The sequence below is a fragment of the Hydractinia symbiolongicarpus genome, chromosome 12, assembly GCF_029227915.1.
Source record: "Hydractinia symbiolongicarpus strain clone_291-10 chromosome 12, HSymV2.1, whole genome shotgun sequence".
NCBI classification, from domain to species: Eukaryota; Metazoa; Cnidaria; class Hydrozoa; order Anthoathecata; family Hydractiniidae; genus Hydractinia; species Hydractinia symbiolongicarpus.
Window position 1 is genome coordinate 5,721,627 of NC_079886.1, and position 57,568 is coordinate 5,779,194.

General features: G+C 34.0%; 3 protein-coding genes across 3 annotated transcripts; all 3 read right to left on the reverse strand.

Annotated features, from left to right (window-relative positions):
• Window positions 1-7,077: 7,077 nt before the first annotated feature.
• LOC130622028 (charged multivesicular body protein 5-like) lies at window positions 7,078-11,609 on the reverse strand. Its single transcript, XM_057437422.1, has 8 exons — window positions 11,451-11,609; window positions 9,631-9,735; window positions 9,434-9,480; window positions 8,486-8,579; window positions 8,317-8,388; window positions 8,088-8,196; window positions 7,792-7,919; window positions 7,078-7,607 (listed from the first exon to the last, which is right to left on the reverse strand). The coding sequence occupies exons 1-8, from the start codon at window positions 11,517-11,519 to the stop codon at window positions 7,560-7,562; spliced, it is 672 nt and encodes a 223-aa protein (XP_057293405.1). The 5' UTR covers window positions 11,520-11,609; the 3' UTR covers window positions 7,078-7,559.
• A 10,760-nt stretch (window positions 11,610-22,369) lies between these two features.
• On the reverse strand, window positions 22,370-45,712 carry LOC130621112 (CWF19-like protein 1). Its single transcript, XM_057436418.1, has 19 exons — window positions 45,702-45,712; window positions 31,880-31,922; window positions 31,715-31,799; window positions 29,620-29,704; window positions 29,318-29,425; window positions 28,489-28,559; window positions 28,277-28,411; window positions 27,750-27,859; window positions 27,093-27,177; window positions 26,710-26,841; window positions 26,582-26,627; window positions 26,452-26,493; window positions 26,170-26,249; window positions 25,753-25,845; window positions 25,137-25,159; window positions 24,786-24,879; window positions 23,554-23,667; window positions 22,763-22,857; window positions 22,370-22,567 (listed from the first exon to the last, which is right to left on the reverse strand). The coding sequence occupies exons 2-19, from the start codon at window positions 31,894-31,896 to the stop codon at window positions 22,426-22,428; spliced, it is 1,557 nt and encodes a 518-aa protein (XP_057292401.1). The 5' UTR covers window positions 31,897-31,922; window positions 45,702-45,712; the 3' UTR covers window positions 22,370-22,425.
• On the reverse strand, window positions 41,135-45,174 carry LOC130621111 (uncharacterized). Its single transcript, XM_057436417.1, has 2 exons — window positions 43,746-45,174; window positions 41,135-43,467 (listed from the first exon to the last, which is right to left on the reverse strand). The coding sequence occupies exons 1-2, from the start codon at window positions 43,919-43,921 to the stop codon at window positions 41,868-41,870; spliced, it is 1,776 nt and encodes a 591-aa protein (XP_057292400.1). The 5' UTR covers window positions 43,922-45,174; the 3' UTR covers window positions 41,135-41,867.
• Window positions 45,713-57,568: the final 11,856 nt, after the last annotated feature.

Here is a 57,568-nt window from a genome sequence, read left to right on the forward strand (position 1 = left end):
AATTGGTATTGACTGTATAAGATGTTGCATTTATTTAATGTATGTTGGTTGCCAAGACGTTGAAAAATTGATATGCAAGTACCAATAATAAAATACAGACCTTAAAGGAATAAAGATTCACCGAAATAATTTCATTTCTGATTCCAATGCAGTCATTTTCTTTATCTGATCACTTTTAGGTTCCGTATGAACAACAAATGCCACGAACATAAACATTCTGAAAAAACGAGTCTTTAATGTTGTGGATATGACTTGACCCTTACGATGTCGTTCAATAATATTTCTTAACTAATTTTTGGCATGAGTTTGATCATCGTTTATTTTGCAACCCATAGTGTTTGCTTCGATAAAATATATTTTTATTAACAAAATAGTGATTTTCCGTGTCGCAGTAAAGTAGTCCGGTTTTGTCGTTAACGATCAAGGTAATCAAATCAAAAAACAGTAGAAATAGTAACTGCAACACTTCTATTTTACTAGAAGTACATCATTTCAATATGCTCACTGTTTTTGCAAAGATATAAATACATACAAGACAAATATCGAAGAAAAAAAAGGCTTTTGTTACAGAGAGCATGAAAATTGGGACTGTTTTATAGAGAGAGTCGTGATAAGGAGTAGTGCGTATAACGGCCACTTATCTTAAGGCCCAACATTTATGGTTCTCTTAAGCTGCCGTTTAGACGTGTTTGACTGTAATTAACTCTTCTCGAATATAACCGTCGCTGCAAATTTGGCTTTATCATATCAATTGCTAGTAGTTATTTGGTTATGTTATGTTTTCAAAGTTCTGTAAGTTTTTTTCCGTTTGTTTTTGTAAAAAAATCATTTTTGTCCTTGAAGTCGACAGAAGGTCCATTGTATTTACATTCGGAAGAAAGGCAAGACAGCGAAAAAAAAATTTTTTTTTTGTACTATTCTTTTTATTTCCTGGATTATTTCACGCCAAATAGTTTTTCAGTTTAACATTATTTATTTTTGAAAAAAAACAATTTTACCAAACATTCAAAAAGAAGTCTGGTAGAAGTAAATTACGGGATTGGATGGTGCCATTATCAAGATTTTGTTATGCACAATGCACAATATTATTACAGCGTCTTTAAAGTACCCCTTGTCAAGTGTCTATTTCTGCTAAAAATCGTTGTCTCTTATTGGAAGAAAGACGAAGAAGATTCTGAGAGTTTTTCTAAGCTCCTCGCCATGTTTATCCTGAGGTTATCGAGACAATTTACTAGAGTAGTAATGTTGATTGTTTTCACACAAATAAAGCGTTTTAACAGTCTGAATAATTTTCCTGAGTAAATCAAGGAAAACATTTGTTTTTTAATTTTTATCCCTCTTATCACAAGCAGATGTTTTTTCAATCGTGCAATCTCAAAAGTTTTTTATTATTTTATATAAGTCTGAGAACTGCGATTGGTATACAAGACATAATAGAATTTTTACTAAACATTTAATAAGGAAGAAAAACGTGATAAATTTTCAATATTTTTTTATTATTTCAAAACAAGTTGAAAAAAAGAAGATAAAATATAACGAATAAAAAATAGAATGTTTTGCGTTAAGTATCCTACTTTTTACAGAAATATTACACGAAATAAAAGTTGGTTAGAAATTATCCTGTTTTGCCAAGCATTTACTTGTCTCTTGCAAATTTACTTAATCGAGTCCTACCAAGTTACATACAACTTTGACAAGATTATAGAAACAAAAAGAGATTCTATTTTAAAATTGGAAGAATCGTGTAGACAAGAAGAAATAAAGCCATCAAAGCTCGCCCTTATGATAATAGGTGTAATACAACTCTGGATATTTTATAATAGCTCGAAAAATGCCCAGCAAACATGGCAGACCGATCTATTGCTCGATGCTTCTGCACATGTAATACCGTGGGTAATGTTCTCTGTTATGTTTGTCAATCCTTTCCGACTCACTATCAACATTGAATATCATAGTTATTTTGATTTAATAATTTGCCCAATAAAGATGACATTGATTGTATTTTCATTTATCCTTGGACTACCATTTTCTTTATACACATACTCCATTTTTCCTAACATTGAGATCTCATCTGGAAAATTAACAAGAAAAGACCTACCAGCAACAATTGAAAAGGATAAAATTCCTGATGTTGTTATAGGATGTGTACAAAATCATCACATTGATTTCAATTGGTGTGTAATATTGCCTATTATTTTGTACATGTTTGTCCTTATGAGTTTAAGACATATTCAAAAAGCGAAACGGTTAACAGTGATGGAGCAGAATGCAAAGACAAAAAAAGGAGTAAAAGATGCTGTCGATGTTATTCAAGCTGGTAGAGTTGTAGAAATATCAACAAAGTTTGAAAGAAACACCCAAGTAAATAAAGAATTCCATTTGGCAATAACAGCTGGTAAGGAATCAAATAACAATGTCTCAAGACTACGCAATCAAAAAAATAATATTGGAAACATGTTGTCTGACAGCCCAACAAAAGGCTTTTCTGTTCTAACCAGCCGTGAAAAAATAGTTTTAGATTCTCCAACTAATTCAAAGCCCGTTAACATTATAAAACCATTGACATTCGCGCCGGACCAACAATCACAAAGAAAAAAAAATCACACCAAACTCATTAAAACCGAAAACCAAAATAATTATTCGAGTACAGATTTTCAAGAAAATGGTGAGCTTATGGAATGCTTAAAAATGGATCTTGTTTCTGGAAAGTTACCTATTTTATTCCAAAACACCTCTGTCCAAACAGAGATCACAACAACAGATTGCGGAGTACAGGCGCAAAACTTCGTCCCTTTGCCAATATCCAAATTAAATAAGGAAATTCAATTTGGCGGAAAAAGGCGAGCCATAAACAAGTTCACTCAAACCACAAGGAGTCCAACTAAAATAGTTGCATGCAAAAACATTCAAACAAATGACGTAAAAATATTAGAGTCATCGGAGAGCTTCCAGAAATGTTTTCGTTTCATGGCGTCGCAAACAACTAAGATTCAGACAGGTGTTTTTAAAGAAGATAAAAAAATTCAGACAAATATAAAAGAAAATAAAGAAATAAACATTAAAAATAAACAAACACAAACGATTCATTTTTCTAAACAAACAAAATTAACGCCACCAAACCATGAAAACTTAGATAAAACAGTTCATTTCGCAACGACGGTGTCAGAAGAAATTGCCACCAAAACTGAGCCTATCCGTTTCAAGGCCTGTAAATCACAACATGGAATTTGGTACGTTTCTTTAAGAGGGGACATTTTTTTAACCGTCTCACAAAATATACTACATGTTGCAAAAGCCGACAAGAATATGGAAGTAGCAGTAGCAGATGATATTTTGAAAACAATGAAAACTTTTGTTGATAACTACAAAAAACTGTCTGATTGCTTTGATGATGAAGATGAAAGCGACGATGAGTCATTCATTAACGGCTTTAGATTGTAAATGCAAATCTCGTCCTAGCGCTCGATTTCGCTGTGGGAACATTTTATTTTATTTGAAATTTTTAATTAACATTTATTTGAAACTTTTAATTACCAAATATTTTCAATGAAGACAAAGCACATAAATAGACTTGAAAAGGATGTTGAAAACACACTGTGCGATTTTATTGAATTAAAAAAGGAAAATTAAAGAGTATATAAAACTAGTCGTTAGCCTTGGAAAAATCATTGGGAATTTAACGATTATACATACTTCCTGCGTCAATATTTTGCGAAACACCTGTTAGTGTTATGAAATCACTTCATGGCAGTCATATAATCCCTGAGAAGATCCAGTTATAGGCACTGAAGTAGTAACTACATGATTTTGTTTTTATTAGAACCTAGTTTATTAGAAAATTTAGGCTGACATTTGACGAAATTTAAGAACACATTAACACCATACTAGTCTAATAACTTTTCGAGCTTAGAAAAATTTACGAAAAAAAATAAAGCAGGACTGTTTCTTTTCGTCGCTATGGTCAGGCACAAATGTCTATCGATTACTTTTAGGGACCGAGCTTTGGGGCGTGACAACTTTTAAGTTACCTGTGAATAAGCGACCACAGAAGCTTGAGTTTTCTTGCTAAACTAGAATCGAGTCCTGATAGAATACTTGTTCTGATAAAGTAGCCCTTCTTTATATTTTTTTCTTTGCTTTTAAAAATTCCTTTGGTTTTTGTTAGATTTTACCGCCTACTTTTTTTTTATTCTTAAAGTCTAGAATTTATATGAAGGCACCTGTATGATGTTGTCGTGAAAAGACGGCAAATAACCAACGACATCATATTTGCTTTTTTAACTCATCTTGTTAATAAGGTTTTTGAGGTCATTTTTTTTTTTTTGGGGGGGGGGGGGGTACAAGCCTTTTTTTTTGTAAATTATATTTTGTAAATATATTCCAATAACATGTCATCACGACATGTTATTGGAATACATTTTACCAATAACATGTCAATTTCTATGGCTTTCCTGACCGTCAAGTCTGTCCACGTGCGTGCGGAAAAATCTGAAATAATGTAAGTCAAGGAAATATTTTTTTTAAATTCATTTTGAGCCTCAACATTAAACGTTTAACCGTTATATACTGGTTATGTAAAACTTTGCCAAAATTTGACAAACAAAGCTAAAATGCGTGTAATAAATTTGTCTGTTCAACAGCATTTTGACAATTTTTCGCGGTCATTTTCTTTGTTCGTTTCGTAATTTTTGCAGTTTCGACATTCATATTTGTTTTAACATTTTCTAAACATTGCTTTCTTAATCACTGTTTGGCGCGTTTTTCATATGACGAACATACATAAAACATTGTGAAAAATGCTACTCCAGTGAACTTTTGTTCTTGAACGCCTCAAGACTACTTAGATCGCAAAGCACGTCGTGCTCGCGCTGAGCGGTCATACGTCCGAGCGACACAATGTCCACTGGAAAAAGAATAAGTGCACGAACTCAAAATGGTGGCGATTCAAGCAAGGAGTTCCTAAAGTTTTGGTATTACGTTCTATTTTATTCAATATTTCATCAGCAACATTATGTTTAATTGTTTCTCACTCCCAACTGTGTAACTTTGCAGATGATAACACACGATGCATATCTGGATAAAACTATATACCAACTTTTAAAATTAAAGATAACGTAACTAGAAAGCTAAATGCTAAATTCAATAGTTGTTACAGGAAATATTTTCATAAATCTCCAAATTTGCTGGAATTTCGCCCGAAACCGAAATTTTCAGAGATGTTTTCTTTTTAAAACTATGCGCTATGCAACGTTTTTTAGATACCTCTCAAATACATATTCTCTGAAGGCTGGGGCTTCCAAACATCTTAAGAGTATATGCGAACATTAAAAGGACGACAAACTTTTGTATTCTTGAAAAAAAGTGAAACATCATTATGTGTTGCAAAAACATAAGAAATACACACGCTGTTGTGACGACGTCGTAATAGTGGCGCAATTAATGTTTAAAGAACACCGTTTTTAATAGAAATTTATAAATGGAAGATTCGTGAGTTGTATCTCCTGTTCTTTTTTTTGATAATTTTAATCGAAAGGGAGAAATGAAATAATCAATAACCAAAAAATCCACTTACAAAAACTTCTTTAAATTAAGTGTTCTTCTCATCATAATTTTGTTTTTGTTAATTTTTTTAAAAAAAGGCGCGAATAATTAAAACTTTTTTAACGAAATAGACAACGCAATGTTAATTATCCACAACCTTCGCCGTGCACGTATTATTCATAACAAAAAAACTACATCAAGGGAACAATAAAAGTTATTTACCCATGACTTTTGTATAAGAAAGTTTTTAAACTAAACTTTTGTAAAACCACGCAAAAGACAAAAACTAAAATTCTCAAATTGTGTAGCGAAAAGAGTTTAAACAACCATTTCGTGTATCAGTAACACGACTTCTTTGTTGCGAAAAAACATGCAGAATACGGTTTTATTAATATAGAGTTTGAGTTTATATTGCTTTGAGAAAAAAAGGAAAAAAAAATTGATATAATTTTATTAAACTTGTGAGAAAGTGTATTTTTTTAAATAATTGTTTGTTTTTTGTTTGTTTTCTGTTTGTGTTACTTGGTTTATGGACCTGTTAAAAGAAACCCTCCTAATAAATTATTTAGGTTTAAGTAGGTTTCGTAATTTTGCCATCTATAGCCCGTTTAACATGAGTTGACTCACAAATCGATTGTGTACGAAAAGCAATAATCTGATGTACAGATTTGAAACCCTTCTCTCCCTCCCCTAAACCCCAGAATTAAAAGAAATAACAAAAAAACAGCCGAAATCACAAGCACGTAAACATAAGCTCCTGCACAGCGCGTAGACGACACATCAATTTTACGACGTCGAACCTTCCATTCGCTCGGACATTTAAATGCGTTTATGTCAGAATTGCGATGTAACTGCAAAAAATTCTGACTGCTAATTTTTTGACTGGATTAATTCGGCTACAATTGTCCACAAAACATATTGAGTCAAGTTGTCAACGTTCGATGTTCCTCCGCACAAGTTGACTGCAAACTCAAGTTATTTGGTTAGATCTCGACTGTCTAAATGTGCTAATTGTTGCTAACGTTAGCACGGTCATATTTTTTAAATTGCGCGTCCTTTGTAGGCCTTAACATTGATTATTCCGTAAAGCGGGAGGGTTAGAAAATGTGACTAGCGCTTTGAACGCTACTTATTTATGCAATTGAGAAAGTAGCACTTCCCTAGACTATGGAAGATTGTATGTCTGCACGTAATATCCTTCCTCTTAATAATTGCAAATCTACTACTATAAAACTAGTTAAAAAAGAAAAATGCTAAGAGAAAAATGGCTGATTCTCTTTAGAAGAAGGCCGTTTTTTGCCCAAGAAAAAACTAGACTCTGGGAGAGATTAAAAATTTGTCCTTACAAACCCTTCATCATTGCCCAGACCTGCGCTAGATGAATCTCCGTAGTTAATCTGCAAGTTTCTTTTTTACAGGTTTATGTAAAACGGAATATTTTTCAGCTTGAACGCCAACCGCAAGTAGAAAATGTAGAACGCCTCACACAAGAATACATGGTTAGAAACAAACAATATGAAAAAATCAGGACACATATTTGAATATCGTTTTTCATGTATTTTTATTAAGGTGTTTTACACTTAATAAAATACGAATCCGAAAATAAAATTAAGACATGTGTCGTTTCCCTCCGCAACTGCAACCAGGATAACGAAATCAAATATCGACAAATTTTGTTTAGAATGCTTTGTGAATTCTGAAAATTGGTTTTGAAAAATAAAAATAAATTAACAATTTAAAATAAGTACATTTTTTTGGAGAATACAGTTTTTAAGATTACGGAGTATAGTTCTCAAAGACACTTTTCAGATGGAGTCACACGCTTACGACTAGCAGTATTTAGTGATATTGTATTATTACTACTTAGGTACAGGTTGCTCATCAGAAAACCAAAGCCTGAACAAGTATCGCAAATCTTCAATTTGTTCACTTTATAAACATAAAGAAATTTTTCCAATCGATGTTCATAATGATTCGTAAAAACTATGATACAAAAACAAATAGTGACGTTCTTCTCATCAAGATGAAAGAACTGGTAATCCAAATTCATCCACTTGAACTCCATCCTAAAACGAAAGAAAATTTCGTTGAATTTAACAAATTTAGTAGAACATAGGAGTGAAACAAATTTAATTTTCTAAAAAGAAGTACCAAGATAAAAAGATTCTAACAAGATACGATATAAAAAGATTGTCGATCTTACCCATTCGCTACTATAGAAAAAAAAATAACATGAAAAATTAACACTACCTTTGTTCTTGAGCCAGATGCTTCACTTTCTCCGGGCATACTACCAGGTACTGCTGGCGCACTCGAAGCTTCGTCAAGATAAGCTGCGTCGTCTTCAAGAAACATCTCGTCACCAAGAGCATCCAATTCTAATAAAAACGAGAATAGCGCAAGTAAATCAAAACTCTATTCGTAGTATTAACCTTTCAGGGGGCAACGCACTCTTGTTACCCTTACACAATACTTTTACCATCATTTAAACTTTTACAATCATTTTAACACCAGAGAACAAAGTTTTAAGTGCGCCATCAGCTAACCTGCGTCTAAATCAGCGTCATCAATCTCTGGCATGCCATACTGTCGACCAAGTGCTTCTTGCACCTCGTTGGCTTGGTCCAACATGTCTTCCATATCGTCTTGTATATCCTTCATAAATGTTATAATTAATTACAAACTTTTAATTTTCATCAACATGCAGGTAAAAAAGTAATTACATCCGAAAGGCAACATTGTTTATTCAGTAAATTATTCAAAAATCTAACCCACCTCAATTTCATCTATGTTCACCTTCTTGTATTCTTTTTTCATTTGTTTAACTCCCGTTTTCATGGCATCAACCTGAAACAGCGTAGTGAGATATTGAAAACAACGTTTACTGCATTTCCCTGATCTGACCATTCTTATCTCTTGTTGCCGCAATAACAATCTAACTTACGGTTGTTTTTGTGTCTTTTAATGTTTGTGTGGCGAAATTCGCCTGCTCCATGTTAAACGATTGATTACGAAGATTTTCCAACTGACTTTCATACCTACAAAGACATCCTAAATTTAAAATCTGATTTTATATGCAACTAGTTTTTAAAATTTGCCAAAGTTTTGTTCAGGAATCATAAAAACTTTAGCAGCTATCGCCTAAAATCGTTTTCTAGTCAATTTTTTTCCCAGAAAAGACTACGTTTTACATTGAAGTTCAACAATTTTAAATGAAATGTGTTTTTGCCTACTCTTGTGAAGTATTAACCTGATGTTCTGGTTTCTATGTAAACTAGTCGTAGTTGACTCTAGCACGAACATGCTTAAAAAAATTGTTACAGGGTTACCTAACAACTATGTAAGCATTTATTTGCAACATTTCACAAATTGTTTTCAAACGTTAAAACAAACAGCTCTTTCTATCTGAAAGATTTAAACTCTAGAATAGTTATAAAAAAAATGAGTTTTAAAGTCTGGACCACGGTAAAGAAACTACAAATATGTCGGTGTAAGAGCCAAACTTTATTACATATTCAGAACGCTTGTTTTTCCAATCTGGATTAAAACAGAGAAGTGGGCCAATTCTAGCCTATAACTCCATTTGGTGTCAAAAGAAAAATGTTCCTAGGAACATGTTCATCTGATGCTGGGTTTTTTATGTGCTAGATTGTTGACTGTTTGTTTTTCCTTGTCGCAAATTCATTTGACATTTTTATAAAGAAATAAAAAGAAAAAAAAGAAAGAGGATTAGTTAATGTTGAATTATATCATGCAGAATTAATTTTTTCCGAAACTTATTTTTGCAATTTCGGCAAATTTTCGCCAAAACAATTTCTGCACAATATAAGAACAAAAAAAAAAAAATGAATTCTTTATTCCTCTTTAAAAGTAAATATGCTTATTCACATACATCTTCTTCTGTTTTAAAACTCTCATTGCTTTCTGCTTCACCATATTCTAAAAAATACAACCTTTACATGATAAATAAAATAACATTCGAATCGCATCGAGAATGTAAAAATTAAAACTTTCCAACAAAATATATTTATGTTGTTTTACTTTCATGCTTACAATAAAATATAATTTGCAAGACTAACAGCAACAAACCTTCGATGGCCCATCCCTCATTTTTTTCATCTGTTCTTTATACTTCAAGAGGTCCTTATCTAACATGCCAATTTTCTTTTGCACTGAATCACCACGGCTATCGACCTAAATATAATCAATGTTAAGTGCAAATGTATCATTGAATTCAAAAATTTAAATTTTCGGATAAAAGATAATTTTCCTCAAAAACAAACTCTCGAATGACGTGTTCTTTACATGCGAAAAAAAACAATTTTATAAATTTATGGTTAATGAGGTACATTATTATATCTAGCTAAAAAAAATCAGATATACATAAATTGTTGAATAAGGGGACATTCTGTAAAAAAAAAAATAATTTTTAATAAAGGAGCTTGAGAAATTATCTACAAATTCGTATTTTATGGGGAGGGGGTAGCTTTTTGCTAAAGGATCCAGTTTAACATGCCATGTGTACCAAAGAAGGTGCATAAGGTAGTCCTGCTTGTCCAAATTAATTTGTCCCTTTACATAGGAAAAAATCAATAGGCCAAAGATAATGCTTTACTGAAGTTATATAGGGAGAGATCTTCAGTCTTGACTGACTTCCCACTGATATATAGCATTTGTTCAGTTAGGTCTTTTGGCAGCTACAATGTGTAAAGACCCCTGGCAGAGAATGGCAAATACAAAGTATGCCAGTGTTCCATGCAAACATGGCGGATGATTTGGTAATTAACCAGGAGTGGGATGTTCCATGACGTTAGACAATGATAGAGGTTAGGCACCACAAGGGCAGGTATAAGACATTAAGGAAGTTGAAGGTCAAGGAAATTTGGTTCTTGTGAGGTAAAATAGAGGGGATTACAGGAGACTTCAGATATGATACAGAGGGTTATGGAGAACACTAGATATAGTAGAAAAGAGTGAATTTATATTTGGAACACGTATTTGTGAGTTTGATTGTTTCCTCTCTCCAGCTTAGCATCCTTTTCACCTGGATTATTCTCATTTGCTTTACTATTTTACCAGAAAAATTTCTCATATCTACAGTATTTTATGGACAACAACAGCAAATAATTCCCGCGACAACCACAAAAGTTTCCATCCTTTAAACAAGATTCCCGTAACAAGCATCTATTTTTTGCATCATCGAAATCACATACCCACGAAATTGCTCAGGCCAAAATTAACCCTATCTGGTCCAAGTTTTTTGAACATACTATGACCGGGGGGAATCCGCCCCCCTCAATAACTTTTCATAGGTGTGTTCAAATTGAATCAAACTTGGCACACTTATAGTAGGTCATAAAAGGAACAAAATGGCAGCAATAAATTTTTGCTTGCGTCAGCATATTTTCTGTGACGTCATCAGAAGCTTAAAATTTGTAAAAAATGCCACTATCTGCTTAAAATTTAATTACTTTTGCTCCACAGCGAATTTTTGCATTCTGTTTGAAGTTTCTGAAAGCTGAATAGAAGTTACTTAACAAATATTCCGCTTTTTACGTGGATCGCATAAAAAATCGCCCGAAAATCCGTTTTTTCCCGATTTAATAATAAGGAGTTATTAAAAAAAACGGTCAGGGCGGGCGGAATCTGCCCACCCCCTCCCCCAGGACCAAATAGGGTTAAGTCGCTGAAAACACAAATGGGGCATGGTGACTGTAAAATTCTTGTAGTCTATCCCTGAGCAATGTAATAACGTCAAAATAAGATTAAATCTGGAATAATTTTGAAAGAAAAACCACAAGGCTAGACTAATTTTTTGAATTTAATGATATATACTTTATAATGAACATTATAAGGTTAAATTATTTGGGAGTGAGAGGTAAAACTGTAGGATAATAAAAAGCACTTACATTTCCAATGACATCTGTTAAGTTTGGTGGTGGTTGCTTTGGTTTTCCAGTTCCAAAAAGTCTATTCATTTTTCCGTAAAGATGTATTTAGTTCTCTTCAAAATTGAGCAAATATAAATTTGACAATGCTAAACAAGATTATGGGAATTAAGATGTCTTTAATCAGAATATATGCCACATTATTACAATATTAATCTTCCCCTCCCCTACTAGCTTGCACCTCATGCAAAAAACAAGTTGAATTCATATAAAAGAGCTTGAAGTTGACCAACAATACAATTTTTTAAAAAAAAAATTGATTGGTTCTATGTCAAGATACTTGACATAGAATCTTTGATAATTATGCTAATTTATGCTAAATAATATAAACTAGATGCTGTTTTAAGGGTGTATTAAGGTAAATGTTTTTACCTATTCAGTTTGATATTTTGAACATATTTACATCAATATTAATACCTAGTTATCATGATGCGGTTGTTGTTCATACCAGCAATTGTCTAACATAAGATATCATAATTCCACTAAATGTTTAAGATTTATATTTCGAAAATCAAAAAAAATTTTTTCAAAAAAATAAAAAGATTCCTTGACAGTATGAAATCATCTAATGTTTTCAAGGGAGGTTAATTGACATGCAAATTAAAACAACATTATAGTATTGTATATATGATCATGTTTTAACAGTTTTTAATAGTAAATTTTTTTGTATGACAGTAGTATGACCCCATGGTTTCTAAACTGTGATATATCTTAGCTTTGTAAAATTTAGATTCAATTGTTATGAATGAAGATCGCTACTCAACTGAGCTACGTTGTTAGCAAAAGGATTTGTTAAAATCCAGACAACTTCGGTATTTCGACCATAACTGCCTTCGTCATCGGGACACCAGAGCCAGCATGGGACACTGAAAGAAACTCTGGTGCAGCTCAAGCTATATAATGAGTGTATATATGTATACAAGATACCCGAATGAAGTTGGCAGATTCTTGCGAATCCTTTTACCTCAGCAGCCCAGGGATTCGAACCCAGGATCATAAATGTTACAATCCCGGGTTCGAGTCCCGAGTTCAAATATTCTTCTTCTTTGTTAGATTTTACATGCAGTTTTTTTTATTAACAGGTATGGTCATTTCACAGAATAGATGATACAATTATAGAGAACAGGACTGGTCAATGTTTTGGTTGGCCCAGTTAAAAGTTTTAGGAATAGCTTTTACTGTTTTTTTCTGTTAAACTAAACAATCCCAACCAAAAATAAAGCACACATTTAAGAAACTATAAGTACATATATCACAATTAAGGAAAATATTATTCACTTGAGGAATCCCTCTATTAAGCGATATCCTTGACTGTAAAGAGACTACTAGTTTTGATCTTCACTTATTCTAGTACAAATTCACTGGACAAGGTTGCTGACTTGTAAAAAAAGCTGTGTACATGAGGGAGATCCAAAATCTCCTGTACTTTTCTGAACCAATCCAAATTATTTTCAAAATGCAAAGCAGTGCTTATAATTTCATTGACTTGGGCACAAAAAATGAACAATTTTACACTGAGAAGGAGAAACAAAATTTGATATTCCAACAGAGGTAACATTATCATCAACTAACTTGGAATGCCCAAAATGTGAGTGGAAGTTTGTTAAACAGCAAGGACTTTCAGTGCACATTAAATGTAAACATCCAATCATAGACAACAAAGCAGTTGATAACAAAATAGTTGCAAAGAAAACATTGTGTTAGATGAAAATGCAAACATATTGCTTGCGAAACTGACTTGTTGCAATTACAGCCAAAAGTGGAACTTAGACCTATAGGAAAGATAATAGACGATATCAATAATGAACGTATTGAAATCTTAAATAATAGCAGAAGTAAAAAGTGGTAAAAAAGCGATTGAGACATCCGAAAAGTATAACGTCAACAGAAGTCAGATATCAGTTTGGTTAAAGAAGAAAGATGTTATCACCAAAGCAGCTGTTAATGAGAAGGCTTTGTTTAAAGTACGCCCTGCAGAAAAGTACAATGAACTATTTAGAGAGTTATTTAAAAAGTTTAAAAGAGCCAGAGATGAGGGAAGAAGGATAGACTTCAATTGGCTTTGCAGTAAGGCACAGTCGAGAACAAGAAAAAGATCCAGATGCTTTTTTGAGGAAGCATGTTGTATCTGTCATCAAACAAAAAAATCTTAAGCTTAGACAAACTCAACGAAACAGAAGGCCAAACAAAGAATTCTACAGAGAACCAATGATGAAATGGCATGCCACAATGCGTGAACGGCTAATTAAAACAGAGAAGAATGACAACTACGATCCTAAATTTGGCAGATTCCTTCCCACTTTAAGATTTAACGTCGATCAATCACCACTGTTTTTTTGCAATCAACACGAAAACAACATATGAGCATATTGAGCCCAAAATCTTGAAAATCCACACAACAAAATATGGGTAAGCCAGCCAGGATCTGGTCTTGATAAAAGACAATGCTCATTACAAGTTTGTTTCCGATCATCTAGTCTCCAACCAAAAATAGCTGTTATATATTCTGTGGGAAGGGCATGAGAATAAGTACAGCTGAAAAGTCTTCATGGCACCCAGATGTTGACGTGTATTTCCAAGAGTGTGCATGGGCGAACAAACACTTAGTTGTAGGCAGTAGATTTGTTTTGTTTTGTGATAACTTATCTGGACAAATTGCAGACAGTTTTAAGAAAAAGGTATCTGATATCGGTGGTGTATGTTGGTATGGTGTCCTTAATGCAACAGATATCTGGCAGCCAGTTGATGCTGGATATGCCGAGCAACTGAAAGTTAAAATAAAACATAAACATAAATAGGTTAGATAGTGAAGAAAATGCAGAAAAATGGTACAGTGTTATAAAACATTTACAGCATCTGAGAGAAGAATTCTTCTTACCCATTGGATAGGGAACGCATACAATAATCTTACTGATACTAAGTTTGACGATTTCAGGTACAGGTTGTTCTAAAAAACTGGTTGCCTCTTAACTGCTGATGGCTCAGACAATAGTCTCATACAACCATAAGGTTTACCTGATTATAAAGTTCCACCTCCCCCTTTGAAAGAGGCAACAGCAGCTAATGCTTCCATGTTACAAGAAGTTGCTTTAGATTCAATTCCTGAAGAGCCAATAGGAACAATTGAAAGTGATGGAGAGGAGGAGGAAATGCTTGTCGAATTCAACCAGGATGGAAGCGTACCGAGGATGGAAACGTATTTAATTTATTCAACAATTTTGATATTTAGACAACACAATGTATTTTATTTAAAAAATTAAAGAAGTTTTCCGTTATTTTATTAGTATTCCTTGCATTTTTAAAAATCCTGAGACTTTCATCCTAGCCATTTTTCTCACCTTAAATAAATAGATGTTTCTTTATGTTGTTTAATATATACCTAAAGGGAATTACTTATCACAGGTAATTTTTTTAAAATAAACTTGGTCTCAATTTATATAACTGTTTTTCACATAATTATATGTAAGAAACGTAAAATACTGCTGCATTTAAATTTCACATATATATTAGTATATAGTTCTAATTTTAAGGGTTTTCTAAACCTATGGACTTGCAAAATAGGCTGCGTTTTTTGTGCCGTTTTCTGGCAAGTTGACAATGTTATGTTTTACGTCGGCAAAAACGGTCGGGGTTACTATAAAGAACATAGGGTATAGAGAACATTAAAGTCGGCCCCTTTCCTTCATGCTGACACTCTTGGTGCATTACACTGAGACTCGAACGAAAGACGGAAGACCATTTGGAACCATGCCACAAGTCAGTCCGACCTTCATCGTCACATAGAATACTGCGAGAAGAATGCGCACCCATGCAAGTTAAATATAACTAGAACATGGGAGAAGCTAGGTGTCCTGTACCTTAATACAGCTTTCGGACAAATGTTCTCGTGAAATACCGAAGAAATAACATGTTAAATAAAGTTTAAAAATCTTTTTAAAAGGAGAAAGAGAAATCAAATATGTTTAGTAATAATAATCGAAAAAATTGTATATCATATTAAAAAAAAGTCCAGAAGTTCTGTCTCCCACACGAAACAGCAAGCAATAAGTCAGCCCTGCCCTCGGTTTTGTGAGAAGAGATGTTCTGCGAAGACTCTAACAATTGATTCTCCTGTACAGTTTTGCTTCATGTTAAGCTGTGCCAGTGACAAGCATTTTCGAAGCATGCCACCGGCGACTTCTGCAATATACAACCTAATGATGCCCTAGCCTAATGAATTCATCTCGAAAAATAACGCGCATGTTTTTCATTCAAATTCCGAACTGTAGGTCATTTTATTATACAAGACATTTCAGGTGCGCATTATTGAAGTGACTAAAGTGTTTTTGGTGCGTGATTGAAGACGCTGCTCCATTGTTCCAGGAGCGTGCGGATATTTTGAATATGTTGTGTGTTTCAAGGATTTGTAAGTTGTTTCATCGAATAAACCACAAATTAAAAAACAAATTATTTTTTGTAAAAAGTATATATACCATATTTCCAACCTTCTACCAACCCTGTGCTACTACCTACGAACTTGAAAATTAGTATTGTTATCTCGGAAACGTGGTTCTATGATCTTACTGTATACCAATCGTCTTACTTTATTTCGCAGGTATTTTAATATCACTTTTTCTTATAGTCAATGGAAAACTTTGCTCCCAAAAAACACTTTTCAACAATTTTTGGACAGATCATTGATGTAGCAATAAGACTTGCGAATTATCTCGAAATTGAAAGCAAATTCTTTTAATGGCAATGATGAACCAGGAATGTTAAAGCTGGCTCTGAATAATGATGTTTTATTTAAGAGGTGTCACATATTTAGCCACAAAAAACTTTTTAGACATTCCGGATAGATTAATATTTTATCTATATACATTTTCTCACCCGGCCTCACTATCCAGCATGTTGTTTAATCAGTTAATTAACGAAGTTTAAACATACATTATGGCTCTGAAGGTGTTTTTTTAAATAAAACAAATATATCATAACATGTTTATAATACAAAGATTTTAGGTCCGTAGGGCTATTATTAAGCCACCTATTTTCCGAATAGCACAAGCAACACTGTACCTAAGAGAGAATTGTTTATAATGTTTGCTTTTCTTGGTACAGGTTAGGACACGTTTATCACACATTTTTCGCGACAAACTTCCTTATTGTACACTTTTTTTTGTATTTAAATAGTTCTACCTGCAGACCTTGTAGTTTTTTTCAGTTTAAGGATCCTATTTTTAAGCACCTACGCTCAGACCTTGTTTATCAGTTTATGTGTGATGGCTGCAACCCCCTATTATGTCAAAACTACTAGCCACTTAAAGGTCAGAATATGTGAGCACTTAGGAATATCGCATTGTACTGACAAACCTGTTAACAATTTTTATTCTCTGTCCGCTGTTTGGGATCATAGATATAACTGTGATTATGCTCCATCGCTTTGCAATTTTTCTGTGTTATGACGAGGGTGCCGATAAGCCACATACGCCGTAAAATGTGGGGCAATTCGGGCAAAAAATTCAGGTATTTGCTCAAACAAAACCTGCATAGTCCCGAACAATGCCTGCAAAACAAATTCACCACAAATAACTCTCAAAAATTATTTAAAAAAGTATAAAAATTAAAATGAACTAACTATGTGGTAGCAAATTTCTTAAAAGAACTGTTTTTTATGATTTTCTTGATAAATAACTTATATATATATAAATTTTATTTACTCCTTTCTCTTCAAATGCATTCTTTCAACTGCCGTTTGCCATGTTTATGTTACAAGGTGTTGCATTTCGGGAATGTTCTGGGCGTGTTTGGGAAAGTGCAGGTGGTTTCGGCAAAGAACCATCAATTTAATTCAAAAAGTGGCCCAAACTCGCCAGTATATATGCGGGCGTTTGCGGCTTATCGGCACCCTCTTGTGTTATGCAGTGACAGTGATGATTTTAAGTTAACCTTGAAGGAGAGCCTACTCATTAACCAAGATAAACATCCTCTCAATAGAACCATTACTTCAAGATAAAAAAACGTTGGAATTTCGTAGAAGAAAAATATTCAAAACTGCATTACAAAGCATGAGGCCAGGAAACTAAACAAAGTGTCAGAAATAACAATATTTTAAACACTCTCAATAGAAGAAATTTTGTAGGACACTGTGCTGCTAACTAGGTACTAAGCAGTTCAGTCGGCTGACTAAACAACATCAACTAGAATCAGGTAGCTAGTCATATGGTGCCTACCCTAGTTGTTAATAGCTGAGTTTATAAAAGAAGCAGTTAAAAACATAGTTACAGCACGATCAAGCAAAGATGAAATTCACACTCCTCAATGAACACAAATTTGAAAATGAAAGCTAACGATAAGAAGAAAGGCAATACAATAATTAAGGCTGAAACATTGGCCGACTCTTGTTATTTTCTTCAGCGTCCTGCTACCATTTTTAACATTACGTAATTCAAAACAATATGGCAAAGTAGATTATTACTTAGGGGGATTTTCACGAAGCGAATTGAAAACGGCGAATTCGACGGCGAATTGTATCTGAGCATGCGCAGTTTTGTTTGTTCTGATTTTGCATTGAAATATTCGCTTCGCTGAAAAGTAGAAACAGTTCCTACTTTTTCGCGGCTAAAGGTTTCGCTGCTAGTTATAGACCAATCAGAACGCGGGTAACCAATGTAAACAATGATGAATTTGTGACGTCTAATTTATTTTGTCGTGAAAATTAAAAAGCGCCATCGGATTTGCCGTTCAACCCGCTTCGTTAAAATCCCCCTTTACAGGCGTTCTACCAGGAGCGGCGGGAAAAAATGGTTACAACATAAATAAATTTTGATGACGTTAGCAATAATCACATCCTTTGTTATGCAAAGATAACTTGTTAGAAAAAGTTGTTATCCCGTTGCTACTATTTTGTACAGCCTGAAACGCTGATCAAAACAATGTATTTTGAGGTTGTGTATTCTCAACAAGCAGTTAAGGAGAAATAAGGGGTCAAAAATGTTGCTGACCCGTTCCCAAGTTATTTGGTCTCAAAGTTAGGCCTCGATTCAAGGGATTTGAGACAAAACTATATCTGCTAAAAGTCGCAAGTATATACTTCGGGTATTATGGTGTTTTGATACTGTTAACCACAATATCTTTGACTATTTGCGTCTCAACAACACTGCGCTTTTGATTTGACACACACGGCAAAAAGGTTCTGGGGTCAAGCTTTACTTTTGGGAGATTAGAACCGCATAGTTTTAACAAAGAGACTTTTCTGGTAGGTCGCCGCGAATTTTGTATGCCCGGGTCACGAAAAGGGTAGTTTCCACTGCTACAACATATCGCACGTTATTTCCACAGTACAGTTACAGCAGTTACGCGTGTAATCTTTCTTCAACCTCGTTCCCAGCACCTGTTGTCTCTTTCCTATAACCGGGACGGCAAAACAAATATGTTCGTATCGCCTCCGATGTCGGAAAAGATACAAGATGCCCTGGGACGAGTTTATTGTTTTCCATATGAGACTTTAGAACTTTTAAATCTATTGATGGGTGTGATGGTGCCAATTTGATTTCCCTGGCATTTCTAAAGTCTAAAGTCTGCACAAAAACTGATAAGTTTACTTTTAAGGGTGCAGCGTAGCTAAAAATCAAAGATTTCAAAAAAAAATAAAAAGATTTGGACAAATTTTCATTATCTCTTTCATATGAAAGAAATTTGGTTTTTTTGCAGAAGAAAAGCTTTGAAAACGGTTAAAATTGTTTCTATGCAGCAACAGTTAATTTTGCAGTCAGCCGCGAAAAGAGCCAAAATGGTTGGTTTAACTTCGCTTTTAGCCAAAATACTCGTTTTCATCAACCTCGTCTCCAGGGCATGTTAGGCTTTTTATATTTGGACTGCCTGAATATTCATTCCAGTGTTTATTCGCAACGAGAATTCGCAAAGCAGTGCAAAACAGCCCAGATGCAACGCAAAATCGCCGGGCAACAACAAATTTCGAAAGCGTTAAAACTAAACTTGTGTATTTTTTTTCTACTGCCTCTTTTTTGTTCACGATTCACCAGTCATGCATATAAACACTTCTCATTGTCTATTTTACAGCTCTTTCTTCCTTTTCTTCCCATTCTTTTTGTTTTATGTAATTCTATACGTGGGATCTTCAACACAAAGAATACAAGTAATGACTTTCGTATATACGCCAACAAAAAATTAATTCTACATACAAAGATACCAACCTAATCTTGAGGGGTTTCCGCCTTTTTTGGCATTGAAACCAGCGGCGAAAAAACCCCTGGTACAGGCTGGTAAGTTCTGTAATGCGATTGGTTTACATCCGACATAGATAATTTATTCACGCGTTAGTTTAGTGCAAATAGTTATAAGAAGAAGTATATAAAACTCGCATATTATTTTATGTAGTTTTAACGCTTTACTTAATGTAAGCTGTCTAGTTAAAACTCTTAGTTTTATAGAAACAATGGCAAAACTTAAGAGATCGTAAGTGGACTAGCTGGAACTCATGACTGAACGTCAGCGTGTAAATAAAATTGAAAACAGAATATTTAAACAAAGTTTTCCATTAGCCATATAGAAAATCTTTTGTCTAAATCCGCGGGAAAACAAACTACAAAAAATAATATTGTGTTTGCAGCAAATAGAGAGATCAATGAAAGAAATGATACTCAAAAGAAAGTTACTGTACGTCACGTCAGGTTGACATTTTTATTGACCACAAAACCATCAATTATCAAAGTGCTAATCTATTTGGTCAACTGTGCAATTCTTTAGAGATCATTCACAAGGAAATTGTTATTCAGGTGGGCTTTAAGCGCTCCTTCGTTTGTTTGTGCACAAGTTCTTTGATATCCGCGAAGCAAGGATATATAATCACAATCACAAAGTAAATACGAGGAAGAGTAAAAGGGTGAAGAACTTGTCAGTAGTTATGAGATTTAGAAAATTATGGAGATGTAGCTTTCACCTTATGACTTCTTCTTAATTAAAAAAATAGAACCACAAAGAAGATGCACTTAACTTTTATAGCGTTAATTTTATGAAGCTAGCTTTACGGATACGTCAACTAATTATTGAAAGGTTTCAAATTCCAGCGTCGCATTTCTTTCGCTGAAGATCTACTTTATTATTCTTCTGCTGTTGTATCCTTTTTTTATTAGACTTCTTCAGCAGGCGGTCACAGGAAGATCCGTGTTGATGAACTGTTTTGACTGATTTTATTAGATCACAAATAAATGTTTTATTAATATGTAAGACTAGTCTTCAACCAGAGCTCTTCAAATAATGTTTACATTACAAGAAAAAGTGGGAGAGCATTCGTTGGTTATCTTCATATCTTTCTGTGTTGGAATAATCGCAACTGTTGCTACCATATTGTTTACTTGTTGCAAACCATATCGAAGAAAAACTCACACACCCTATTCCGAATATCAATCCGAATATACACAATGTATTCCGAATTCTCCATCCGGGAATAGCTTTCATAACTATTGTGAATCAGGACCTACTCCGTCCACCACTATCGAGAATAATTCGCTAATTAGTGACCGCAGCTATGAAATCAATAAGCAAGCTTCAACATTGTACACCATAGACGAATCTCATGAATTACCAGAAATATTAGTGGATATGCCGACCTATTACGAAGATGATATATTTAACGACAATGACTGTATTTAGATATGTGCTTGTGAAGATTGTGGGGGATTTTAGTTTAAGTTCAGGATATTCCGAGCTTGTCTCACAGCCGGTTTTTTACCCTTTTTAAACAAAACTTAAATAGCGTATCACAAATTTACACTGTGGACGAGTATGAGGAAAATTATCATGTCACTAGCAACGGTGGAGGGTGACAAAGAACTGTTGAGAAAAGAACCTGTATTAGTTAAAAGTCTTCGACTAATTTTAAATAACATTGTAACGTGTTCTCTTGAGATTTTTAAAATACGATGATTTAATAATACCAGTTAATAGCCCGTGGATAAACCTACGGCTTCGCCCGCCGTTTTTATTCCGTTATCCCGTCCAATCGTTTATACATATATAATTAATTAGTAAAAACAGACGACAAAGAAGGTAAAACATGTGATATTTCAATTTTTTTCAATTTTTTCTGAGATATTGTTCTATCGTGTTACATTTTCTAAAAACGAATGCAATCATTTGACAGAGGAGAAAAGACCGGAAAATGTAAAGATCACATATCTTTTATTTTGTGAAGGTTTAAATTTGTCCCCTTAATTGTCAAATAAAACAAAACAACCGCTTAGTTAAGCCATAAGTAACTGCTCAACCAGTCATTAAACGACAGGTTGAGCGTTTAAGTGCAGGTTAAACGTGTCACACAACACACGTAGGTGCGACTTTTAGTAAAGGTATACGATGTGTCGCAAGTGCAGCGTTTACAGCGAAAAAACCCTTCCGATGTTATACGTTTTTTTTAAAATTCTCTGGACTTGATTAAACATTTGACTATGAATTATCAAGACCGTACATCTTTTGTCACTACAATTTATTTTTCATACTTCGCCATAAACATTGTTTATTTACTTAATGCCTCGAACAAATTATTTACAGATTGTTCAAATTTTTTATAATTTCTTGGACGATTGTTTAAATTTGGCATTATTTATATAAAAAAGTTATCAAACTTGTTTCAATCGCGAGAATTCCTTTTAATGTTTTTTTGCATACGCATCTGTCGTTGATATGCTGTCAAGTCCAAGATTGTCCCTAGTTGTCGCAGTCGGTGATAGACGTCTCCGCCCTGTTTCCAAGTTATTTTGCCTTAAATTCAGAGGCGGAATGGCTTCAGTAATTCCAGAAATGACTTGATTTCATTGGCATCGTGCCGTAAATGATATTGTCGGAAGTTACCTTTTAATATAGGCGATATATAACTCATTGGGTATTAAAAGGTATATTACAGTGTTATCTATCAAAAATATATACAGCAAAAAAACGTTTAGTTAAAATTAAAATCAAAAGGTTGAAACCTTTTCCGAAAACTTTTTGTTGTGATCACTTCTTCTTCTTTTGACAGTTTACAATTTCTCCAATCTACTCGATCTGGTAAATTTAACAAAGATGGACTTGCCAGCACATCCCTAAAGAAGACAAACATATGTTAAACTTTTTCATTAAATCTTCAAAACTCAAGTTACAGTGAGTCAGAATTGGGCAAGCAAGACATGACAACATCCCTAGCACTAATAAAAATTAGCGTCAATCGACAACGGATGCTACATTAAATGTTTATAGTTTTACTTTCTAATATTCGATTGCAAACAAACGACACTAACCTTCCAAACTGCAAAGGCATTCTCCCTTTTACTTTATGAAGAAATCTGCCGCCAGGGGTTTCCACTGCAAAGTAGGGCGTCGTTATAGCAACCATCTAGTAAAACACGTAATGTAAATTACATAACGAAAACGATGTGGAGTAGATACTGTGTTATTGAGTGCACACAATCAAGCTGTTCCGTAAAATACACAAGTATAATAAAGTACAGATTGTTGCAACGGACGATTCAGGAGATTCTGCAGCTATTATGAATTTTCTCAGAGGATTGCCTCTTCTAATTTTTGTAGTGGTCTGATGAGAAAATTGGTTTATTTTGTTTGCAAGATATGTTACGAACAGGCACATAGGTTACTAGCTTTTATGAAATGTTTTTGTGCTATATACATTTTAGGTATACTTTGTTTTGTGTTTTACAATTATATCCTTTAGAACATCATAAATAACACACATCACTAGAAATATTTTTTACAAGAAATAATTAGCAAAATTATATACTCATTGGGAATCACTAACGCTTGTACATATGATACGATACGATACCGTTTAACATTGCTCATAGATGTGTTACATCAGAGATTTAACAAAATAGTATAAAAAGGGAAATTTTGTAAGCAATTATACGATGAAACATATACGTTGAAAGGTATATCAATCTTTGTTCCTTTAAAACATCCATAACAGTAGTTTAACACTTAACCAGATTATAAAACTTCGATCTGACACCTTACTTGTATGGAAATGTTTCTAAATAAAATTAAAATGATTGCCGGAATACCGAAATAATCTCACCTCACTAATATCTTTTTCTTCAGGTATATCAATCATCTCCATTCCAACATTATCAGCAAAATCTTGAAAAGTGTCTTTTATATCGTCAGTTAAACTTTTAGGTAGTCCATAAACCTGGAGTTATGTTATAGTTAAGTTATTAGTAAATAACCGAAAGTTTTAATGTGCTTGGGGATTCTATCCTAACGGCTGGCTCTGCCTCCCCTCTGACTGTAAATGTCACATTACCGCTGGAGATACGTATAGCATTGGTCTTACTTGATTGCCTGCCACACAAGCCGATTAGCAGTCAGTGGCACCAAATGGACTGAAACATTACATTTAAAGTGAGCCGGAGTGGGGACTCGAACCTAAGACCTTATGATTATAAGCCGAATGCGCTACCACTACACCATCTCCGCTAATAAAATAACAGCTAAAGAGAAGATTAAGGACACCAAAAATATGACTCATATCCAAATTTTCTTTGTTAATTTAGAGAGTCAAACTTTTTAAAAGTGTCGGCCAAGTGCCGAAACTTTGAGTAGGTGACGAATATCATGACCCACGACGGTTACTATCAGGCTCGTTTAATAAAGCATTTAAGATTACCTTAGTGAGTGTTACTATGTAATTTGGTGTGCACATGTGTGTTAAAAGTGATTTTTCGATTAAAAGTTGTCCCTTAGGTCCCAAATTAAAATCAACTGAACTGATAAAGGCTGAGGCGGAGTTTCAGGTCAAAATCAACATCAAGCAACAGACCAGGTAGACAAAGCTGAAATTTAAAAATCGAGACTGAAACCTGAAAGATCTAATAAGCACCACAAAAGCAGTCGCTTGAAAGAATAAAATGTTCATAATGATACAAAAGATTAAAAAAAAAACTTTTGGCATTCTCCTATAACAAGAAATTGCTGATATTTCAGACTTGTACTGGCAATTCTTAACTTTTCGGACTTTTTTGAGAACAGTTATGAAACTTATCCTTGTTGTTTCGATCAGTCATCTAAACCTAACATTAAACACATTTTCCTGACATATCAAAGAAATTGCTTATATTTTTAACATTGTTGACAATTTGTGATTTTCCAGGTAGATTTAATTTTTTTCCTTTCGCTCTTCGAAGACCGAATTGGAAATTGGAGTATTATGTAAGGTTTTACTCTCCCCAAAACACAGATCATTTTTTTGTCTAGTGGAAGACTACTAACACGAACATGAAAACAGTTGAGTCACACATACACACACACCTGTAGCTGAAGATGTTGCGTATAAAAGTTTCGTTCGTATGTTACCATCACTTTCTCCTCTTTCTCAAACATTTTGCGCAATCCATCTTTATATCTAACATCCTATTGGTTAAGGTTAAGCCAATTGCAACATAGATTCTCAGCATTTAGATTTCTTTCTTCTTACGAGCATGTTTTTCTTTCAGTTCACAATACACACCAAATATATACATGCACCACTGCTCATAAAAACATAACAGAAGTTGACAGTTCATAAAACACAGATAATTTTTTTCTCTTCTACGTTTTTGGATTATAAAACTATAAAATAAATCTTAATATCCACTACTGAAGATAAACACGAAAAGATACTTTTCCATTTCCAATCGAACCTCCTGAAATTAAAAGTTTATAGAAAAATTTATAGAAAAAATTATAGAAAAATGGCATTGATTATTCTGAATAAAAGAATGCTTTATGATCCAGCTAAAGGAGCGATACATAGGTACGTTTGTCTTGAGTAGAAGAAAAGGCACACGTAGTAACGCCGAAAAAAAGGGGGTTGTGGGTGTATTTGTTTTGCGTGGGTTGACATTTAAAAAAAAAATCCTTTTATGTTTTCCTTGTTTAAATATTTTTGATTGATTGTTTACAACTGTGAATTCTGATATACAAGTAATTCTCATTGAAAATCTCATCCTGGATTACGTTACTAGCATTGAGAGGACTGGCTTTGTTCAAGGTACTATTAAAAAAGCAAACAGATTGGTCATCAAGTACGTACAATTGAGGGGGTTGGATACCGAAAACAAACCAAGCAAACAAGAGTAACGAGGTAAAAATAATTCGAGCAAACGTACTTTATAAATTCCTCTCCCTAGGGGGATAAACACCAGCAGAAAATACAAGTCAAGTAGACTTGCAAAATCCGAACAACATAATAATAGAAAAATAGTAAGAAGAAATAACGTTTTCGTGTATCTCTTACATCAGGTAGTACAACAGTTGAGTTGTGGTGACTGACTGGGCAGATAAGGACATGATCGTCATTCAATGCTCCTTTGGCGATGGCTAAATAACACTAAAATAGACAAATTAAAAGATGTGCAGATACAAAAGAATAAATTTTTGCTTATATAATAAAGTTAAATGCATTTTTTATGAGTAAAGAAATATATCAATTGAATTTTGCAAAAAGAGAACTTATCAAGGTATGTACACGTGGACAGAGGAGTGTGTCTATAAAAACACTATAAGTGTATGTAGGGAGGGAAAGTCAGGGATTAACATATGGATTTATTTCGTGGTTCGCTATTGAAATTTAATTAGTTGTTGGTTGTTAAATCTATCTTATAGCAGCAACATGTAACATACAAGGTCTCACAAAATATAAAGATCTACCTACTTGTTCACCCACGCTGACAACTAAATGCTTTTCCACGTCTTTACTACCCAAACAAAACCAGCAAGCACTTGACAGTGCGGCTAAAATCAAACAAGTACAGATGTTTTGTTGCAGCATGTTACACTTGATAAAACCCGTTTGCAAAGTACTTGATGAACTTAAAATTTCTTTGAAAAATAACGCGTACAAAAAAGGTAGCTGAGTGTCAACAAGAAACAATCCATTCTTGCTTATCAAATGAAACCATACATTCACAACAGTAGGTAACATGATGGTACTTACGAGGTCCCTTTGGATTCTTACGTCTTCTGTCTTCGTCAGCATCTACATAAAGAATCATTATTGTTTTGAATTCATATGCTAAAACTTACAATAGAAAACAGAAAAAACAAGCAGGCGAACAAAAACTTACCTGATTTTCTTTTCCTAATGTCAACTTTTGAAAAGAAGAACTGATTCTATAAAAAATTATAATTGGCTTATACTTTATTACGACTTCTTGACTACTCAAATATAACCACAAAAAATTATTCCACTTGCATCGTTATTACTCGCTTCTTCTTTCTTCACCAGTACATTTTTATACGGAAATTCTGTAGCGTCATCTGGTTGTTTTATTAGGTCTTCTCTTGAGAGTTGAGACATGGGTGTTATTGAGAATGCATAAACTGCCTAACACAAAATAGTTTTAAACATTAAATTATCTACTAAAACGAAAATCACTGTGAAAAACAAAAGGAGGGTAAAATATTTTTCTCTAAAAGTGTGTCTTCGCTTTCAGCAGTTATTTAACAGCTCAGTTCTACCCTGCTTTAATACTTTTACCTTGTCTCTGACAAAAAGTCAAGTATACGACCTATACCCATAATTTTTGTTTTTTGGTAATTACATAAAAAAAAAACAAAAAAAACATAATTTTTAACCTTTTCTTTGCTCGGATTATTAAAAGGTGCCAGAGATATAAATCGTGTTACGTGTTGTTGTTCTTGCTGCAACACCTGATGGTTTCTAAATAAGAAAAATTATACAGTATCCCTGAATTTTTTATTAATGATAATAAAAGATGTTTAGGGTTTTGCTGGTCAAATTAAAAACAAAGATATTTGAAATATGCATGCTTACTACTATTTTTATAGTTTTAGAAATCAACATTAAATCCGTACATATATTGCATTTTTACGCTACATGTTTTTTTATAAGTAATTAAAATTCTAAAATGAGGCTTAAGGATGCTTATGAAAAGTACTTTTTCACGCTCAAAATATGCTTAGGTTATGCAGAATAGCAAAAAGATTTATTTGGATATGCTTATAAAAAACACATATTCAGGCTCAAAACATGCTTATTTGAAAAAAAAATATTGCATTTGATTTGAATTTTGAACATCACTAATTACAACTTAAATTTTACGACATCTGGTTAAAAACTGTTTACAAAACAAAAAACGTAAAAAACTTAACAACATTTTCTTAGGCTTCACATAATGCTTAGCATATGCTTTAAAATGACCAAAATTAAGCCTACAGATGCTTATAAATGTCATGCTTATAAAAAAACATAAATTTAACAAAAACTATTACCTGTATGGAAGACGTTCAAAGAAAGAATCCTTATGACATGTTATATGATATCGAGGTTTGATACTTGTACACAGGCTGGATAATAGTATAGATGGATTGTTTTCCACTATCTAACAAAATCCAAACACATTCATTATAATTAAAGAGAAATGGAATAACTTTTAAACAACCACAGTAACGACCTGTCGATGACGTCACAGCTTACAAGACATCGCTTAATACAATCACAGGAATGAAAAATCATGGATATATAATCCTGATAAAATAATCATCAAATAAAAAATATCACAGGGTATTTAATATTCTTAATTCTAACACTGCAGCTGGAAGATGTTATAAAAAATTTAAATAAAATAAAAATAAAACACCAGAATATTTGCTAGAATCTTCTCAAACACTATTTAGAAAGGTAATGGTAATTCCCTGATATTAGAATTGCTGATAACATAAAAAAACTGGCATCAGCAAGGAAAGAATTATGCTAATTTATTACCAAATATTTAATAATGAAGTCTGAAAATACATACTTCGGTTTTGGTAAATTTTGTGATACCTTGTGGCCAAACAGATGTTAGGAGGATATCGACTCCCTGAAATTTATCATCACGTCGTATTTGATCTTTTAATGCATTTATGTCTGATTCGTTGAAATCACCACCTGGCTAAAAGCAGAAGAATAAAATATTAAAAGAAAAGCAAATAGTACCGAAAGATTTAACATTTATAAAATATATCTTACTAGTAGTTTCTCTTTCCCACTAATATATGCTACAACCAAGCCACTTGCAGTCTTGAAAATGCCTTTGCGCCCTAAAAAGGTGTTCTTGAGATTTTAGTTTTTTGATAATTATTGCATGTAACACATTGCAAGTGGTGCACGTAATAGCATGCATACAGTGTATGTAGCATACATATAACGTATGTAGCATACAAATAGCGCATATCTAAAATTGCATTATTAAGATTTTTAATTTTTTTTCTGAAGGAAACTTCAGCTTAGAGTTTTCATAAAAAAATTGTAGATTTTTTGTACATCTTACTATAAAAAAAAGCAAGACTTCCTAAAAATATGGAAAAGCAGGCAAAAACAGGAAATAAAAAACACATTAAAAGAACGAAGCTATAAAAAAACTGATAATAACATAAATGAGAGAGTTTAATAAGGTTATAGCTGGCAGCTAGATTTTATTGGTGGTGCAAGAACTCCAGAGCATCATGTAATGTTGTTTGTGGATTGCTATGACTAGTGAATTTTATTAGTAATTTATTACCTGTTTAATTTAAACTTACAGTCTTAGGTGCATGTCTAATAATGGAGGAGCGCATTGGTTTAGCCATGGTGAAACAAAAAAAATGCAATTTTTAGTCTACCGGTGCATTTAAAAAAAATATGGCACTTTTAAAACTTGGCTTTTTTCTAATTTCACTCTAAAGATTTTAAAATTTAAAAAAAGTAACTCAGTAATCTATGCCATATTTCCTTAAAAATGTGATTACTAGTACAACCATATACATTTCTTTGGCGTTAATCAAAAAATAATACGCAACAGCACATGCGTATAACATACCTAAATACAATATATTTTCACACATTTCTTCACCATCATTTAACTTATCCTTTGCATAGAACTGTTCCAATTCTTTTGAAGTTGGACCTAATGTATACACTGGAACTTCTAAAATATAAATATAGAGCTTGTTTCAATATATAACACCAACAGGTAATGAACAATATAAAAAAGGTTTGCAGGTTTTACCATGCATGAAAAACAAGTTTTCAAAATTATAACAATTAATATCTGACAGTTAAGTTATAATCCAGTGTTTCAATTTGTTAGTTTTAAACAATAAAAAACATCAAAAGCCATACCACATTTGACAGTCTTAATAAATGTTTTCCAATTAGATTTACACTCAGTGTTATGGATGAAGAAGTCACCACTACATAATACCATCTACAATGAAAAAAAAAATACTTTCAGTATTATTTCATAACTTTATAAATAATTTTATAATCAATTATCAATTCTGTCATCACTAGATGACAGAATTGAAAAATTAATGATTGAGCTTTCTGCAATTCAACATTGAATATCATTGAGTGGATTAGTTGTTGCTTAATGCTCTGATTGTCCCTTGATTAATTTCAACTGCTACCAAAATTTTACTTAATTTTCTGATATCAATTTATGTAATTTTCTTTTTCTCATTATCAATCTTTTCAAGCTTTCTTTTTTCTTCCAGATCCGGAAAGTATTTCATTCTTGCTGATTTCAAAATGCAATTACCTGACATGTTTTGGGAAAGATCAATACACATCCAATTTGCAAACAAATATATTTTAAAGAAATAAAATGAGAACAAAAAGGATATTAAGGATAATTCAGGAGACAAATTGACCTTTTTTAAGGATATTTTGATGCGAACGAGAATAAAAAAAATAAAAAAATAAGGATAATTAAGGAGAAAACCAATTTTAGTTGTCTATCTTTAATGTCATAGACTATGTTCAATGATAGAAAATTATATATATAGTACTGGAATCAGGACACCTAACATCGTGAGCGCGTATCATGCGCGACACAAACGATCCGCGATCCTATTGTGACCATCGCGATAGAAAAAATACTAACGAAGAGCTTCGCGATAGTCGTATGTATAAAAAAATAATGATGCTATCGCGATCGTCACTATTAATCGTGATTGTCGCGATGGATCGTGAAAAACATAAAAAATATTAAACAATAGAATTGTATAGCTAATCTTGTGTCTTTGTTTTTGTTATTTTACATTTAAAAATTCTTTTGCATCTTGTATTTTTATTAAAAATTGGATTTTAGAAATAAGGTGACTCCAACTTAATTACTTGTTCTAGAAGCGAAGTACATTGTAGTTTACGGTCTGTCAGCGAAATAAAAATAATTTTATTGAGAAAGTATAAATGGTAGGAACAACAAAAAAATTAAAAAACAACAACGGGGGAGAGTGCTACGACAAGCATATTTTTCTATGCATGTTTTGCTTGTATTAGCAAATGTTAAATTAGCAAATGTCCGATTCACTGAAAGTTCATGGAAAAATAATAATGTATGGTCGGAACAATAACAAAAAAAATGATAAAAAATAACAACGGAGGAGGGTGTTACAACAACCGTTTTCTATGTATTTTTGCATAACGCACGCAGTTTATACTTTTTGGTTGCAAAGGAAAAATAATAATAATTTGTCTCACTGAAAAAATGTAACTAGTACTCAAGGTAAAAAGATAAAAATACTTGCATGTTAAAAAACTTGTTTTCAAAAGTTATGCAGCAATTTTTTTTGTGTTGTTTTGAAAGCTGTACAGCAAGAATTATCCTTGTGCTGTTTCGAAAGTTATACAGAATATATCTGCGTTGTTTTGAAAGATATACAGCAGATTATACTTAGGCTGTTTCGAAATTTCAAAATGGTAGCTTAGCTGCGCAAGTAGCGAGACACACGTGATGCAGTATAAAAAGGACGGGCGAACCCGTGGATTTTTCCACGGGCTAACAACTAGTTTAAAATAATAAAACACAAAATTTATTTTAATAGAAAAGTTAAGTGTTCTTTTAATGTTTTTTGTGCAGCCTTATAAGAAAATTAATATTTAAGTGCAAAAAAGTTTCACAGACTTTAGTTTAGTTGACAATATTTAAAGTCTTTTGTGTCATTAAAATTATTTATTTATTTCATAACGGAGGAGGGTGTTACAACATGCGTATTATACGTTGTTTTAATTATTAAAAAGATTTAATGATATTAATTATTTTTCCTAAATGATATCAAGAAATTTAAGATTTCAAGCAACATAATTTTAAACATTATTAATCATAACGAAGGAGGGTGTTAAGACTTTAGTCTTGTGATATGCAGTTACGACATTAATTCCCATGGCTGTTTGTCAAAATCATTAGTTTTTTGGCTAAATTTAAATCACTAACCTCAAAAGGACCATTTTTCTTGTGAATACTGGAAACCCTCTTTAAAAATTTAGAAAAATTTCCATCCACACTTCCACAGGCTAGTCTACAAAACAAATGAATTGTTTAAGTACAGAGAGGTAATATACATATAAAGCATTTACAAACAAGTTATAAAGAACTTACATTTTCAAGGGTGCCATTTTATTTTTTGTGTATTAATTTTTCCTGATATGATACAAAATGTTATTTGTGACAAAACAGAATATAATTAAAAATACAGTATATATATATATATATAAGACAAAAATAGTTCTAAATATTTCCTAACCACCAGTAGTCTAGAAAATTCCATCATCTTGTTATTTAAACACTCAATGTGACTTAAAAACTAACAAAAATAAAGTATTGTAACTAGAGAGGATATAATATCAGTGCCTTGTATTTTAGCTGTAAGGTGCCGAGTTCTGGGTTATGAAGCTCAAGTTTAAAATTTGCCAAAATACTTAACAAGAAAAATCTTGTGGTTTTAACACAGCCACAAATAGAATAGGAAAGACAAATATTTTAGATTTATTCATTTATTTCTTCAATCTACAGATCTAAATTTGTTTTCTTTAATTATTATAAAAAATAATTTGGTCCTGCAGATGAATTTATCTTGTTTAAAATAAAAGCCGGAGTTTCAAGGTCATTTTCACCACACTACACATTGTGTTGTTTCAATTCCCTGTTATATTTTATTAGTTATTTCCATTGCACCTCTTTGAAATTATTGACGGTTGTAGTTCGGATATTCAAAAAGATAAAAAAGGCATAAATAGACTAATCAAGACTACATCGCTATATAAATAGCATGTGTAACCATTAGATCTTAAGTGCGTAACAAACTGTTTTATTAATTGCGTAGGGTGTTATAATCGTTACGCACCTGCATAAAAAATATAAAAGATGCATAATGATTAGAACAGCGACCATAGTTCATGATTATTTAAAAAGTGCGTAACGATTATCTCATCTGACTACATTGTTTAGTGGTATAAATTATTACTGGGGCAATATATTTTGTAGTATAACTTGTTTCTATGGATGGAATGTTCCACAGAAAATTTTAAAGTTTCTTAAAAAACAACAACAATTGTTCCAAATTTATATTTTTAGATACAAAAACTGCTTCATTTAGCCAATCTAGGAAACAGTGAAAAAACCCACGCGAAAGTGGCATTTGTTGAACGTGACACATTATATAGGAGTTATAATTTAGAGTTTTTCTCATTTTACATTGCGTCAATCAGATAAAGAGAGTTCAGATAGTTGAAAGTTTGAACCAATGCAAAATAAATACTTTGTGGTCAGATTGTTCTGGAATTTAGTTTAAACGAGCCAAAATTTAGACCCTAGATTATGAACAGTTTTGTTGTGACACACACCTGTTTCTAATCCTCCAGTTTTCTGAACACTATGTAGTGTTGTATCTTGTACAGAAGATTCACTGTACTCCTCTTCTCTTGGCAAAAGCAGTCTTGGTCATGAATATTTGCACCCGCGTGCGGTGGTACGTACGCCTACACTAATACAGGCGTGCGACCAGTATCGCACTCCTAGCTTATGATTTTGGCGTGCAATTATTACATTCAGGAGAGCGGCAGCGCTGGGTTTTTGAAGCATAGTAGTTGGCAACAAAATTGCCGACGTAATTTTGTTGTGAAATTTAAATGAATGGTGTTATTATGAAGAACGTAAGGTATAGAGAACATTAAAGTCGGCCCATTTCCTTCATGCTGACACTCTTATGCTTGGCTGGTGCATTACACTGAGACTCGAACGAAAGACGGAGGACCATTTGGAACCATGCCCCAAGTCAGTCCGACCTTCATCGTCACAGAGAATACTGCGAGAAGAGTGTGCACCCATGCAAGTTAAATATAACCAGAACATGGGAGAGGTTAGGTGTCCTGTACCTTAATACAGCTTTCGGACGAATGTTCTCGTAATGTAATAATACCAAAGAAAAAACATGTTCAATAAAGTTTAAAAAATCTTTTTAAAAGGGGAAAGAGAAATCAAATATGTTTAGTAATAATAATCGAAAAAAATGTATATCGTATTATAAAGAAGTCTAGAAGTTCTGTCTCCCACACGACACAGCAGGCAATAAGTCAGCCCTGCCCTCGGTTTTGTGAGAAGAGATGTTCTGCGAAGACTCTAACAATTGAGTCTCCTGTACAATTTTGCTTTTCATTGAACTGTGCCTGTGACAAGCATTTTCGAAGCATGTCACCGGCTACTTCTGCGATATTCAACTTAATGATGCCCTGACCTTCAGTTCGTTAATAAGATGTGTACAACTTATTTCCTAATCAGTTTATCTTAAAACATAGAGAGCTAGTTGGGACAGAACTATTAACTTAAGAAATACACCATCGGGAAGGTAGGTCAATAGGACTTGTACTTCATTTCCATTTGTCATCGTCTTAAGGAGAGCAATACAAGGTTAATGACGAAACTTTTTGCCAGCTGAAAAACAAAAAAAATATTGTCGACGCAATACAGACGCAATACATTTGAAATGTATCTCACGTCAGCAATTTTAATGAAGGTGGGTATTTAATAGAAATACATTTTAGAGATACATTTTAACACGGAAGAACAATTATGTATTGGGTAAAGTCTGGGTAAGGGATTACTCTAAAATAGCTCAGCTCTGCTTGGCGTGTGTACGAAGTAGAACAAGGCGCGTGATAAAGAGCACGCCTAAATTTCACATGGCGTGTGCGGAGCCGGGCGCGTGCGATCGCACGCCATTCATGACCAAGACTGCAAAAGCCACGATACATTATGTGACACAAAGTGGACAGATTGAAAAGTGTAAAACCAAAGCCATGTGTGCATTCAGGACCAAAAAAATATTAACGTTAGAATAAACATCACTAAATTTTGGCTTCCTGTATGTAAATCATTTGTTTTTGTTTTCAGAATAACTGTTGACAGCGTTTGGAAGTTCAGGAAATAGTGCAGCCTACAAAAAAGAAAACAAAAAGAATGATGGTCTTGGATGTGCGAAGGTTGGCGACACACATGGAGGTATGAAACGGATGAATGATCAAATTATCTTACTTCAGGCGGCCACATATTTCCAAAGAAAACATGCAATTTTGTGAATGAGTTCCCGGAAAAGGGTGCCGATAAGCCGCAAACGCCCACATATAAAGGGCGAATTTGGGCGACTTTTCGAATTAAATTGACGGTTGTCCGCCGATACTGCCCCACTTTCCCGAACTCGCCCGGAACATTCCGAAATACAACACCTTGTAACATAAACATGGTGGACGACAGTTGAAAGAACGCACTCGAAGAGGAAGGAGGTAATAAAGTTTATATATAAGTTATTTATCAAGTAAATCTTATAAAAAACCATAAAAAACAGTTCTTATAAAAACTTAGCTACCATATATTTAGTTCATTTTAATTTTTATACTTTTTTAAATAATTCTTCGAGAGTCATTGATGGTGAATCTTTTTTTGGGGGGGCATTGTTCGGGACTATGCGGGGTTTTTCGGGCAAATACCTGAATTTTTTTTAAAACACCGAACTCGCTCAAACACACCCGCACTTTTTACGGCGTATGCGGCTTATCGGCACCCTCCATGTTCCTGGCTGGTACAAGACGGTACAAGGCTTGTAGTCGCTTTGAGATATCTTGCAAGCAGTGAATTACAACCGCCATTGTCATCGTCTAGGTAGTAGACAGCCTCAAAAATAGTGAGGGAGATATTTAAAGTGATTTAAATAGCCATATCCCCATTAGCTACCTACATTTAGCTATACCAGTCAGGGATAACCGCAAATTAGGCTATAATAGTCTAATTAGTCTACGATAGCCTATTTAGGCAATTTATCTCTCCTAATTAGGCTATCAACATGGTTTTTGCTGCCTATCGCTGTTCTGTTGCATAATCGCAATGATTTTATTAGCTAAAAACATTCTATAGAACCCCCTTTTGATGGTCCAAATATATTTTTCTTTATTATTTGCGCTGTCAGAAGATATAGCGTTTAGTTTGTTTTGATTAAGAACGCATGCACTGTGTTACGGCTTCTTTGTTTTACGGCCACGGTTGCTTCTGAAAAAAGGCTAAATTTCCCGTGCGCATATTTTCAACATGGTGGCGCATAGCCTAAATAGACTATTTCTCGTCTAATTAGCCGATCCAAAGACTTTTGACGTATAATTTTTAGTCCCGTGAAGCAAACTATAAAAAATTTTGCTCAAACAAAGATGATGTAATGAGCAACAAAGCTCCGAAAGAAGATGGTGCGACCAAACGTGGTTTTCGAGATAATCATAAAAGAAGATAGCAAATCGCCTAAATAGGAGATACTCGCCTAATTAGTCTATGAAAAATCTCCTAACTAAGCTACTAGCCTAATTTGGCGTGATAGCCTAATTTGCGGTTATCCCTGACTGTATACCTTGTTCGCCATCACTCGCTAGATAGATAGATTATAAGTTCAATATCTGACCATTTCCCTCAGTTCTTAGTCTTAAAAAACTTGTCTGCAATCAATCCTTTGCACATCTCTGATGATATATTTGTTCATGATTGGAAGAAATTTCATCACAATGACTTTCTCACCGAACTTCACAATAAAAATTGGGATGATATCCTACAATTGAATGTAGATGATCCCAACTTATCGTTTAACAATTTTTACAATTGTATCAACAGTCTATTGGTCAATCATGCTCCTCTAAAAAAAACATGCAACAAAAAAAGAAAAAAAAAATCCAATCCTTGGATTACTAATGGTATCCTTACCTCAATAATCAAAAGAGACCATCTGCATAAATGCTTTTTAAGAGAGAAAGATCCACTTTTAAAGTCTTCCTTGCTAGAGAGTTTTAAAAAGTACCGCAACAAAATTGTATCTCTATGTAGAATGAGTAAGAGTAATTTCCTCAATATAAATATTTCAGCAATAACCAAAAAAATATTGGCAATATTTGGAAAGGGGTTAAAAATATTATTTCTGTTCGTTCTTCTGTTTCTGCTTCTCCCACCTGTATGAACATTAATAACTCTGTTGTAACTGATCCAGTGACAATTGCTAATTCTTTTAATGATTACTTTGCTTCAATTGCAGATAACATCAGAATGAATATCCCGTTCACTCGAAAACATTTCTCCTCTTTTCTAAAAAAATCTACTTCTAATTCGATGTTTCTTTCACCAACTGATGATTTAGAAGTTCTGCATTGCATTTCTTCCCTTGACCCTGGTAAATCTTCTGGGCCTTTCAGTATTCCTGCCCATATTTTAACTCTTGTTAAATCTGAATTATCTATACCACTTTCAAAACTTATTAATTTGTCTTTCACAACTGGTATTTTTCCTACAAACCTAAAAACTGCCAAGACCATCCCTATTTATAAAAAAGGGTCCAAATTAGAATTAACAAATTACCGACCTATATCCTTACTCTCAAATATTGATAAAATATATGAAAAAATCATATACAAACGAGTGTATGGTTTTCTCGAAGCAAACAACGCCCTCTACAAGCATCAATTTGGCTTTAGGAAAAATTACTCGACTTCTCAAACACTTCTGAACATCTCTCAAAAAATTATGGATGCTCTTGATAAAGGAAATTATGCATGTGGAGTGTTCATTGATCTTCAAAAGGCTTTTGATACGGTTGATCATGAAATTTTGCTTAAAAAGCTTTTTCACTATGGAATTCGTGGTACCCCACTCTCACTATTTAAGTCTTACTTAACAGGACGTCAACAGTTTGTATCCATCAATGGAAATATATCAACTAGTAATCTTATCAGGCATGGTGTCCCTCAGGGCTCTGTTTTAGGACCTCTTTTATTTTTAATTTATATTAACGACCTGCATTGTTCAATTAATTTTTCTTTGGTGCATCACTTTGCTGATGACACCAATCTCTTAAACTTCAGTAAATCTTTGAAACAACTGGCCAAACAAATGAATTTTGACCTCAAGCTTCTTTGCCATTGGCTCAATGCCAATAAAATTTCTCTTAATGCTAGTAAGACTGAGTACATTGTTTTTAAACATACACGGAAACCTCTTAATTACGATTTTAGGCTTTTTATCAATGGTAAAAGGCTTATACCTAGTAATTGTATTAAATATCTTGGTGTTCTATTAGATTCTGATTTAAGCTGGAAGTCTCAGATCAATGATACTGTTGCCAAGCTCAAGAGGGCCAATGGAGCTTTAGCTAAACTTCGTCACTTTGTGCCTTTAAATGTTCTTATTCTAGTTTACTATGCCATTTTTCATTCACACTTGCAATATTGTAATCAAATTTGGGGTCAGCCAAACAGTCTTGATGTTAATCGTATTACTGTTTTGCAAAATTTTGCTATTAGACTCATGTCTTTTGAATCTCGAAGAGCATCATCCAGTCACCTGTATGGTAATCTTGAGCTCCTCAAATTCTCTGATATTGTCAAATGTCACAATATTCTATTTTTACATAAACTATTTCATGAAAAATTGCCTGCTTCTATCCTTAATACATTTGCGGTTGACTTCACCCATGCTCAAGGCACTCGGGCAGAGAAAATTGGTTTGATCAATCTCCCTACCTTTAATACTATTTCTTTTGGTAAAAACTCAATTAGATTTAATGCCATTAATTCCTGGAATAAATTGCAGTCTTTAATGACTAGAAAATTTGTTTCCCTTGATTATTTTAATCTTAGAAGTGATCTGAAAAAGTACTTTGTTTCCTCTTACTAATCCTTCCTGAATTGTCAGACTTGGCCATTTGTTTCCCGCATGGTTGTTTATCATTTGACCCACTTTTATGTGTGTGTTGTTTTGTGCGTCTCGTATCGTTTACTGTAATTGTCCAAGGGTGGCCATACCCTTTGCCTTAGCTTTATGCTATTAGGTATGGTCTCCCTTCAATAGCATTATATATTTTAATTTTGTTACCCTGACTAATTATGATATTTATTTTCTTTTTCTTTATATTTATTTTCTTTTAATTTTAATTGTATATATATAACTGCTATTGATAAATAAAAAAATATCTATAAATATCTATAGATAGATGTGCATATTTTACATGGCTAGCCTCGCTAATATCGAGGGATATACCCTGTCTATTATTTCCAGCAGGGGCCATGGCTTAGATGAAGAGTCCTAGAGTATTTAATATGGAGTCATGTACTGGACAAAAGTCACGCTATAGAGTGTCGTGTTGCGTAGTAGAGTGTCGAGGTTCAATATAGATCCCAAGGTCGCGAGGCGTAGTATAGGTGGACGCGAGGCGTAATAGTGAGACGCGTATGTAATAATAGAGAGACGCGAGGCGTAATAGAAGGACGCGAGGCGTAATAGAGAGACGCAAGGCGTAATAGAGAGACGCGAGGCGTAATAGAAGGACGCGAGGCGTAATAGAGAGACGCGAGGCGTAATAGAGAGACGCGAGGCGTAATAGAAGGACGCGAGGCGTAATAGAAATACGTGTAAAGTCGGAGCGTAATAAGATGTGTGATGGGAGGATCCGTGTCAGAGAAAGAACTACGCTTACATACATCTTCACTTTTTTCTTGTCATGAATACTTTAAAAGGAAAAAATGAAAAAAAAAGATTCCATACTTGGTGTACAAGGGCTACTAGTTCATCATAACCTCTCGTGTATATTATATGCCTATTAGAGGGGAGTTATGATAAGCAGAATAACAACCTCGATCAGGGCATAATACAACTTTTCGACGTTGGGACGGGGAAACAAAAAAGAGCGCGCTCTATAATTAGGCACGGGAAGAACTTATTAAATGACTACTGCTGTGGCTATTTTTTCGCGTGGTTAGAAGAACTGAAGGAGCTTTATTTTACCTAAGCATAATATCTAGTACGTATATAGTGAACAAAATGTTTGAATTTCTTCTTTGTAATGTATCTAATGTAACTAATGTCAAGTTAAGCAATTCAATCAAAAGTTCTGTGAGTGAACTAATAGTGGTGTTCATAACAATGTACTTTCTACGACCTGAACAGTTCGAAGAAACACTTCGATACCGAAGTTATCGCAATTTGCCATTGGATCGTTAGATCTACAAAATTCCAGGTATAAGTCATTACTTTGAAATGGATGATTTATCTCGGGAACCACAATAGCATCGTCACGGGTTTCGATATAATGACTCGGTACACTCCAATCTATACCATATGAATCGCAGTCATCGACAATATCATCTTCTGACGGTCTCCTTTGCAACAACAAACCTCTTTCCCATAATTGAAGAGGAGAAAGGTTTCTCTCTGTTCGGATAGGATGGTGATCATAGCCCAGGATAAATCTTTGAAAATGTGCATTTATTCTTGGAATAAAAACATAATGAAGGCAAAACAAATGCAACTCATTCGATATATCCAAGGCTCCTATCTCTTCCAAGTAAGTGAATATGTTGTGGTATATGTATGTGCAGCCGTGGAATAGATCTCTCCAGAACCTCTCTATCCTTTGGTTATGGCAACTTTTCCCAGCGATAAAGCTACCACGATTACTTCCTCGTCTTGATATCATAAACCAAGCAACGTCTACATTTTCCACCCCATGATCTCCTCTTACACGCGACGGCAAGCCAAAATTTTGTACTGCGGTCAGAAATAAATCGAGTACTACAGTAGCCTTGTTACTTGATCCGCACGACAGAAACATTAGACGCCTAGAATACCCATCTATGCCGCCATGAATGACTATCGACCATCTTATCAATTTGTGATTGCCGTCTATATGCCACAATGACCTTGGCGCTGCAACACTATATTTTCTTCTTCGAACTACATTACGTTGCAACGAGCGCATCAATAGCCCTGATGGATCAACCCGCCACATACTATCACGAACAACTTTCCAAGGAATGTGATAACCATGAGACAGTAAAAAACCTTTCATTCTACGTATGCCACAGTTAGGAAAATCTGAAATAATTTTTTTGACATGTTCATCAAGTTCCTCGTCACCAATCATAGTGTGCGATTTAGGTTCAATATCAAACTCTTTAAATCTTCTTTGAATAGTTTTTGCACTTACTCCGAACATTTCAGCTATTGCCGTCTGCGAAAAATTCAACCTCACTAAAGTTTTTAGAGTTTCCTCAGGTATATCGAAAGAAGGCCTGCCTATCTTGTGCCGTACAGTTTCCGCGTTACTAGTTTTGTTCACTGATTGAATTATCACTGATGCTTGATGAATACTACTCAGTACATTTTCGGTTATAACATCTGGATACTCTAAAGCTGCTCTAGAGCAGAAGCTGTAAAGTTCATCAAGTCTATAGACAGGATAATCCAAATCTGCTGTATTCGCGTCAACAAAGGATGACAATAACGACTGGATTAGTTTCAATGTATCAACAACAGAATTCTTAATAAAATCAACTGGACTCAATTGTTGTATATTCATGTTATATTCTGAAAAATAAAAGTACTGCATAAGTACACGAAATGTCAACAAAACCACTTGTTTGTTTAATCATACAATAAATCCTAAAAATGCCAGACGAAATTCCCTCCAAAATGTTCGAAATATGTTTAAAAGTTACTTAACGATAACAGTTCTGTTTTTAAATAACTTTCTCTGAGTGAGTCGACCGTATATAAGTAGAACATTTTTTCACATAAAGAACAAAATAACAAACATAACCCTTGTGAAATAAAAAGAAAAGAAAAATATCTTCTTGGTTAGCACAGCTGAATGATAATGCAATGCGTAACTTGATCACGACTATAACCATACATCTTTTCCATATAAAAGTTAGAAAACAAACAAAATAGAACAACAAAAAGACGAACTTATAAATGCATGTGCAGTATATATAGACTTCAAGGAGCGTACAAGTCAGTCATAAATTCGAGACTAATCATAATCAATCTGATCATTAAAAGTATGTATATCACTGGAAGAATTCTTGCATAGGACTGACAGGATTTTTATATTCCCCCCCACCAGAAAAAAAATCAGTTTTATAGAAGTGAGGCATATTTTGGAAGAAAAAGAAAAAAAATCGGCATTTTTTCTCAATGACAACATAATAAGAACAATGACAACATAAGCTAAAAATCGATCACCTTGAAGGAAAAAAATAAACTCGTTAGTGCCCCTAAAAATTTACAATTATCATGGATTTGCGAATCCCTTTGATTCACATGCTAAAGCTGTTGCCAACATATTGTGAAACGCCTTTTCTACAGAATGAACTGTAGGTAGGTAGATTATTTTTAAACATGCAGAGGATTTGCACATACTGTTTTTTTCATCATCCGACATGTATTTCACTCTGATTTCATTTTTCATACCATCCAGTGGAACAACTGTATGACTAGTACAGAAGGCAAGTACTTTACTCAATGTCATACTGTCACTTTTTTCAATAAACACATCTTGCTTCTGATTGTCCTTGTAAAGCAGTTTGTCTATATCGTCCTTTGTTTTACATTGATCAAGTGATTCAATCAATTCAATCAAATTTTCAGTTGTTGCATTTGCTGGTATGTGGCTTTTATTCAAACTTTCAATCAAACTGTCGGTATCTCTACCACACATGTGTAAAAAGTATGGTTTTGCTAATACTGGGAAGCCGGTGTCAACACCAGCAATCAATGAATGTACGATAATCATACCAGCAACTTTGAAAAGCACAGCTTTTGTGATGTCTTTCACAGGCAACAAACTGTTATTTTCACCTTCAAATAGACGATTTTTAACTTCTTCTAACAAAAGGTTGAAATATTCGGTTTTCATTGCCCCACCATCAAGGCCGTCCTCTCCTTTAAACTCAATGATCAATTTTTTGGTCATAACTTGAGAATTCACAAGGTTCCTTTTGTAAAATCTCAAGGATTCCATCCAAAGATTGTCACGTTCAATTTCCAAAGTGATTGTATCATTTTCTGAAGCAAGAGATGTAATTTGATTGAGAATTTCTTTTAAAGACATGTCCTTATCTACACATTTAATTTGCAGCATGTCAGACATATTTTCACTTGCACTTTTCTCACTCAAAATATTGGCTGCCACATCGATAGATTTGGTATTCCGTAAAATGTCCTGAATTGTGGCTTTAGAGATTCGAGGAAACATTGCCGACAAAGTATCGATATGGGGAGAAGTACTTCCTACTTCTTTTTCATTCGATGGCCCAGCTTCATCGTCTATCATCTCTGGAAAAATGTCATCATCAAGTTGACAATAAGCTTGATGGAATCTTAAATCATTTAACGGATATTTCTGATTACATCGTACACAGTTAACTTCAATACCTGAATCCATAGTTGGTTCCTCCATTGGTAAGTCGCTCTGCACTGGTCTGATGTATATTACAGCGTGACCGGGTACTAAATTTTTTAAATAGCTGATAGAATAACCATCTTTTCTTGGTGGTATCAACACCAATGGTCGGTTTATTCCACCACTCTCAGCCCTCAGAAGTTCAATGCCACCACTCTGTGATGATAATTTTGGATAAGCTTTTGTTAACTCTTCCAGAAGCATAGCATGTGTTCCAGTTTTGGAAGGAAAAACAACTTTTTCAATTCCGAGACCAACTTGGTTTAGCTCCATTAATTCACGTGTATTAGGTGAAACTGATGTATCTTTGTAGCTCAGTGCACAGAATTTATGGGTCCATGTGTCCTTAATGAAGTTATTAGAGAGACGTGGTTTCTTTGCTTGTGGGCGATATCGGCTACCACCAGCATTCAACGCTGGAAATTGCTTACTGAAACAGAACAAGAATTAAAATAAAAATCTGTCTCAAACATAATAATCTTTCTACTCAGTGTATACAGAAAAAAATTAAAGTTGAACAAAATCAAAAAAATGAAAAATGTTATAAAAAGGTACAAAGGCACGAAAAAATTCAATAGTCACAATCAGCATAATGCCTGTGAGCAGTACTCCTGGAGAGATGATTATTGAAACTTATCGAAAAGATACAAAGGAGGCAATGATCATGCTGGGAGCAGAAATTCACAACTCTTAAAAATATCAACCTACTTGAAATCTTGTAGAATTCTCTGATGTTGTGGACTTGGATGTAAGTTTGGACTTGGATGTGAGTTTGGACTCTGGAAGATGTTCTGATTTGGATTATTTTGAGTACTTGTTGTTGATGATGACAGACCATCCAATGCATTATTCAGTCTGTCTATAGCGTCTTTCACTTTCTGCATGCTGAATCAATTTTTAATTCCTAAAACATCACATACAATTTAGCTTGAAAGTTTTGAAAATTACAACCATGCCGATAAATATTCACGATAGTAAGACAAAAATTTAAAAATGTCTTAAGAATATCCTTAAAGGAAAATCGAATAAGAACATTGTACATATTTGCTGCATTATTTAAAATTCTTGAAAATGGGTGCAGTGTCACTTGAAGAAAACCAAAACTTGAGAAATTTGCCATCATTACAATACACCTGTTGACAGTGTTGTTGTACACATGCATATGCACCGCACAGTTCCATTTAACTACCAGTCGTAGTCCTACGTTCTGTTTTATAAGCTGCCCTGTTTACCTATCAAAACATTGTAATCACATGGTGATACAAAACACAATATTAATACAAAAACAGCACATTGCTTATAACAGAATAGCATGCAAGCAGTGTAATAACATTTTTCGGCTTATCGGCACCCTCCTCGTTGCAGGGGGAGGGGGGTTGATTGGTGGTGTATACAAGGGAAGGAAAAAAGGAAGTAAAAGTTGCTAGGGCAAATAATATAATCCATTATTTATAGCAATAGTATAGCTAGCCCATTACAAATTTTAATGAGAAAATATATATGAGGAGGGGGGGGGGTGCCAGCTATACCTGTGTTGACAAATGTCGTCGTTGCCCTACATTGCTTCCCTTCACTACTACACATACTTATGAATTAGCAACTTCTCACAATTTATCAGAATATAACTATAATACAGCAGAAATTAAAAAAACAGGAGAGAAAAAATCAGAGAGAACGGTCAGCCCAGCTGCTACAAAAACTTACTTTTTCTTTCGTGTTTTGTCTTGATTAATTTGCCAGTCAATTGAAAAAATTCGAAATTTATTCACGGGTAACCAAGGCAAATGGCGCGAAAGTACGCGTCCCCTCTTCCTACACGCCGCGTCGCCCTTGTTTGCGCGTCTTTCCATCACGCAACGCGTCCTTCTGTTACGCATCGCGTCCTTCTATTACGCCTCGCATCTCTCTATTATTACATACGCGTCTCACTATTACGCCTCGCGACTCTCTATTTCGCCTCGCGTCCACCTATACTACGCCTCGCGACCTTGGGATCTATATTGCACCTCGACACTCTACTACGCAACACGACACTCTATAGCGTGACTTTTGTCCAGTACATGACTCCATATATTTAATGCTCGTTTTTTGAGCTACGCAGACCCAATTAGGGACCGCGCTCTACTAGACAACTCCTGGCAACATCCAACGGCCCACACATGGAGCCATCTCCCCAATTTCCCTCACATGGCTTGGGTTAACCCGGGGCTATGACCCATGTTGAATCGCCGTCAAGAGGAATCGAACCCCGGTCTCCTGCACAAAGTACGAGAGCTATAACCACTAATTTACGGCGATTTATAAAGATGTAAAGCATACCACTTTGTAAAAAGTTTATCTTATCCTGATTATATTATGTTGAGATAAAAGAAATTTACCATTTATTAAGTAAAATTCGAAATAATAAAGCAAATCTAAAGCCACATTTTATTGTGTTTACGTGTTTAGAACATGACATGCTTCCTCGTGTTATGGAAAGCTGCCATTTCCTCGGTCTGGTCTATCAGCAACTGCCGGTACAGGGCCGCGAAAAGTGGGGAAAAAATGTACAGTAGAAGTTAAAACGGGGGAGCTTTTTTCTTTCCTCACTGAAAAACTGAGAAGAAAAATTGGAAGAAGAAAAGGTAGGTCGCGCTACCATTTTGTTGTATTTTTTTTTTCGGATTAAACTCAGTCTAACGTCATCTCCCGGATGGCAAAAAAATGTCCCTTAGACATGGTGCCGCAAAACTCATGAAACGAACTTCAGGCAACCTCGTCCCCAGGGTCTTGTGGCCCCTGAGCCGTTATTACATACAAGGCAAAATGCCCTGGGAACGAGGTTAAACTTCAGGGTACGTCCGTCTCTCGGTTTGTCACGAAAATGGTAGCTTAGCTGCACAAGTAGCGAGACGCACGCAATGCGGTATAAAAAGGACGGGCGAACTCGTTGGTTTTTCCACAGGTTAACGACTAGTAATTATAAAATTGTCCACTTGCGCTATAGGTTTTTGCAGAAGAAAAAAGCTGTAGTGCTAGAAAGCATGCTTTTTTCAGCCTTCCAACAGGTAAGAAACAACGAGATGCGTGGACCTTCTTCGTGTCCCCAGTTTGGTGCACGCTTTTTTAACTCTTATTTATATTCTCTATTATATGCAACGATGCAGAAACTTGAGGGCTTCTATTTTACTCTGCGCGCTATTCTCTGCTTGTCTGAACTCTGCACGTTTGCCTAAATTTCAACTTTAATCACATACAGGACATTAAAATCAACCTTGATCTCAGGACCTGTCTCTTATTTATATAACTTTCTTTTTAATTGTTTTTCGTGTCACTCAGGGGCGGATCCAGGATTTTTTTCTGGTTAGGCAAAATTTGATTGATTTTTTGGCAAAGTAATGTCAAGGGTTGTGGTGTTGTACGAGGTAAATCGGCCGTTTTGTGTTTTTGCTGTAAAAAAAGCTAATATTTTCCCCTAAAGTAAGGTTTTTAGTTATTAAAAATCCTTCCTAGATTAGAAACGAAAGTTTCTTTACAGCTAAATAAAGAACAGTAACCTCCGTAGTTTTACACTTTATCCTTGTTAAAACATGCGGATGGAAAATTCGTCCGTTTAGCAAATTAGATTCGAAGCAGGGTTAGCGTTTCCATAGTTTCTTTGAATGACATAGTGGTAATAAGTATCATCATCTAAGCATCTTTTTACGTTTTACGCACATAATATGAGTACAAGTGATAAGTAGGGGAGTTGCTTTATTCCAAAATATGAAATAAGTCTAATAACTAACAATACAACAAAAAATTACATTACAAAACAATTTTAGGAACAGATAGTCGACAGTAGTGCAACGTAGAAATATTGTTTGGAATATTATAGTCTGTGTTAAAAACCTGTAAATGCAAAAGCAGCATATAAAAGTATGAAAGCTTTCCAGTAAGACTTACAGTGTACGATAGCAACATATAATAAACGTCTACAAAGAGTATATAGTAATCAACTCTTCATGGAGTTAATACACTTTAGTATTAGGGTTACTGGTGTAGTTTTGCACCAATTTCTATTAAGCATTAATTTTAATGTTATGAAATTCCCACAACAGTAAGGCAGTTTATTAAGCCAGAAAAGAGTTAGAAATTAGAAAAATAACATCAAAATATTTAACATGTCTGTATATTATTTACCCTCGCAAGTCCCTGTCAACTATGTTTAAAAAATATTTTAATACTGTAAAATCTTTAGGAAAGTTTTAGTAAATATAGGCTAATTCTGAAGATTCTCATATAAAAAGCAACATATATACAAATCCTACTCATAATCACAAGTAAACATGACATTTTTTTTAGTTTACAGGCTGTAACAGAGCGTTCTTTAACATGCAATTCTTGTTTCAATCTGTATTGTTTTTTGTAAAAATCATTTCTATGATTTACTCGAATATTCACAAGTTATGCGTTTCATCCTTCTTATGGCCTCTGAGACAAAGTTGCGTGAGTCCAAGGTTCTAGACGGAGAGTCCTACCTATTCTACATTTTTGACCATTTCCGTAATTAGCTTGAAAGATTTTAAAATTTGAAGTCAACCTTGAAAACGGATAATAATGGGATACAAAATCATTGAGTATCCCAATTCTAAATTAGTATTGTAAATAACCTGCAATATTAAAATACAGCTCAATAAACAAAAATAAAATTTAGAAAAAATAAAGACACCTGCTTTCAAAGGTTTTGATATTGGCTATTACTTGAAGCTACCCCTAAATATCTCTATGAAAAATATCATAACTCTTGTTAGGATTATCTTTAGAACTTAAAACTTACACCACAACCTTGTTTCATTAAGATGAATCATTTTCCATGTTTAAGACACGTGAATAATCCGATTTCCCGATTTTTTTTACTTTACCCAAAAATCGGAAAAAATCGGATTTTCGGGTAATTTTTGGCAACTTTTTATGCCATCTATGTAAAAACCGGAAAATAGGTTAAATAACTTTTATGTAGCTTTCAGAAATTTCAAACAGAATGTAAAAATTCGATCTAGAACTAAAGCCATTGAATTTTAAGCAGATGATGGCATTTTAAACAAATTTCAAGCTTTTGATGACGTCAAAAAAAATGTGCTGGCACAAGCAAATATTTATTGCCACCATTTTGTTCCTTTTGTGACGTACTATAAGTGTGCCAAGTTTGATTCAATTTGAACAAGCTTATGAAAGGGGGGTCATAATATGTTCGAAAAACCCCGGACCGAATAGGGTTAACTGGATATTTTTAAAACTAATCCGGAAAATTGTGGAAATTCCAGAATACAAATGTTGTTGTGTAGAAACTTGACGATTTGAATATAATAACATCTGGAGGAGCTCAATTTAAATGATGAAGTAGTTCATTGTTAATTAATTCAGCAATAAATACATATTAGCATTTGAATATTTCAGTATTTAGGCCTTCAAAATTTATGTACTCTCTTGTTAAAAAAATTCTTGAAGACGTTGATAGTGCATGGTTAGATAACAGCTGATTTGAAAAAAAAAAAAAAAAACGTTGTAAATATAAGAAACAAGAATACAATTTTACCATAAACTGCATTAAAACCAGGTTGTTTAATTATTGTCTCTTTAACCTCTCCTCTTTGACTTCTTTAACTTCGCCTCTTTGATTTGAAAAGGGAATTTATAAAAAAGATACAAATCAATGCCATGTGATGCGCACATATCTTTGTAACATATTAAGCAGGCGATACATGATTTTGAAACCTCTGGATAATACGGGATTTGTTTTGTCGAAATCGATTTATTGAATTTAACAAATTTGATTGTTTATTATCCTTTTTTAATTCAAATTCCCAAGTTTGAATTTTTTCGGAGAGTCTGATTAATTGCAATTTTTCATTTTAAGGAAACGGATTGGTCATTGTTGATTTCCGCCGGCGAAGGCGGAATCTTTAATATCGCCTGGGAAGATAGAGAGAGAAATAGAGAGATAGATAGATAGAGACAGCCCAGAGCCTGGACGCCTAAAACTTATCCAGGCTAAAGCTTAAATCCTCGTTTTTACAGATTTTTTTCTCAGAACGAGGCTAAATTGAGTTTTAAGCCAATAAGAATCCTAACAGTGCAACAAATTGTTTTATTATCCAGCATAATGAAGATCGCCTTATAATGCGCCATCTTTGATGTTATTAACGTCATTTCCCTCTGTACAATTTTGAAAGCACGTAGACTAAAGCTAATTATTCATGAATTTTAATTTAGAGGAATTGTTGAGGCTGAATATTTTTGGTGAAAGGTTTATAGCTATAAAATCGTGACAATGTGTCATAAAAGAGAAAAAGAGAAAATAGATAAATTTTCAGCCTTGCCGTTGTTCTTTTTTTGTTTTTATTGTTTGTTTTTATTGCATCAATTTTCAGGATTATTATTTTTCTTTTATATTTGTTCCTATAGAGAAATGAAGTTTATGTAAGTTAAGTTAGCTATGATTTACAGTTACAATAATAATCAAAAATTGAATTTTAGAATATACAATGATTTTGTTCCCCCAGTCCTCTTCAAAGTTCAGTACTTTTTCAGATTATTGCTAATGGCGGAAATCGTTAAGCCACAGGGCTTCTTGTTTTTTTTGACAAATCCAAAAGTTGAACATAACTCCTTTCTGAAATTTTGAATTGACAAATTGAATTCAACAAGTTAAAACAAAAAAGGGTAAACACACAATAAATTTGCGGATTTAGCAACTCGATCGTCCCCTTCGTGAGATTTTTTTCAGAAATCTTAGAAAAATATTTTGTGACACTTTGTGTGAGTCCAAGAAAGATTTTCAAGCAAATTAGGCACTCAAGGAGAAATAATAATTAACCAGCAACAGAATAGTTAGCTTGGTGGGTATAAGTTAGTTATAATAGTTAGCTTAGTGGGCATAAGTCTGACACTTTATGCGGGAGAACGGGGTTCAATTCTCCTTGGCGGCGATTCAATATGAGCGTGTGAATGCTATCATAGCTTCGAGTTAACCCAAGCCATAAAAAGGAAACTAGGGAGATGGCACAGGTAGAGCGCGGAACCTAATTGAGTCTGCGTAGCTCAAAATGTGCATTAAATACTCTAGGACTACCCATCTAAGCCATTGGCCCTCCTGGAAATAATAGACAGGGTATATCCCTCGATATTTGTGAGGCTAGCCATACAAAATATATAGATCATCTATTTATCTATGCAGAATAATTATATATACGGTGGGTAAACTATTAGCCGCTCATACAGCTACTGATACAATATATATATATTTTTACTTGAATTTCCACACTTTTCTTCGTTGTCGATCTCCACATGGCCATCTGTATTTATATAGATCCACATAAAGTTGTGTTTCAATTAAAACCAAAAAAAGAAACTATCGTGAAAAAAAGTTATTAATTTTACTGTAGCCAGCAGTATGTCGCATTAATAAACAACAATGTGTTCACGGATTTCAAGAAAAAAACATGGAAAAGACACAGTTAGCTGTAAAGAACACAATGAAGCTTTTAACAGCTAATTGTACTATGCGTAGCATCTAATTATCCTGCATCGGCTAACTATTCTGCATCGGCTAACTATTTCTGTTACAGATTAATCATCAGTTGACCTTGACTGTTTGGTGCAAGCAACAATAAACTTTTGTCATGTTTCAACAACTTTTCTGCAAAAAATGCGAATACATATCTTTTTATCTGATAGAAGTAACCCACCAAATTGTCCTTTGGAAGTTAATTTTAGCCCCCTTCTTTCCCAAGGAGTTGGGTGTCCAGTCATGAAAAAAATACGCAAAGCAGGATAAAAGGTTTTTGCTGCTGGCTCGTTAAGAAGAAAAAAAACAACACTCTAATCAAAGCACTATTTTGTGTAGCTAGCTAGCAAGTAAGTAAGTGATTTTACGACTATTCAAAGTGGTATGTCATCACAATCATAAGGAGTTAGCACCAAAAATTAAGATAACTAGCTAGCCAGCACATCTTCTCACTTATATATAAAATAATTCCCGCCTGATATAATATACGAATTTAAAAAATAGTGCTTAGGTGGCTTCCCAGCCACATAAATACAGCTACTATGGCCAAACCAGAAACCAGCAAGGGGCGACCAACAAAATGTAAGCATTGTTAGTCATGGCTGTGCACGGAATGTTCGGGTCACACGAAGAGTAAACAACCTCCGTACAGGTTGATCATTAAATTGACAGAGATTAAAATGAAGTATCTTCATTGCCTTTCGAAAAAATGGAAATTTTTCGAGGTTTTAGCCTGGACACAAACTTAACAGCGCACGGGCTCTGTGCTGTCTCTATCTGTATATCTATCTTCCATCAGGCGATTTTAAAGATTCCGCCCCGCGTAGCGGCGACGGTAATCAAAAATGGCATCATAAGTTGATTAATTTTGCGAAGAATTATTTTCGCGTGAAATTATGTGAATAACACATTCTTTATGCGCATGTACGTGATATGTACTGAATATGCACTAGTCATCGCACGAACAAAGTACAATATAGCTTACGTGTTTTGAGCTCTGATGTTTATCTTTGATTATTCTCCAATTCAATCCCGTCGGTGGTATTTTTCGTATTAAAGATGAAATACTCGTTAAAAATTAACCGTTAATTGTTCATTAAAAAGTTAGGACTGAAGGCTTCACTAAACAGAATGAAAAATGTGGAAACTGTTCAACTTCATCACATATATCTCCACAACACTGGCAAACTACCGGGAGCTTACTTTCCAACATGTTGCTGATGATGCAAAAGTAACAAATATTTCTCTTGTCTTATCTACAACTCAAGTTCAGCGATCAACAGGTTGCTTTTGGGATTGTATCAACACCCCAGGATGTTTTTTATAAACATTTTTCGTCATCCCGATAACAACACGTTTACGTGCAGATTAATAACAGAAGGTTGGTTCAGACACAAGGTGGAATACGCTCCTGGGTACACATTTTATTCCTACGTTAAAAAGAATTTTCAATTACAGTTAACACACGGACCAGGGTTTTGCATCTCGCATGAGAAATCAACATTAAGGCTTGATTTCTGCTCCTCAAAATACACCTATTTTCATATGGATGGTTTCGGAAGATTGATGGTTGAAGATTTGTGTGTTGATGTTAATAGTCATAATTTTTTTCAGCTCACTGAAGATTGCACTTTAGGCCGGATGTTTGATTTCGTTGGAACAAAAGAGAAAAGTTACATTAAAGTCATAAATAAGGGAGGCCTTTGTGTACACGTCTATAACGCGCGATACAATACACACCATAGTCTATTAATAGCGCACCACCGTTGTGATTATGTTCCTCAAACAGAATTTCGTATTATCGAACACTAAACACTTGCAGTCGAACTTTCATTAACAGTTACCTTCACATAACAGTAACTTCAAATCAACAACTAGTAGAGTTTAATCTCGATTGTATGTTTATACGAACAGAAAACATCTCAAGCAAGCCTTTCAACATCTTTGGTTGTGTCTAGGTCCTGTGTACAGCACTTCTTAATCACAATATAGTTATTACGCACAAGTTATGTTTTTTTCTAATTACTATTCGGTTGATTTTTTTTTTTTTTTACAAACATACTTTTTGGGTTTTATCTGCAGACTGCACCTTTGTTAATTTTTAAGAGATTTCTGAAAATTCATGGATCCAAGACCTTGTTTTGTAGAGTGAGCCACAGCTACATACAAAACGCACAAGAAATACCAATACATTCGATCATTTTAGACAAAAGTACGAACATATTCAAAAAAACTCCAAGCATTTTTCCCAAAAATACGAACATTTTTCACAAAACTGCAAACATATTCAAATATTACCTTCAAACAAATTTGAAAGCACAATACACACGAGGAAACACCTCATAAAATTAAATACCTTTTAAAATGTATTTGTCAGCCCTTATAGGTTATATATTTCTAATTATTTCCTAAAATCATATTTTTTCATGTTTTTAACTTTAGTTCTACTAGGTGGTTAGTGCCCCCCCCCCCCCCTACTGAATTTATTTAAGTAAAATATGATCGAGGCATTATTCTTAACATCTCCGACGTAAGTAATATATATTGTATTAAGGCTAATCGAGCTCAATCACGTACCTCTAGTTAATATCGTCTTCAGTTGTAAGTGACGTAATGCACAGCATTAAGTTTCCATATCAGTTCTATGTGTCTATGTTATGTATTAGGTTTTCTATATGCTTTTTTTGTTTTTAATATAGGATCGAGGACTACTACACAGAAATTAAAAAACACGAAAATGGTTTAGTTTTATCTCATATATCTCTGAAGCATATTAGCGGGGGCAATTATGCAGGGAAATTGTCCTGTCAATGGCTATTTTGCCGGGTTGCGTAGTGGCTTCATTAAGGACAGAATAATGTGTTTTCATATACAATTTTTAAGTATTTTTATGCAATCTCGTTCCCAGGGTTTTTTTGCCTTGTTTTTCGCGCGAAAAAAAGACCTTCGTCTTTTTTATATCTAGAAAGCAAACACGCTTGGTAACGATGGTGTCTAGTGACTCAAGGTTCTGAGCAAAGATATTCAAGGTTGACTTAAATAATATTTTCTTAGGACATAGCGCAAAGGAACAAAAAATACTTTTTTCACACGTCATGCACGTCAAAAAGCTAAAAAAATAACTCTGCAGACGAGATTCTCCAGACCTATTTAACGATAATTATATTGATACTGACTGGGAACGAACAAGATAACCGAGTAACCAATAAAGTCAAAAATTTAATTAAGCGTCCAGGCTTCTTTATCCAGCATTACCGCTGAAGAAAGGTCTCGTTTGCAAAAAGAGGATACTCTTCTTTCCCGCCCTGGATTAAAACGTCGTGAAACTGTATAAAGAACATTCTTTTTATGCGAGTGTACGTAGTGTGTACTGAGTATGTACTAGTTATCGAAATAGGTTATATTTTTGCCATATCGGAGAAGTAGAACTCAGGACTTTGAGCACTCGAGACCCGGGACCCGGAACTCAGGACTCGGACCCTAAAATTTACAATATGTGAATTACTGACCGAACTTTCACACCTTAGAAAAAAGAAAGGTTTATTTGTTAAGATAGCGCTACAATAGTGAAGAAAAAAAATAGATATTGAGAAGAAAGATACGGTTTTTTTTTTTAGTTTTCGTGTATTTTTGTAACAGATGATCTCTTAAAGACTCCAGCAATACCACCAGATGAATTTCCTGGAAACAAGAAATTGAAATAGGATCGGTCCCTACTGTTTACCTTGTAGAACATCACAGTTACTCGAAAAACTATGTAACTGTCAGAACATGAAGGCCACAACAAAGCTATGAAGGAGTTAAAATGTAAAGAGTGGGATAAAACAGGCAAAAAGTTTGTAAAGGACGCTAGATAATGAGGGGATAAAACATAAAAATATTTAAACTTCAAGAATTCTAAAAGCATTCTAAGAACATTTCTTATAAAAAATGGTATATCTTTTACATGTATATATCTTTTGTTGTTGTTTTGTGTCCGAATTATCAACAGACTTGAACCTTATCTATTTTTTTTATTTTTCACTTCATCGAGTTTTTATTCTTCGCATCACATTATGTATTATATTTAACCCCAGTAACTACTATAATTTTGAGCATAATGTTCCTTTTCCTCCTTTGACGATATTTACATTTTGTTCTTTGATCTTCATTTTTTATCACAGCTGAAATTGTATATTGTATATACTTTTTTTAAAAAAAACGTCGTTGACTTCCGGTATTTCTTTTGGTCTGTTTTTAACAAATCTCCAAATATTAAGTCGTAAGTCTTGAATCCCGGCTCCAGAATCCTGGGTACCGAGTCCCGACCAGGGGTCCTGGGTCCGAGTCCCACTTTGCCGATATGCCTATATTTTCAATTCGGATGTTTGCTTATTTTGCCAATCCAATCACGTAAGAGATATTTTTTGTCTGATGAGTATATACTCGTAAGAAATTAATCAATCCACAGAATTCATTAGCTAAACACATTTACTAGAATAACAGAGGGTGGGGTTTAGGGTAGGGGACTGGAACGTTAATTAGCCCAGGAAATCTAGATTGCGCACACAAATTTATTTTTCATCTCAGTCTCAGTTGCTAAATGTTTTTGAGAACATATAGGCGAAATCAATTGTAGATTTCTGTTCGCAACATTTATTGTATTAAGAAGGCTGATCAAGCTTAATTGCGAACCTCCAGTTAATTTCGTGATATGATTCGGTGGTGGACGACACAGAATCCTTAAGTGTTCATACCTATTCTTTATGTGTCTTTGAAGTTGGGTTTTGTTTTTCTATATGTCTTATTTTCATTCCTATACATCGTTCATTAAGAAGATAGGGTTGAGGACAGAAATTGAAAAATGTGGAAACTGTTCAACTTCATCACATATATCTCCACAACACTAGCAAACTACCGGAAACTTACTTTCCAACATGTTGCCGATGATGCAAAAGTAACAAATAATTCTCTTATCTTATCTACAACTAAAGTTCAGGTTCAAAAGGTCAGGATGTTTTTTTATAAACATTCTTCATCATCCCGATAACAACACGTTTACGTGCAGTTTAATAACAAAAGGCTGGTTCAGACGCAAGCTGGAATTCGCTTTTGTGTACATGTTTTACTCCTACGTAAGAAGGAATTTTCAATTCCACTTAACACATCATGGACCAGGGTTTTGCATTTTCCATGAGAACTCAACATTAAGGTTTGATTTCTGTTTTTTCAGATGGATGCTTTCGGAAGATTGATGGTTGGAGACTTATGTGTACATGTCCACAACGTTAATTCCGTGGATGAACCCTTGAAACTCACGGAAGATTGCGTTTTAGGCTGGATGTTTGATTTAGTTGGAACGAAAGAGTTACATTAAAATCGTGACTGACTGGATTCTCTCTATACACGTTTATTACGATAATAACTTTCCATAACTTTAGCTGAAATAAAAACACAGTTTACAAATCCTTGCTACCCGTCATAGGAAAAACAATCGGCCAATTTTTATTCTTCAAAGAATGTTCCCGCTGAAAGTTCAAAAATAAATGTTACTCCAGGCTAAGTTCCTAGTACAGGCAAACAATATCGCACATATATATAGGTATATTACCCTTTTTCGACAAAAACTTTATGGCAATTTTGGTTAAACAGAAACACAGGAAACAGCCTGTCGTTAACATTGCACTGAGCGCTTTGTACAGGTAAACCGTGTCGCCAATGCGTTTGGGCGTAATACCCTTTTGTAAAAAACTGTTGTAACTTTGATTTACATAACAAAACAGGATACACTCTCTTAACACTTGGCTAAAGCGCTTACTTAAACCGTGTTGCATATCCATATAGGCGTCATGCCATTTTCAAAAAAACCTAAAAGCAGCTGCAATTTAAACTAAACTACAGAAAACAATCTATTGCTAACGACGGGCTGAGCCCTTAGTACAGGTAAACGGTATTGTGCATGTGTAATGTTGTTAGGGTTAGGGTTGAGGTCAGCGTTATATTTATAGATCGCTTAGATTTCAGTAGATTAAATAACCCATGGCACATGGCCATCTTTGTAGGTTGCGTAGGCTCTGTTGGATAAATAATCTATAGCATATGACATCATCATTGTAGGTCTGTAAGAATATTTGTGATCAAATTCGTAGCGCAGTCTTTCCCATTTCACGGATATCAAGATACGCACACAGCCGGCGTAGCGTTACGTTGAACTTTAAAAGTCGTGACGTTTGCGTCAATCGGTTAAAAAATCGGTCGAAGAAGAAGAAAGAGGAGAAGAAGAAAAACACCGCTCGTTTTAATAAGATCTCAGATGTAATCCGAAATCTTAAAAAGAAAATTAGATTGCAGAGTTGTTAATCCAAAAGTTGTTATTAATTTTTGATCTGTAAAAGGCTAATGGATTTAAACTTTTAGCTTCTTTCCTGAAAAAAGATTTTTTAAGCTTGCCTTAATAACTATTTGATGTGTGAATAACTGGCAAAGTATGAACTCAAATCAAACTACTTCTTTAGAAAAACTAAAGAGAAAATTAAAATTTAATTGCAGATTATAAACAAAGTAGCCAAAACTTAAAATTTTTACTATTGGAAAATCTACTTATACAAGAAAAAAAAATTAAACAAAACATCAGATGATACCATAAAAAACATAAATATCAACACTCCAACTTTTTCCAATAAAACAAAACACATAGCTATATATTATATTTTCCATAAATAATAAAAATAATTATTAAAATTACTAATTGCCGTTCCCTTTAATGAAAGTACTGAATATTAATAATTTTACTAATGTGCTCAGAATGGAAGGGGTACATTTTTTTCCACTCCCAGTACTCCATTCATAGTGGTATTTCCCTTAGACTGTGGTTACTTTAGACGAATTCAGCAATATTTTTAAACAGATTATAAAGTAGCCAAAAATATATATAAAAAGTTAAATATTTCACAAATTTTTGTGGTTTTTTAAATCTCCGTCTTAGTGTCATACTAGGCTTCAAAAGTAATTATACGTTCTTTGG

Bases quoted from the DNA above. Each gene is read 5' to 3' on its own strand.
- LOC130622028 (XM_057437422.1), bottom strand. From the start codon at position 11,519: ATGAATAGACTTTTTGGAACTGGAAAACCAAAGCAACCACCACCAAAC. The intron at 8,580-9,433 runs GTATGTGAATAA...ATGTCTTTGTAG, and splicing joins GTTTTAAAACAGAAGAAGAT to GTATGAAAGTCAGTTGGAAA. The intron at 7,608-7,791 runs GTAGTGTTAATT...CTTTCGTTTTAG, and splicing joins CATCTGGCTCAAGAACAAAG to GATGGAGTTCAAGTGGATGA.
- LOC130621112 (XM_057436418.1), bottom strand. The intron at 29,705-31,714 runs GTTAGTGATTTA...TTTTCATTGTAG, and splicing joins AGAAAAATGGTCCTTTTGAG to ATGGTATTATGTAGTGGTGA. The intron at 27,860-28,276 runs GTATGTATTTTC...GGATTTTGTTAG, and splicing joins CAAAATTTACCAAAACCGAA to ATAGTGGAAAACAATCCATC.
- LOC130621111 (XM_057436417.1), bottom strand. From the start codon at position 43,921: ATGCAGAAAGTGAAAGACGCTATAGACAGACTGAATAATGCATTGGAT. The intron at 43,468-43,745 runs GTAGGTTGATAT...GTTCTGTTTCAG, and splicing joins AGAATTCTACAAGATTTCAA to TAAGCAATTTCCAGCGTTGA.